This window comes from Ictidomys tridecemlineatus, chromosome 7, assembly GCF_052094955.1.
Source record: "Ictidomys tridecemlineatus isolate mIctTri1 chromosome 7, mIctTri1.hap1, whole genome shotgun sequence".
NCBI classification, from domain to species: domain Eukaryota; kingdom Metazoa; phylum Chordata; class Mammalia; order Rodentia; family Sciuridae; genus Ictidomys; species Ictidomys tridecemlineatus.
The window spans coordinates 180,954,166-181,009,744 of record NC_135483.1 but is presented as its reverse complement, the minus strand read 5'-3'; the positions used below and the strand labels follow the sequence as shown (position 1 = coordinate 181,009,744).

At 50.9% G+C, this 55,579-nt stretch overlaps 2 protein-coding genes across 4 annotated transcripts; both read left to right on the top strand.

Annotated features, from left to right (window-relative positions):
• Positions 1 to 593: 593 nt before the first annotated feature.
• On the top strand, positions 594 to 7,257 carry Ihh (Indian hedgehog signaling molecule). 3 transcript variants are annotated; one of them, XM_005330558.4, is made up of 3 exons: positions 594 to 1,576; positions 3,859 to 4,120; positions 5,769 to 7,257. In XM_005330558.4, the coding sequence occupies exons 1-3, from the start codon at positions 1,265 to 1,267 to the stop codon at positions 6,425 to 6,427; spliced, it is 1,233 nt and encodes a 410-aa protein (XP_005330615.3). In that variant the 5' UTR covers positions 594 to 1,264; the 3' UTR covers positions 6,428 to 7,257. The 3 variants fall into 3 exon arrangements, with proteins under 3 accessions (XP_005330615.3, XP_077874155.1, XP_077874154.1); XM_078018029.1 differs by lacking the exon at positions 594 to 1,576 and adding an exon at positions 1,604 to 2,365; XM_078018028.1 differs by lacking the exon at positions 594 to 1,576 and adding an exon at positions 2,407 to 2,787.
• A 12,073-nt stretch (positions 7,258 to 19,330) lies between these two features.
• On the top strand, positions 19,331 to 52,117 carry Cfap65 (cilia and flagella associated protein 65). Its single transcript, XM_078018481.1, has 32 exons — positions 19,331 to 22,628; positions 24,501 to 24,685; positions 26,799 to 26,901; positions 27,546 to 27,712; positions 27,890 to 28,089; positions 28,310 to 28,455; positions 28,924 to 29,146; positions 29,501 to 29,766; positions 30,623 to 30,823; positions 31,047 to 31,406; positions 32,827 to 32,964; positions 34,209 to 34,454; positions 34,934 to 35,158; positions 35,982 to 36,140; positions 36,343 to 36,493; positions 36,930 to 37,058; positions 38,059 to 38,272; positions 38,578 to 38,706; positions 42,270 to 42,446; positions 42,714 to 42,780; positions 42,957 to 43,067; positions 45,273 to 45,464; positions 45,567 to 45,725; positions 46,853 to 46,996; positions 47,256 to 47,369; positions 47,536 to 47,643; positions 48,870 to 48,914; positions 49,141 to 49,343; positions 49,647 to 49,862; positions 50,358 to 50,939; positions 51,687 to 51,824; positions 51,939 to 52,117. The coding sequence occupies exons 1-32, from the start codon at positions 22,494 to 22,496 to the stop codon at positions 52,057 to 52,059; spliced, it is 5,754 nt and encodes a 1,917-aa protein (XP_077874607.1). The 5' UTR covers positions 19,331 to 22,493; the 3' UTR covers positions 52,060 to 52,117.
• The last annotated feature ends 3,462 nt before the right edge of the window (positions 52,118 to 55,579 follow it).

Sequence of the window (55,579 nt, the reverse complement as noted above, 5' to 3'; positions counted from 1 at the left end):
GGCATTCTTAACAAGCTGCTCTTCCTGAGAGGTGGCTCGCTGTGTCTCTGGGCAGTTTGGCTCATTGTTTTGTGGATGTCCTCATTTTAGCTGCTCTGCTCTTGGTGTGGGCCTATCTGCAACTTCGTCTTGCTTGTTTTAACAGTGGTTTGTGTTTTTTTTGGTTTTTTGTTTGTTTTCAGTGTTTCCAACTCAGAAGCCCCTATTTGCCTCTTCAAAAGGCTGAACTGCCCACTCCCAGTTTCACACCGGCGGGCCCGTGGGATGTTCCTTGGGTTGATACAGAACCCAGTTCCACTAAGCTGAGAGGGCGCGCCGCTTGGGCCAGGGTGGGGCACCAGGTTGTGAGCAGCCTCTTGCCTTTTAGGTTTGCTTTCCCGCAGGGGACACCGTAGGCGGCTGTGCGGTTCGGCCACTGACCCCCGCCCCTCGCGTCCGGCCGCGCCGTGGGTTGCGGTCTCCGTGGGGGTGGCACCTCCTGTCCGGGAGGTTTGCGCCTGGCGGGGCACCCCGGAGCCGCGAGGAGCCGCGAGGAGCCGGGAGGCGAGGCCAGGGCGGGGTGGGGCGCGTCCGGGCGGGGAGGGCAAACGCAGGCAGTGCAGGGGGCGCAGAGGGCAGCAGGCAGGCTGACGCGCTGCCGAGAAGCGCGCGGGACGAGGGCTGGCTAGTGTCGGGGCCGCCCGCCCGAGGGGGAGGAGGCTGTGCTGCCCTTGCTACAGGTTCGCTGTCGAGAGCGCAGGAGGCAGGGACATGGGTAGGGTGCGGTCTGCACGGGGCCCGAGCCCGGATCTCTTCCATTTCCCCTCTCATTCGGCCCGGGGCTGCGCCGCAGACGGCAGCAGCTCCCGCTCCGCCCGAGCCGCCTGACCGCCGGGCCGGGGTGCTAACCGCGGGTCCCTTCAGCCCGCCGGCCCGGCCAGCCCAGCCCAGCCCGGCGGCCCGCAGCCCCGCCGCCCGCCGCCCCCCGCCGCCGCCGCGTTGCCAAAACAAACGGGCCGGCCTATTTATTGGCGGCCGGCGAGCTGGGCAGCTCAGAGTCGAGGCGCCGAGGGGGACAGCGCGCCGCCACCAGCCAGGGCCCTAGGCCCCCGCCCCGCACCTGAGTCCCGCGGACCTTGAGCCGCGCCACGCCGCCCATGGCGCCCCCGCCTGGAGCCCCCAGGAGCCACCTGGTCGCCTGAGCCCCAACAGCGCTCCCGCCAACCCGCCCACCCCATCAACCCACAAGGCTCCCTTGCCCGCTGCTCTACCGGGCTCCTCGGCCATGTCTCCCGCCCGGCTCCAGCCCCGCCTGCGGTTCTGCCTGCTCCTGCTGCTGCTGGTGGTGCCGGCGGCGCGGGGCTGCGGGCCGGGCCGGGTGGTGGGCAGTCGCCGGCGACCGCCGCGCAAACTCGTGCCGCTGGCTTACAAGCAGTTCAGCCCCAACGTGCCAGAGAAGACCCTGGGCGCCAGCGGGCGCTACGAAGGCAAGATCGCACGCAGCTCGGAGCGCTTCAAGGAGCTCACCCCCAACTACAATCCCGACATCATCTTTAAGGACGAGGAGAACACGGGTGCCGACCGCCTCATGACCCAGGTGAGCGCGATCCGCCCTCCTAGCGCGCCGCGGAACACAGCCACCTGCCCGGTCTACCCGCCCCCCTGGCACCTTTTCTCGACTGCCTGGCACGCCCCCTGGCACCTGCCCCTCTCACCAAGCCCGACTGCTTTCTGCCCAAGACCGGCCGGCCAGGGTCCCGGCAGGAGTGTCGGCATCCCCGAGCCGCGCGGAGTCTTTGCGAAGAGATTCCCCAGCAGGTTGGCGGCGGCCCCTCTGCCCGAGAGCGCTGGCAGCTCAGGCTAGACGCCGCACCTGGAAGTACCTCGACCCTGCTGCCTCCCGGGCCCACGCAGTTCCTCCCGGCCTAACATTCCTCACGGCGGCGCCCTTTTCATTTCGAAGCTATTTGGTACCCCTGAGGCGAAGAAGCTCCGGGCGCTAGGGGCCCCCTGGCCTTTCCTCCCCGCGTGCTCTTAGTTCGCTGCGCTGCCCCCTCCTGGATCACTATTCCGGCTGAGTCTGGGGTTGAGGAACAGCAGGGAAGAGCTGAGTAGGGGGCGGAGGTGGGATAGGGAGCCCGCTGCGCCCCACGTGTTTGTCCCGATAGCTGAGCGGCGCTGCTGCGCTTAAAGGGTGGGGTGCCACGGCCTTTGGGCTCTTGGACCGAACTTGGGGAATCCCTGGGCTTGGTGACGGAGATGGAAGAGAGGAGCAGGGATGCTGAGGGAGACGGGGAACAGAGATGACTGAAGTCTCAGCGTTCTCGGAACAGGATCCACGCTCCAACCCAGGGCAGGGGTGCAAACTTCCCTTCCCTGCAGCAGGGTGAGCCAAAGGAGAGACCTCCTCTGGGGTCCCGGGATCTTCCTCCGCTAGCAGGCAGCTGGCTTTCTAAATCCTTTAGGGAAAGCAGCTAAAGCACGGCTTTCAGCATGCACCCTGGCGCCGGGGCCGGTCGGCCGATGTCGGGGCCGAAGGTTGGCTGGTGGCCGGGACGGGCCGGGCGCCGAGGAATGCAGATAAGGATCCGGGCCACAGGCTGGGCAATCATTGACAGCGAGAGCCCAGGCTCTGCACTCGAGGGAGGGGGGACTGGGGGAAAGAGAGGCTGGGAGCTGTGTCCTCGGGTGGACATAGGTGGGGGGCTAAAAGCCAGGCGGCATGGACCAGGAAGGGAACACTTAAAGCTACCGAGCAGTGAGCGTCCCAAGCCAGGCTGCCTGCTGGGAAGGCTGGGTCTGACTTTGGTTTGTAGCCGTTGGTTCCTGGGAGGCCAAGTCCAAGGGTCTATGGGGCCCCTGGAGTGGATATAGGTTGAGGCATGAGTGGCCCACACTTGGTGGGGGCCCTCATAACTCTGATTCAAGGCCTGGTGGAAGGCCCTTTTCCCTACAGGTGGAGGCCTGGGCTCCTTTGCCCTCTTCCCTCAGTCAGCTGCATGGTCCCTTTTGCTCTAAGGACCCTAACAGGGAGGTAGCAACAGTGGAAGTTTTCTCCTGGTCTTTCCTCAGCGGGGCTTCACCCCATTTGAGGAGGATCCTGAAGATATAGAGTCAGATCCTTGAGAGTATTGGCTCAGTTTTTTTGGGTTCCTTTTCCAAACAGAAGCAGTGTACCAATGGGAAGATGCAGAGGAGTCAACCTCACTCGATGCTTGCAGAGCGAGACAGTCCCTATTGTCCCCTATCAGGCCAGGGTGGCACTAGCCCACCAGCTGCTAGTTCTCTGCCCCTCTGTCTTTTTGGAGGGTGCTGATAGGCTTGAAATCTTAAGAGAGTCCCAGCAGGACTGCTCAGTGGTACTGGAGGGATCCAGGCAAGCTTGGCATTCCCCTTCAACAAGTCCCCTGCCATATGCCCACCGGATGCTCTGCACCTGCTGTTCCTCAGGGGCTGATCATCCCAAGACCTCAGCCCTGAGGCTGCGGTGACACCTACTGGGCACCTCAGGCTTTGCATGCCTAGCAGGCCAGCCTCAGGCAGTAGACTCCACTAGTACTTCTTCCTCTGGCACCTCTAGGGACCAAACCCAGAGCAGGGGAGAGACAATACTGGAGGGAAGGGTAGTTCCACCTAACAGAGAAGGGCACCTTGAGGGCACGTACATCCTGAATCCCCCATATTTGTGGTATCACAATGTGGCTCAGTTCCCTGGGGGCACCTGGATGCTAGATTGGGAGGGAGCACTTTAGAACCTTCTCTTCCTAAGGAGGATAGACATCTTTCTGGCTTTTCCAACTCCGGGTGTAGTAGGAGAGTATGGGACAAGGTTGGCCACCTCCTGCTCCTCCAGCTAACTCCTCTGCCTTCCTCTCTCAGCGCTGCAAGGACCGCCTGAACTCGCTAGCCATCTCTGTTATGAACCAGTGGCCGGGTGTAAAGCTGCGTGTAACTGAAGGCTGGGATGAGGATGGCCACCACTCAGAGGAGTCTTTGCACTACGAGGGCCGTGCAGTGGACATAACCACCTCAGATCGTGACCGCAATAAGTACGGACTGTTGGCACGCTTGGCAGTGGAGGCTGGCTTCGACTGGGTGTATTACGAATCCAAGGCTCACGTGCATTGCTCTGTCAAGTCGGGTGAGCCAATGCCGGGGGGCTGGACCCGGGGCCGGGGCCGCAGGGCATGGGCAGACAGCACAGTACCCTCTGGGGCCAAGAAGGTGAAGATGCCCACCAGGGGATGGAGGCTGGGAACTGGGGGAAGAGGACGTCGGCGGCGCTCCCTGCAGCTGCTCATGACTGCCTGTCCCTTGTATGCCTGGTAGTGTCATGGCAGAAGCCTAGGTTGACAGGGCCTGTCCCAGTGTTGCTGGGTGCTGACCTGCAGGTCCACAGTCCAGAGCCTACCACAGGACGTACAAGACAGAGCAAACTGGACAGATGGAGGAAGCCAGGCTGGCATGTGCCCCCGCGGTGCAGGAGAAGTGGTGGGGCTTGGGGTCAGAAAGGGCTCAAACATAAGTATGCCTGACCAGAAGCCCTAAGGTTCAGAACTCACCACCCAGCTACAGGTCAGGCTTCCCAGGGTGGAGGGTGCAGGCATCCCCAACCTCTCTCCCAGAGCCCCAAAGCTGGACATTTTGGGGCAAAGCCAGCTGTGAGTGCCAAAATAAACAAAGTGGACTCAATAAAGTGGATTTTCCCAGATTGGCCGCCTTGTTGATCAAAATTGGCAGGCATTGGAGCCTTGCCCTCTCCCTCACCAGAGTCTCACCAGCGTCCCTGTCACCTACATTGAACCCAGTCATGGATGCTTCACATGGCTCCTGTGTGAGTCCCAGCCTGCACCCCCTGGCTGCAGGCTCCGCCCTCCACACCAGCACAATGTAGTAATTGCACTCATAGACCCAGCACACAGATGGAGCCTGCTTTTTTAGTATTCCTGACCCTACTGAGGCTCACAGCAGTGATCTCACCCTGACCCCAGCCACAGCCTGACTCTTCTGCTCTGCACCTCCCTGACCAACTGTGTCTACTTCAAGTCACCTGCAAACACTGGCCCAGGGTCAGCTCCCCAAGTGGCCACTTCCATCATTACTCTTGACCCCCAGATACTGTTCTTCATCTCACCTGCTGATGCCGCTAAGTCCTATGCCCTTACAAGGACCCTGTACATGAACTAACAGTGGTGATTTTGTTCTTGCCCATGACCATCCCTGACCATTCACTAAGAGGCTGCTCCAGGAGTCTGTGTTTGCCCTATGGGTGGGCCTCCTCTCCCTTCCATAGACTCAAAGAACCAACTCTGTCATAGGGAGGGCAATTTTTTGGAAGCATCTGAGCAAGGGGTGAGAATTAACAGGATATCTAGACCCCAGAGGAGCTAAGTGACTTTCCTTCTCTATGAGGCTACAGCTTTCCTAGGGTCAAGTCACAAATGACCAATGCCTGGCTCAGCTGACCTCTCTTCTCTGACTCCTTCACAGCATTGGCAAGCTGTCAATATGGATGATATCACCTGGGCTTTGGGAGGGCCCTTTTCCTTACCCATTGGATCTTGGAGCCCCAGTATGCTCCTCTCATTGGCAAAGGCTGGGGAGAAGGGAATCTGAAGATCACATTGTGGGTTGTGGGTAGGCTCTTTCCTGCAGGGGTTGGGATACAGATGGGGGCTCCCTGGGAACAAGAGGAGCTCTGACTGGGCTAGGGTGGCTAGGGGAGGGATGCTATGTCTGGGAGTCCAAGTTCCCCTGCAGTAACACCTCCATGTCCCTTCTTCCCACAGAGCACTCGGCAGCAGCCAAGACAGGTGGCTGCTTTCCTGCTGGAGCCCAAGTGCGCCTAGAGAGTGGGGCACGTGTGGCCCTGTCAGCTGTGAAGCCAGGAGACCGGGTGCTGGCTATGGGGGAGGATGGGAACCCCACCTTCAGCGATGTGCTCATTTTCCTGGACCGTGAGCCAAACAGGCTGAGGGCTTTCCAGGTCATCGAGACCCAGGACCCCCCACGTCGCCTGGCACTCACTCCCGCCCACCTGCTCTTCACTGCTGACAACCACACAGAACCAGTAGCCCGGTTTCGGGCCACATTTGCCAGCCACGTGCAGCCTGGCCAGTACGTGCTGGTAGCAGGGGTCCCTGGCCTTCAGCCTGCCCGGGTGGCAGCTGTCTCCACACATGTGGCCCTCGGGGCCTATGCTCCACTCACAAGGCACGGGACACTGGTGGTAGAGGATGTGGTAGCTTCCTGCTTTGCAGCTGTGTCTGACCACCGTCTGGCTCAGTTGGCCTTCTGGCCCCTGCGACTGTTTCCCAGCTTGGCATGGGGCAGCTGGACCTCAGGCGAGGGCGTGCACTGGTACCCTCAGCTGCTTTACCGCTTGGGGCGTCTCTTGCTAGAAGAGGGTAGCTTCCACCCACTGGGCGTGTCTGGAGCAGGGAGCTGAAAGACCCCCACCACTGCCCTCCAGGAACTGCCATGCTGGACCCAAAGGTCTTCCTGCCAGGAGGGCTGTGGCTCTCGAAGGGACCTAAGCTGGAGGCACTAGTCCCTGCTATTTCCTCCACAGGAGACACACCATTGAGACTTGACTGGGCAATGCTAATGTCCGCCAAAGTCCCCCAATGTAGTGATAGAGCTGAATGCTGAGCTGGCAAGGTGCAATGGGCTAGCCCTCTACCCTAGAGACCTTGACACCCAGCCAGCTCTCACTATGATTTTTCACACCCTGCCTCTCTCCATCAGAGGACCATTCCATCTGTCTTTGGATGCTTACTCCAGTCTTTCTCCAGCCTGGTTTCCAACTTCATTGTTGGTAATAGACCACAGTATGAAAAGATTCTGCCCATAGGCGGGCTTACACCTCAGTTGATGCTGCTAGATTCCCTGGGAGCCAGCAGGGAGCTGGTTGGACTCATTGCTACCCAGAACCTAAAGGGCCACAGGGGTGGGGCAGCCATCCTGGCCATCCTGAGGCATGACCTTCCACTGGCCACACTCCTCCAGACAAATCCTGAAACTGTTGCTGTCAGTGGGCAGAGTTCTATGTTCTGGCCAATGTGACCATAGTACCTGGGACTCAGGGAGAGGGGCTGGATGTCCTTGCTAACCCTGCCCAGGCTAAGCTCCTTTTTCTGCTGAACCATGACCCCACCCCCCTTTCCGTCAAGTCTCCCCCATTTTATTTATTGGCAAGAGAAGGAAATCCACAGGAGAACTTGGGGGATGCTTTGGTCTTTTCTTTATTTTGTAATAAAAATTATTTAAGTTGTTAGAGTCATGGAGTCCAGGATGCTGAATAGAGTCAATACACAGAGTTTGGAGTCACAGATGGATCTGTTTAGGGGTTTGCTTTCCTCTTCCAAGAACAGACATCCAGAGCTTCCACCTACTCTGCAATCTCTTTCTCACCCAGTAACTCTGCAAAGTTCAGCAGAAAGCTGTGCTCCACACTGGGCAGGGCCTTTGCATACTGACCCCCAAATTTTCCCCTAAACATGGTTGGATCAGAGAAATAACAGGGGTATCTAATCCACGGTTACTTCACATCTAGATCTATTTCATTGCGTTCTGACCAAAGTCATTTTGTATGCGCTGCGGTCCTTCTTGGAACCTGGCTTTCTGACTCTGCTGTTGGTAATGGAGTGTAGAATTCACATTTATCTTGTGGCCCATTCTAACTTCTTGGACAAGTCAGAATTTGGGTGTTTTTTTTTTTTTAACCAGGGATTAAACTCAAGCACTCAACTATTGAGCCACATCCCCAGCCCTGTTTTGTATTTTATTTAGTGATAGGGTCTCACTGAGTTGCTTAGCATCTCGCTATTGCTGAGGCTGGCTTTGAACTTATGATCTTCCTGCCTCAGCCTCCAGAGCCACTGGGATTACAGGCATGTGATACTGCACCTGCCAGTAGATCCTTTAACCATGTAAGAGATCCTTTAACCAAGTAGTTGTCAAACCTAAGAATGACCTCAGCAATTGATTCAAAGATATTTCTGACATGGTCTTCCGGATTCTGCTTTACTACATCCATTGTGAGACCCAGGAACTTTATAAATATTTCTAACATGTATCACATTTTGAGAAGCACTGTTAAATCTAGAGATGACCCCCTTCATTTTCTGTCAGTCACTCTATCCAAGGCAAAAAAAAAAAAAAAAAGTACCACCACAGATCAGCTGACATCCTAGGTCCGGCCAGTAGAAATAGGTGATGGTGGCCATTGGAACACCATGGAAATTGGCAAATGCTGCAATCAAGGTTCCCCTAATGCAGAAAGCCAGTTGTTAAAGCAGGCCACTGCCCAGGTTCTGTCCTCTTACAGAGATTACTATGTTGGAAATGGTAGGGATGAATTCCTTGGAGGAAAGCTCCAGGGCAAAAAACATTTCCTTGGGAAACAGGTTCCCACAGGCTATAATGATAACTGCTCTCATTTAATGATGACTAATCACTGGGCTAGGGTGGCTAGGGGAGGGATGCTATGCCTGGGAGTCCAAGTTCCCCTGCAGTAATACCTCCATGTCCCTTCTTCTGAACCATGACCCCACCCCCTTTCCGTCAAGTCTCCCCCACCTTATTTATTGGCAAGATAAATAAATAAATAAATAAATAATTCTAGATCTATATCCTCAGTGGCCCATTTAACTCTATGTGGTGTATACTTTAACACTATAATTTTCCAGATGAGAACATACCCAAGATTATACAGCAAGTGACAGAAACAGGATTTGAAGCCTTCTATTTGTCTCCTGGGTCTGTTGTTTTGCTACAAGGCCATGATTTGGTAAACTTGGTCCCTTTCTGGAAAGTCATTCCCAGCATTTCAGTTCTGGAAATCTGCTTTGTCAGCACATCTAGAGTGGTCCTATCTCTGTAGCAGATTTTCACTGACCATATCAAAATGCCTATGAACTCTTTTGTGGTGGGAAATATGAGGTGAAGATCAAGATGTTCTTGTCTGCTCATGTGTACATCTTCTCCATGTAGACATTCGGCTTGGGAGATTAGATTATGATGACAGGTGATGAGTACAGATGCATAGGGTGGATGGTTGGGCAAGAAGGGAGTTTGGCTCTCAGGAGAGAGGAAAGAGGGGACAACTTCGTAAGTCCAAGGCGTGGAGGCTGGAGTGAGCCTGGAGGCTTGGAGGAACCACCATCAGGCCAGTGTGGCTACACCATGGGGGCCTGCACGGCTTGGCAAAAACTGAGGTAAAGCAGTGGCAGAAGTAAGGTGACCCGGAGCCTGGGTTCCACGGATTTGGCCTGGATCCCCAGGACCCAGGAATATGTGGAAGGTTTGAAGGGGGGCAGGTTTGTGACCAGACAGATTCTGAAAGCTCCCTTGGCTACAGTGGAAGATAGACTAGAAGGCACAATAGTGGAACGGGGAGTCCATTAATTGGGCAGAGAAGCATTTGACCTGGATTAGGGAGATGGCCATGGGGTCAGAAACAAGGTGACAGATATTTACATCTAGGGAATAGAATGGCCAGCAGTGAAGCTCAGGTTGGATGAGCAGCAGGGTAAAAATGGTCCAATTCAACATCAGTGTTTATTTTATTTTTTTCATGGTGTGGGAGGGTGGTATTGAGGATTGAACCCAAGGGCAATTTACCACTGAGCAACCTCTTCAGACCTTTTTATTTTTTTACTTTTATATTTTTGGTACTGGGGTTTGAACTCAGGGGCACTCAACCAATGAGCCACATCCACAGCCATATTTTGTATTTTATTTAGAGACAGGGTCTCACTGAGTTGCTTAGCACCTCATTTTTCTGAGATTGGCTTTGAACTCATGATCCTCCTGCTTCAGCCTCCCAAGCTGCTGGGATTGTAGGCGTGCACCACTGTGCCTGGCTTTTATTTTTTATTTTGATATAAAGTCTCCCTAAGTTGCCCATGCTGGCCTCCAATTTGCAATCCTCCTGCTTCAGTTTCCCAAGTTGCTGAGATTATAGATGTAATCTCAAACCCGGCAAACTTCAGGGTTTTAAAGTATGAGACTCCACTCTCTCATCCCCAGCTCCCCCCTATTCAGCTCTCCCATCCCCAGTACCCTTGACTTGGGTTCTTCTTTGGCCTTAGTGGCTGCACTTGCAAGAGTGATGCCCAGGTCTTTTCCATATAGATATCCTCTCTCATTGCTTAAGGCTGGTCTACCTGGGCTTACGGGACTCTCCAGGCTCCTGCTCTTTTTCTGTCTCCCCTCTTATGCTTTAACATAATTGTATAGCCTGGGTCTTTTGCAAGAAAAATACATTTATTTCTCACAGTCCTGGAGGCTGAGGTGTCCGACAGCCTCATTTAAGCATCAGATGAGGGCCTTTCTTCTGCCTCATCCCATGGTGGAAGGGAAAATGGCAAGAGAGCAGGAAATGGCAAAAGGAAGGAGGTCAAACTTGTCCTTTCATCAGAACCCACTCCTGCAAAAGCCCACTCCCAGGATACAGGCATTAATCCACTCCTGAGGACAGAGCCCTCAAGTCCTAATCACCTCTTAAAGTCCCACTGTTGCATTGGGGATGAAGTTTCTAACACATAAGCTTTGATAGACACATTCAAACCACAGCACCCTACCCCCACCACATATCTCACAATTGTGTAGGAAAAAAACTTAAAGAGTAGCCCCTGATGGCTGGGCCTAGGCAAATTACAAGACCTACACCTAAGGCCTCAGGTCCTGAAGAAGACTGGAAGATACTGATACTGGAGTTTTGGGTCCCAGATACAAAGTGGGGGAACTTCTTAGTTGTGAGGTCTCTGTAACAGCCTGGGTGCTCTGCCCTCCCCAGAGAGCCCCAGTTCACCTGCACTCCCCTATCTGACTGCACCAGGACCTCTGGCAGCTAACCTCTCCAAGCTGTCCTTGCAGAGTGAGTCTCTCTCTCTCTCTCTCTCTCTCTCTCTCTCTCTCTCTCTCTCTCTCTCTCTCTCTCTCCTCCAGTCATGGCCAAGCACTGCTCTTTGCCAAAGAGCTATGTGAACCTGCACTCCTCTCCCCCAACATAAGCTCATTAGGGTGCTATTTGCTTAAGGGCTTCTGGAAGCAAGTGGGGGCCCTGGGTTGGAAAAAGCTGAACCCAGAGTGACTGTCCTTCAGCCTTCCTACCTCCTGCTAGGCACTTGCCACCCCTGTGAGGAAACTGGACATAAGAATCCATTGAAATATTTAAGGGTGGACTTTGAGGGGCTAAGTAACTTGAGCAAGGGTAGTTGAATGGATCATTAGAAGCAAAAGCAGGGAGGGGAAGTTTAGGCCATGCTCAGGGACTGGAGCCCATGTAACTGGGGCTAGAAGTAGCAAAAGGGGAGGCTAAGACATGGAGACACTGAGGAGGAAGGACACTGCACTCAGTGCCAACTGGACTGAGGGCCTTGTAGGAAGTACCTCCAACAGGAATTCTCTCAAAGAGATCAGACATCAGCAATGGAGACCTTTAAAAGCAGAGTGAAGGCCCTGCTTCCTACCTCAGAGGGTGCCTCCTCTGGGCAAACCTTCCTGGCAGTGGTAGCTTTCCCACCTGGTGTCCTCTGGCTCCTGGGTGTCAGTACCTCTCTGGCTCAGCTGCAAGTCCCACACCCCAGTCTGGTTCTCAAAGCCTCTTTGTTCAACAGGCCAGGCCTGAATCTGATAAGGCCGCATTGCACTGGGTAGACAGCAGCCCTGCCCTCACTGGTACCCTCAGCCATACCCCTCGCCCTTGTACGCAAGCAGCATCCACCCCAACTGATACAGACACAGGGCCTTCTCAACCAGGTGGGGGCAGGGTTTGGTCTCCGGAACAGGCCTCTCTGTGGCCCATTTAAGACCTCTTTCATCCCTTAGGGAAGTAGGATAGAATTATTATCCCCATTTCAGAGATGATTAAACTGTGCTCCAAGAGGGGAGACAACTTGACCACATTCACTTCTTGCACAGTCAGGAACTCCTTTTTAGTCCTAAAACGTTGGAAAGTGGGGTTGCTTCTAATTTCTACTTTGCACATGTAGAAACTGAGGCCCAAAGAGATGAAGTCTTTTTCCCCAAATTACATATTAATGGAGTCCAGATCAGTACCTAGGTCTCCTGCAGCAGCAGACACAGTTCCCATTCCAGGGGAACTACAGGAAGGCACACAAGATCTGATGGGTTGAGAGAGGCCAGATCTCTGTCAGAGAAGGTGGTCCTGGAATAATGGTTCTAGGTGCTGTCAGGGAACCCAGAATTGGGTGTGAGGATAGTTAAAATAGGTCCACAAATTCTTTGGTGACTTCTCCTCTGGAGAAGCTAGGTGTGCCTTGATTTTTTTTTTGGGTGTGCCTTGAATTCAGTCTATGGCTAGGTCAGAAACAGCCATGCAGCTTCTGTCTGTTCTACCCAAGACTGCACTTGGCCTATATAGATAGGTGTTCTGGTTCCTGACCTAGTTGAGCCCCCAGACAACAGGCAGCATCAATGTCAACCATAGGAGTACCATCTTGGACACCCAGATCAGTGGAGTCTTCGAACGGCTGAAGTTTTGGCCAAAGTCTGATTTGGAAAAGATCCCCCAGCTAGAACTGTCTGGCCATGCTCTTAATTCTAGATCCACAAAACCGTAAGCAAAATAAAATGGTTACTTAGAAACTTGACATTTGGGGGGAATGAATAACCAGACAAACAGTGAAGAGGGAATGGGGACTGAGGAGGTCATTTCCTGAGGCTCTCCAGAAGCCTTTAACACAATTTGACACAAAGACTTTTAGAAATGGAGGCTTCGTGAGGCTGGAGGATGTGTGATACCCTTCAACATCTAAAAGGGCAGCCTGAGAAAGCACTGCAATGGGAAAAAATGGGGCAGACAGAGATGGAGGCAAAGGGGAGAGCTGGATGAGCACATCTCTCCACACTCAATAGATCGGAAAATATATTTGTGCTGGGTGTGGTGGCATATGCATGTAATCCCAGTGACTCAAGAGGCTGAAACAGGAGGATTACAAATTCAAAGCTAGCTTCATTAACTTAGACCCTGTCTCTAAATAAAAAATAAAAAGGGTTGGTATGTGGCTCAGTAGTTAAATACCCCTGAGTTCAAGGCTTGGTACAAGCAAGCAAGCAAGAAAGAAAGAAAGAAAGAAAGAAAGGTTCACAATGATCAATTTTTGAGTGGAAATGAAGAGTCTTCAGGTGGTTTTGGAAGCAAGGAATATCATGGATGTGGATTAGTGGGTATTAAGGAGTTATCCATCACCAAAAGGAAATGAATGTAATTAGAGATTTTTTAAACCCAACAAGTGTTGAAGAAAGTGCTCAAAGTTTGAGGCTAGACCTGGGAAAGTTTTGGCCATTCCTTAGAACAATTGCTAGCCACATTTGCCCAGAGTGCCCTACAGGCAGAAAATGTAAGATCTCATTAAGAAGGTCTATGAAGATGACCCAGAAAGCACCTTGTTGCCCTAAGAAACTCCAGATATTATAATCTTGGTGACTCAGGAGGCAGAGGCAGGAGGACTGTAAATTCAAGCCAGCCTTGGCAACTTACCAAGAACTTGCCTTAAAAAAAAAAAAAGTGCTGGGGATATTGCTCAGCAGTGAAGGTTCAGTCCTCAGTACCCAAAACAAGCAAATAAACCTGCAAGTCCTTCTGCTTCTGCATCTAGCTTATGCACAAAACTCTGAATGCTAGGTTTAGGAAAACTCAGAGGAAAGCAACCACATAGACAATAGGGAATGAATGTGGTTTGGGAGAATATTTGGGAGTGTGATGGAGGAAAGTTTAGAGGAAAGGTTTCAAGATGTTAATCCTAGCAAAAGATGGGCATGATGAAAATCTATCACATAGAGGGAAATAACAATATAGTGGAGAATCGTGAAAGACACCACTTTAGCCAAGTGTCAAGGTTAATATCACCAACAACACATGGTGACACTATGTGCTCTCATATGCGACACTCTGAAAAGGACTTATCAATTCTGTGTTATCCTTCCCAATATGCAAACCTTATCTTAATCATGTGGAGACAAATGCAGGCTGAGGAATATTCTAAGAAATTACTGACAGTACTGTTTAAAAGAGTCAAGGTGCTGATAGGTAAGAAAAGACTCAGGAAGTGCCCCAGAGTGGAGGATTCCAAGGAGGAATGACAACTAAGTGCCAGATACTTGGGAGAAAAAGGACATTAATGATAAAATTTGTCAAACCTTAAATTCTGTAACTTTTGTTAATAGTATTTCAAGTACCAAGGTTAACTCCTTAGCCTTGGTAAACATTCTATGGTCATATAAGAGATTAATGTAAGGGGAAGATGGGAGAAGGAAGAACACCATTTTGTGACTTTTCTGTACAGTTAAAATTAACTCATGAAGTTATTAATGATGGTGGAATGTGATGATCATTATTATCCAAAGTACATGTATGAAGGCACGAATTAGTGTGAATATACATTGTATACAACCAAAGATATGAAAAATTGTGCTCTATATGTGTAATAAGAATTGTAATGCATCCTGCTGTCATATATAAATAAAAAATAAATAAATAAAATTAACTCAAAAATTTTAAAATGTGGGAAAAAATGTCTGCTGAAGACAATCTCATGGACTAGTCAAAGGTGGGCTCCCTTGCCGTACCTGAGTCTAAGGTGACTTCTATGTCCAAAGAGGCCAGCTGTTCTAGCTGGTGACCATGCAACATCTTTACTTGAAAGAGAGCCTTGACTAGAAATGGAATGAAAAGGGGTTGGAGGGATTGAGTAGGGTGAAAAGTCACGGAATACTGGTGTTCTTCATTTATTCAAAATTTACAATGAGCCGCACGTTATGTTAAGTTCTTTAAGTCTCTTATTTCACTTAAACCTCACAACTATTGTGGTGGCTGTTAAAGTTTCCACTATTGACAGATGATAAGAGTGGGTTTTTCTTTTGCTTTCATGTTCTGGGGATTAAGCCCAGGGATGTTCTACCACTGAGCTATAGCTCCATCTTTTTTTATTTTTTATTTTGAGACAGGATCTTGCTAAATCATAAAGACTGGTCTTGAACTTACAATACACCTGCCTCAACCTTCTGAATAGCTGGAATCACAGGCATGTGCCAGTACTTCCAACAGGAGACTGGGTCTTATAGAAGTGGAGGAACAGAATCATGTAGCCAATAGGGGCTGGGATTCAAATCCAGTTTGATGGCTCCAGACCTCTTTCCTAACCACTTCACTCTACTGTCTTCTCAGGGACACCCTCAGTCAGTTTATATCTCAGGATTTCCCATCTGGGCCGTGTCGGGGAAGAGGAGATTGCCAGCAGAAGGAAGGAGGAAGGGTATGGGCGAGGATGGGCTAGGCAGCTGGAGCTGTCCATGGTGCTGGTACCTCTCTGTCAAGGGTGAGGCGGGAAGGCTGGAAGGAGGCAGAATAGGAGAAGCAGGGAGAGCTACTGGAGAGACAGAGCCCTGCTCAAATTAAAAGGAAATAAGCCTGAAACGTCAGATGTGGTGGCAGATCCTTCACCAATGAGAAATAATCAAAAGGGTGAGACTTCAAGTTTGGAGGACTTCATATTGAAATAAATAATTGTGTATACAATAGCCAGTGAGGAAGGGATTTGTCCTCAAGTCTGACTTGCAACCAATATAGTATAGCTATGTCGGTTGTTAATATCTGGGAATTCCTTGGCACCATTTGGTAAGCAGTCACTGGCTGAGCCCTCCACTGCCATGGCTGCCTTCTCAGTCCCCTCCCTGCACTCAGGCTTTCCCATGGTCCAAGAAGTAAAGGGACAAAGCCTGAGAGGGCATCCAGCATAATGTGGGCTTCCAGGACACTTCTCTGGCTCTAAGACCATAGGCTAGTTGTCTCATAGGCTAGTTGTCAAGCATTTTGAGTTCTGTCCCCCTTTATCCCCATTTTACAGATAAGGAAAGGGAGGGTTTAGGAGGTTGAACAATTTGTTCAAATACTAAAAGTTGGGGAAAAAAAGATGAGGGAAAAAAACTAGAACCAGAACTTGAACTTGAGTCTTCTGAGATCAAATTTCATGTCCTTTTCCCATACTGTTTTTTTCTCTTTGTTTTTATTCTTAATTTTTCATGTTTAATCATAAAATTTTTTCATTATGATAAACTAAATATCTAAATCATCTTGAAGAATCAAAGTTTTAGTGAAGTCAAACTAATAATTTTCCAAAACTCCAGGGCAAATTATATGAATGGTAGGAAGCTGTGTCTGAAGTACTCATCTGGACTTTATTTAAAAAAATTTCAAGAAGAATCTGTCAGTCCATTCTAAGGGAAAAACACAGCACCTTGGAGACAGATCCTTTCAATTTAGTTACTATGCTGAGATGATTCAAACAAAAACTAATTTGTACTAATCATGCAGAGATCATATGTAAAATGGTCACTAATTTATTCCAAACTATTCCCTTACTGTTGACCTGTATCTTTCTACCCTGTTATAAGGACAATGAATAGAGGTGTAGAGTTATCTAGGGAGGCTGGGTTTGTTCAGAGAGTTAGAAAACCCTATGGTGGCCCCAGGCAGGTTGGAGCCCTTTCCTTCAAATTCTCTTGCCATATGGCAATCTACGTGCAAACTCCTGCTCATTTTGTGCCCCAAAAGTGCATTCAGGCTGGTGATGCCGCCAATCTCTCGATGCCTTCCTATTCCAACAGCTACAGGGACCTTGCCCCGTGCATGCTCCTAGATCCATCCCTGAATACATTGATGGCCCTGTCACTTTCCACCTCCAAGGCTGGACTGAGAAGACACGCCCCACTCATTTCTGAGACCAGGAGCTTCTGTGAGAGAGCCCACCACCTCACTTCCTTCCTCCAAATACACCTTGGATGCGGACCTGATTCCAGATCCAACAATCAGACTACAGCCATTGTTGCAGTGTGAAGGAAGAACAAAGGAGGGCACAGACAAGTGCTAGAGGACTTGTCAGGAGGAGAGTCGAGCACTCTGCCATTGGCTTTTGTCTTTTTCCACCTGGAGCAGCAGGGTAGCCTCCTTCTCAGAGAAATAAAAGAGGAAAGAGTGGTGAGGAAAACACACTCTAAATGTGCAGCAGAGAGGCTGGGAGCTGTAGGAAGCGACGGTGCACAGAAAACTGACTGACTTATTTTGGGGGACCTCCCATTTAAGGAGTGGGGTGTGTGTGTGTGTGTGTGTGTGTGTGTGTGTGTGTGAGAGAGAGAGAGAGAGAGAGAGAGAGAGAGAGAGAGAGAGAGAGAGTTTGTTGACTGCTTTACACAGGCTCAATTACTCAACCTTCACAATACCTTTGGGAAATTATTCCCAAGAAACAAATGAGGAAACTGAGGATCAAAAAATGATGTGACTTTCCCTAAGCCACACAGCCAGTAAATAACGGTCAGAATGAATCCCAGATTCCCAGAGTCTTCTCTGTTCTTTGGAGGAGAGGAGCAGCCATGGGAGCATGAAAAGACACTTAGAAAGCTTAGCAAAGATATTTCGTGTGTGTTGAAGTCCAAATCACTGCGTGTGCTTTACCTTTCTTACCCCCAGCTCTGGGTTCTGGAGGGTCTGAGGCTGCTCCGACCCATCCTTCTTCCTTTCACCCACATCCTGGGCTTCATCAGTTTTCCTAAATCATCATTCACTTTTGTTTACAGACTTGAACCAAACAACACCTTCCTCTGATGGCGTTTTTTTGGGGGAAGGGGGTTGTCCAGGGAGGACATGATTACCAGGGCACAGCAACTATTATTTCCCACAAGTTCTAGGCTCCTGAAAAGGGGACTTCCAAAGCAAGCCAAGGTTCCACTTCCTCTCCTCAGGCTCAAATCCTAGCTGTGCCTCTTTCCATGCTATCCACCTCCCTGGGCAAGGTCCAGTAGGCAGACCTCTCCCTGAGACTCTCCACGCAAGTCAAGGTCACTAGCTGCAGAGCTCCCAGGAGATAATTAGAATCCCATAGATCCAATAGAAACCAAGACCACAGGGGCCCCTGCTGACAGGAGGAACCATCATCTCCTTTCATCCTTCCAAGCCCAGAGTCTACCAAAGTGTAAGCGGGCAAGAACTCTAGAAGGGGGATCCCCCAGTAAAGACACAGAAGGACTCATGGCCCTACTATGAATTTTTCTTCCTCTTTGGGGTTTTCCTGGGGTCCCCACTGGACTCTACTCCTAGGAACAATGCTTCCTATTTTCATTTTGGCCTAAAATGGAAAGGTCTATTTCTTTGTCCTTAAGGTCAAGCTGAGTCAGGCTGACCATTTCAAAAAGAACTTGGGGAAAACAAAAAGGAAATCATTATAGAAACCATAAACAGCATAAAAGTCGTCATGTCCAAAGTACACATTTCAGATTCTGAGAATCCCATGAAAACAAGTGAAACACTCACTGAGTTCTACATTCCTTGATCCCAAGAAAACTCCAAGCCTAATCATGCTAGCATAACTTAACAGGCCCCTTGGCCTGCCCCTTGCCCCCAGTCCTGCGTGCCTCTGGCCATGTGATCGCCCAGGCCAACTCAGGCCACTATTATCTCAGCCACCTTCCACCTTTCACAAGTGAATCCTAACTTTCCAAAAATTATAGTTTATTTCTTGGTTTACTTCTAGACTAAGCTCTCTTCCCATAACCACAGCCTGCCTCTTCAATCTGAGGAGAATCCAGCTCACTGTCCTGGATAGTGAAACATATTTAAATACCCACAAATGAACTTTGAGATTTCCAACCTCACCTACCTAAAGAGTCTTCACCAAGAAAGAGTCTTCTTCCAAAGCACACATGGACAAGTGAACACATGGGCTTCCGAAAATCCACATTATCGTATAGTAATTTCTTCTTCATACATTAACCTTTGGAACCCTTCAAGAGAGTTAATTCAATTTCAAAGAGTTAATTCAAATTCCAAACAATATGCAAATAAGTTAGCAATTGCAATCGCCTGAAACGTGATTCTGGCTGGGGTTCTGACCCTATGTCAACAGCAGTTGTGGGGAAAGAACAAGAATGACTCCTATTTGGGTGTCCAGTCCAAAGAAGTAGTCCCCTATAAATCTGGTCGTCAATGATTGCTGGGACGTCAGGACAATTAAGGCATTATGTATAATAGCACGTTGTGATTGGTGAAAGCCTACAGTTACTACTACAGCAGGAAAAGTCAGGGAATAAAAACTGAGTAGTATGAGGATTGAAATTGGGTGACAGGGGCTGGGGAATGCACCTCAGTGGTAAAGCGCTTGTCTAGCATGCGCGGTTCCATCCCCATCACCGCAAAAACAACATCCAAACAACACACACACACACACACACACACACAATCACAATCAACATTTGGGCAACGCATTCGCCAACACTGAACTTGACCCTTTCGGGTTGCCGTCGTTGCCCTGGGATACCAGGAGACGCTGTGTCCTGTGCGTCCCGTATCTGTGGAGACCGCAATATGGCGGCGGTGTGAGTTAGGAGCGTTGGTCCGCTGCTAGCGAGTAGCCAGGGAAGGAATCTGTACCAGGAGACTGCCTCCTCCGGGAAGTTGTGGCCAGGGCCCCTCGGGGTCCTCAGACAGCCCCGTAAGACTGGGAAAACTTGGGCGAGATCAGACCCGGAAGCCCGAAGACAAAAAAGGAACAGCTCTAAGTATATTTTGTTTCCTTCATTTTACCTATTTTTTCCCCTCAACTCCCCACGACGACCTCCACTTTTTTCTCTGGTCATCTTGAGAAATTTTAATATCGGAAATTAGGCAGTTAAAGGTGGCTGGTGATGTGTGTGTGTGTGTGTGTGTGTGTGTGTGTGTATCCCTGGAGATTAGAAGATTGGATTAAAGAAAAAAGTAAAACAAAACCCATAATTGCCCAGTGTCTTCACGATGATTGCAGCAGTGTGAAGTCTTTTAGGAAAGTAGTGCAGGCTATTGTGGAAGCTGATTGTTAGTCGTAGTAACATTGGTTTGTTTAATGCTTTCTCAAACCCCTTATTTCACATAAGCTTTACATGAATTGTGAAATAGGACAACCCTCATTTTATGGAATAGATTGACGTTCAGTGTGATGGAGAAACTTGCTTGTCCCAAGAGAGTCTGGGGAGTTAATTGAAAGCTGCTTGCCTTGCTTTCTGCTCATTCAGTCCTTAGCCTAGGATGGGCCTGTTTCTTACCCCATTACTCTCCCTATGCACTCTCTGGGCTAATTCCATATGTTGAATGGAAACTTTTTCAGAAACTGCCTGTAGAATCCTCTGAAGTCAGAGACATCAGTGAGTAGGGGCAGGACTCCAAAGTGATTCAGTGACAGAAAAGTAATTGTAATTTCCTCCCTGTCTCTTCAGCTTGCATTTCTTGGGTTACATTTGAATGTTTTGCTTTAAAATTGAAGGTAGGAGTCTTGCCTGTCTTGTCCCATGTCTAGTACAGTATCAGCTAATAGTAGGCACTCAGTAAATACTTTGTGAATGGAAGAGTGAATGAATGAGTACATGAATGAGTGGATCTAAGATAGTCCCTTCCAGAAGATTTGGGAAACCCTCTAGGAACAACTGAATCAAAAGAATCTTTTGCTTTGGATGGGTGGTAGAGAAGGAATGGGAGAGTGTCTTCGGGATGTGTACAAATTCTTAAAGGTGATCATAAAATATTTACTAAATTTGAGTGAGAACATTATAATAAGGAGCTGAACCACAAACATGAACAGGAGAATTAGGCTAGACAAAATGAAAGTCACTTGCAATTATAAACTGTTGTAAGGATTAAAGTACCTGTGAAGACTTTACAACACTGCTTGGCACATACATTCTCAGTGGATGTTAGCAGAAATACATACCATTTTTGACATTGTGGGGAAAGATACTGAGTTGTCTGAAAAAATATCCCTATGTTCAAAAAAGGTGTTAAGAGTGATGCTGCCCAAGGTGATAGCCACTAGTCAAATGTAGCCATTAAGTACTTGGAATAGGAGCAGTCTGAATTTGAAATATAAAACTGTACATCAGATTTGAAAAAAAAATGTAAAATATCTCAATAATTTTCTGTCAATTACTTATTAAATGTTAGTGGCTTAAATAAAATACTTTATTATTTCACTGATTTCTTTTACTTTTTAAATGTGGCTACTAGATAATATTTAATTACATACCTGCCTTGCATTATATTTTGGGGAGCAGAGCCATGTTTGGTGATTTCTTGGATTATTGCTCTGTATTGAGTGTAAAAGGAAATTAGAGCTGAGTGGATTTCTAAAAAAATGGTACTAGGGGTTGAATTCAGGTTCTTAAGCATAATAGGCAAGGATTCTACCATTAAGCTACATCCCCAGCCCTTAGAGCTGAATGTTGTGAGGTGGATCATTGTAGAGGTCTGGAAACCAGTATCATATGTGCCTGAGCAAGACTGGCTGTAGCAGGAGTGTCTCAGAGTAGAAGTTGCTATTCTCTTATATAGGTTACAAAGTCACATGTGAGTGTATGTGCCAAAGGAAACCTATTAAAGGAAGAAAGGATTTGAAGTGATGAAACTAAAAGTGGTCTAAGACACTTTGTATCACTTAGAGCAAGGTCAAGAACTCTCTTTCACTCATTTGGTGAAAGCTGTGATTGCTATTCTTGGAAAATAGCACCTGGGTATATGTATGATATGTCGCATATAATATGCATGAAATTGTTTCATATTTTTGTATATAATTTTCAGCTCTGACCCAGTCCATTCAAGGATCTCTCTATTCTAGAGGTTGTTAATCTTTTTTTTTTTCAGTGTTGGAAATCAAAACAAGGGTCTTGTGCATGCTAAGTAAGCACTCTACCACTGAGCAACATCCCCTGCCCCTTCACTGATTCTTGTTTTTTTTAAACCTTTTTATTAGTTATTGATGGACCTTTATTTAGTTATTTGTTTATATGTGGTGCTGAGAATCGAACCTAGTGCCTCACACATGCTAGGCAAGCCCTCTACCACTGAGCCACCACCCCAGCCCTTGCTTCATTTATTCTTTAATTGATCTGTTATTTTAGTGAATGTTTGCTTTAAACTTGGTCTACAGGGTGTGCTCTGGTAGAGAAAACCCAGAAGATTATGAACATGCCATCTCATTTGCTTCTTTGCCCTCTATTTCTCTTCTCATAGCTTATAAGACACATTTAGAGGAAATAGAGAGTAAAAGCAAGCTAAAGGTAAGGCATGTGCTTTGGTGACTGGGGACTTGCTAAGTAATGCCAATTGAGGCCATGGAGGGGCATGGCTGGATGGGCCTTATTCCCAAACCTCCGGTTGAGTGCCTTTCCTGAGTGGTGTCTCTCGGCCCCCAGGCAAAGCTCCAGATCATATTTCTAGTGTCGGGTCTCATGGTACTGCCTCCTCTCTTACCAGAGGTGGGAAGCAGGCCTTCTCTTCCATCTCAGTGATGGCTGTGGCAAGTCCCCATCATCAGCCTCTTTTTCTCACATCCCTCCTGTCTCCCCTCTGCTCTCCTCCCCACTCCAGACTTGTACCTGGATCTGCAGGAACTCCTAGCTTAGTCAGAGTGCTTCCTTGGCATTCTTGTTCCAGGTACCCATTGCTCATCTAGGCGATATCAGGTCCCACCATGAGGCCCAGGGACAGCGGAGACTGCACTATGAATTCTGGTGGGTCATGCCTGAGTACCATTACAATGGCTGTCCCCACCATCAATGACAGCAGTATACCCATGAGCACCTGCAGCAGCAGCACCAGTGCCCAGGTGAGAATGGTAGAGTAGAATATGGCAGCACCAGTCAGGACATGGATGGCAGGGAAATGGGGCAGGAATCTGAGGGACATGACTGTCATTTACCCTCCAGTGTTAGACCCTGCATAGGTGGAGCACCAAGCCAACTGGAATGTCGGGAGCAGTGAGCACTATGTGAGAAGCATGGGGTGGGGCTCCACGGGGAGGAGCAGGCAGGAGTCTGGGCAGGTAGCCAGTGTTTCTCTCTTACCTCAGAACACTCTTTTGGCCTTGACCCTGGGACTTTGTATTTGACCATCGTGTGGATGTTGTTTACTTTTTGTAACTTTTGTGGTTCTCTGTATGGCAGCACAGCTGTCCAAGGGTGTGACGATGGAGTATGACTTTGGGTTTGGTGCAGCTTGTGTTCATATTGTGTGTGGGTGTGTGGCGTGCGACTGTGGTGTGTGGATGGTACAGGGTGTGTGTTAGGTGGGTGGTGCAGTGTGTGTTGTGTCTTGGGGGTGGTACCTGCCTCTTTATATGTGACGGTTGTTGCATTCATCTCTCTATGGAGAGGAGTCTTCTTGGATGAAGGTGTCTCCTCCATCTGTGTCATTCTGGGCATGTTCGTCTTTGGATTCGCTTGCCACCCTTCCCTCTGGACGGGAAAGGCCCCCTCCTCTCTCTCCGATTTCAGCCCCATCTGCACCAGCATCTGAATCTCCCCAATGGCTCTTGTTCCCACCGTAGAAACTTCGGGACTCTAGTAACCCCACCATCTCCCTTCAGCTGGGTGTGGTGGCTGTTTCTTGCTGGATTTCTTCATTGTTCCTGATTGATAATTAAATTCTGTTTTAAATACCAGGATGGCTTCTGTTTTCCTGGTTGGATCCTGACAGATGCATCAACTGATATTTTTAGTAAATCACCCTCCCTCATCCATGCCACCTTTTCTCCATGTGCAGTCAGGGAAAGAAAATACAGTGGCCATTCAGCACTCTCAGTAAACATTGAAACTGAGAATGTGAGCACTAAGTGAGAAGGGATTTGTTGGTCTCATTCACTATTGTGATCCTAGCACTTAGCACAGAGACTGGGGCATAATAGGTCAACAATATTTGTTAAATGAATGACTACATCCTTGTGGTATGTAATGATAAACCAGCTAATAAAGATCAAAGATAAAATGGCAATGAGTTGAGTGATCACACCAATGGCCTTGGTAGGAAGAGGCAATAGGTTCATCCTTCTTCCACCTTACTACCTAGGGAGGTTTCCATCACTCTTCCTCCTTAGCTGTACAGGCATCAAGCATCAGCCTGTGAAGGATCCTTCCAGAGCAGACAGGGAAGTGTTAGCACATTGCATCTCCAGCATCACCAGGAACAGCACTTAGAGCGGACCCAGAAGGGGAGGGGCAGGGACGGCTCACACATGAGTTGGCTGCTTAGTTTTATTAGCCAGCTGAGGGGTGGAAGAAGGAACTCTGATGGGTCCTGTGATCTGGAAAAGTGCCATTCCACATAGGAGAGGCTTCTTCAGTGAGGAGGAAGTGGGAGGACTAGGTTTCTGAGAGAGAAGGGTCTGAGGTGAAAGTGAGGAACACAACTGGCCGGCTAAGACTGCATGTGTGTTCTGGATGGACTGGCTGGATTGGGCTGCCCAAAGGGAGGCTTCCAGAGACAGGCTGTCATTGGCAAACCATTCAAGTGACCTTGGGAGAGGACATATCTTCCTCTGGGGCCTGCCTGCTCCTCCCCTCTCTCCAGACCATGCCCCTGGTGAGGGTTGTTGTCACTCTTCACTTGCTAGAGACACGGGGCTCTTTGTCCACTCTCTGGGCCTTTGTGTCCTACCCCTAATGCACTTCTCCTTCTTCCCCTTCTCCTTGCCACTGAACAGCCCAGCAGCCCCATAGACACTCAAGTGTGCCTCCCAAAGAAGCAGAACAAAGTAAAGAAGAGGGTCATCTGGGGCATTGAAGTGGCCGAGGAGCTGCAGTGGAAAGGCTGGGAACTGGGGAAGGAGACCACGAAGAACCTGGTTTTGAAAAATCTCTCCTTGAAAACCCAGAAGATGAAGTACAGGTACCAGAATGAGGGACCAGGGACCAGGCCCTGAGCCCTCAAGTCCCCAAAGTGGACTCTCTTTAAAAACAAATGAACTTTTGGGCTGGGGCTGGGGCTCAGTGGTAGAGCACTCACCTAGTATGTGTGAGGCCCTGGGTTCGATGCTCAGCACCACATATAAATAAATAAAATAAAGTATTGTGTCCACCTACAACTAAAAAAATAATAATAAATTTTTTTTAAAAAATGAACTTTTAAAATGCCATATAAAATCAAAGGAGTGTTCAAAATGTGCAGTTTGAAGAAATCCAGAAAGTGGCACTCCTGTAACTGGATGAAATCATGGAACAATGACAGTGTCTGAAGCCTCCCTTCCCCCATCCTGGGTCCCTCCCCTCCTCACTAATGAAGAAAACCACCATCCCGCCTTCTATGTGACTTCCTTGCTTTTCTCAAATGCATTTACCAGCTGTGTCTACATCTCCAAATGACATCCCTAAATTGATTTTACCTTCTTAGGAACTTTATGTAAACGGGAGAATTTGGTGTACCCTTTTAACCCTTTCGTTTCTGTCTATAAGACAGGGTGACTAAGTTGCTGAGGCTGACTTGCTCTTGAAGTCCTTTTGCTTCAGCCTCCTGGGTTGCTGGGAAGACAGGTGTGCCCCATCAGGCCTGGACTGAAGTTTAATAACTTATCTATTAATTATTTGGGGTTTCTTCCAGGTGCACATTCATATTTTATATAGAAAGTGGTGATTCTCTTTCTTTCTTTCCAATTCTTGTACCTTTTCTTTGTCTTTACTGTACTATTAAATAGAAAGTGTTGAGCAGAAGTAGTTATAGAAAACAGCCCTGTCTTGTTTATGATCTTCAGGTGAAAGATTCCCAATGTTTCACCATTAAGATGGATATTTTCTGTAGGTTTTTTTCTTTTTTGTCTGGTGGACTTGATCATTTTAAGGAAGTTCTCTTCTATTTCTGCTTTGCTAAGTTTTTCTCATAAACACATGAAGTTTACCTAATTTTTATTGATTCTCTGTAGTTACATATGACAGTGAAATCTATTTTGATATATTTAAACAAGCATGGAATATATCTTATTCTAATTAGGACCCCAGTCTTGTGGATGTACATGATGGTGAGATTTTTATTGAGATTATCATCTGATTTTTTCCCTCTCTTAACTAACATGGTAAAATATATTGACTTTCTATTTTTTAAATATTTATTTATTTATTTATTTATTGTAGTTGGACACAATACCTTTGTTCCATTCCTTTATCTTTATGTGATGCTGAGGATTGAACCCAGGGCCCTGCATGTGCTAGCTGAGCACTCTACCACTGAGCACAATCCCAGCCCCTTGATTTTCTATTTTATATCAACCACTTATTCCTCAAATAACCCCAACTGGTCAAAACTGAGAATGCTTTCTATACGTTGTTAAATTCTTTTTGCTAATATTGCTAATTTTGTGTTTCTGAGTAAGCTTGTTTTTCTGTGTCTCTAGGGTCTAGAGACCCTGCCTAGTTTCTAGGGTCTTTGCAATTTTCCTTCCTACTGTTTTCTTTGTGGAAAGATTTTTGACTACCTATTCCATTTCCTTGATGATTTCAGGTAGGATGCCATAAAATTTATTGTGCAGTTCTTGAGTCAGTTTGGTTAGTAATATGTTCCTCAGAGTGTGTTTATTTCATCTAAACTTAAGCATTTATAGGCATAGAGTTGTTGACAGCATCTTATTAATATTTTTAAAGTCTACAACATCTGTGACATTGGCCACCCTGGCACCTCCCTTCCCAGCCTTGATTACCCCAGATAAAAGCTCAGGGATTCTATTAAATCAAGATAGCCTGTCCCCATTCCTGTCCTCCTGGGCCATCATCCTCATCAGAGGCACAAGTGTTGTTCTTTTTTGATTTGGGTAAAGATCTGAAAGGACTGTGGGAGTGGCTGTGCCCTCTTGTGATCAGACCCTGTCTCCCTCTCCATGGACTCATCTCCTTTTTCTCCATGGTCCCACGGACTCCAGCCCCCTCTGCTCTCTCTAGAGTCTGCAATTTTCCTGCCTCCTCTGGTTGCTATAAGCCCAGATCTGAAGTGCTCATCTCTTGGCTCTTTCCTGAAGGCCTCTCAAGACCAAGTTCTTCTTCACGGTCATCCCTCAGCCCATCTTCCTGAGCCCAGGCATAACTCTCATGCTACCTATTGTCTTCCGGCCTCTAGAGGAGGTAAGTCCCACCAAGCAAACAGTAGCATGATGGGAGGGACATGGGAACTGGGACCTCAGAACAGGAAGTAGGACAGAGCAGCAAGGCGCTCCCCATACCACACCTACACCCTGCCAGCTACAACTAAAACCCCAGCTGGGGAGTCCCCCACAGGGCTAGAGCCTAATCTCCTTAGGCAGAGGGATATTCCCCATCAGATTTGGGGGCGTAAAGACTGCAATACTGTGTTGGTTACTAGTAAGTCCTAGATTTCTTGGCCTCTTCTTGCTCTCTTCAAGTTTCTTCAAAATTCTTTGTAACAACAACAACAACAACAAATTTCTCTTTGAGATGGGGGATCTTACTATGTTGCCCAGGCTAGCCTTGAACCCTTGGCTCAAGTGATCTTCCTGCCTCAACCTTTCTAGTAGTTGGGAATTATAAGCATGTGCCACCAAAATGTCCTCAAAATTCTTTGTTCCCCACAGAAGAGCCCCTCGTCTCTGAGACCCAGACAGTATAGGAGCACAGGCTGAGCTAGTACGTCACAACCCAGCCTACTGCCAGGGGTTGTGTTGGGGGGATGACTGAGGGGGGGTGGGATGTGTGGCCCCTGAGCACTAGGAAGGCACTGCTGACTGCCTCCCCTCTCCCCTGCCCTACAGAGAGAGTACAAGGACCAGCTGTGGTTTGAGAAGGAAGAGGGGATATTCTGTGTGGAACTGAGGGCCACCCTGCCTTGCCACAAACTAGAGTGCCCCCCGTCCCTACAGCTGCCCATGTGTGCCATCGGGGACACGGTTGAGGCCTGTTTCTGCCTGGACAATGTGGGGTGAGGGGAAAGTGGCTGAAGCTCAGAGGTGACAAGAACCAGCACTGGGAAGAGAGTCCAGGGAGCAGGGGAGGCAGACATGTCCCAGTGGGGAATAGGGCACCCCGGAGCCTCTACCTGATAAGGCCACGCAGTAGTCAGATGTACAGTGACCCGGACCCACCCCTTGCCTCCTAGGGACCTGCCCACCTTCTTCACCTGGGAGTTCCCCAGCTCATTCCAGATCCTTCCCACCACGGGGTTACTGGAGCCAGGCCTGGCTTGTAGGATCAAAGTGACCTTTCAGCCCCTCATGGCTGTCATCCATGAAGTGGAGGCCACGTGCTGGTATGGGGAGGGCAGCAAGCAGAAAAGCAGCATCCAGCTGCAGGCTATAGGTGAGGCTTTCCTCTCCGCTGTCCCCAGTGCACAGCTGCTGCTCCCTGGGTCTCAAGGCCTTAGTGTGCCCCCACCTCCCACTCTGCCTCCCCACCAACCCCCCACCCCCACACACAAGCTTTGCCTTTTCTTTGCTTCCATCATGTCACAGACTGTCTTCCCTGGGGACACATGCCTTCTAGGGACTGTTCCCCCAAAACTGCCCCATCTCTGCCCCAGCCAAATGTGCCCAGCTGGTGGTGAGCATAAGGCACAAGCGACCGGAGGACCAGGATGCTGAGGGCTCGAAGAAGGTGTTGCACTTCGGCTGCGTTGCTGTGGGCTGCACAGCTGAGAGGCAGATAAGGCTGTATAACCCATCCGTGGTATGCACTGGGCAGGGGAAGGAGGGTGGCAGGAGGGGGAGGCAGGACTCAGGGACCCCAGGACTGGGTGTGCTTAGACTCCATTCCCTTTTCATAATAACCCAGAGCCTCCAGTCTGATCCCACACACATCAACAGCTGTCATTAGACATTCCTCTCCCCTCTCAGCTGGCACTGGGCTCATGTGACCCTAGCCTCTCAGAGAACCCCTGGAGTAGCCCTAAGAGTGTCCTGACCCCAGGACCATAGCTAGCCCCATAATGCTTTGGGAAGAACAAGACTCTGTTCTGGGCACACGGCATGGCCCTTCCTTCTTCCTGGTGGAGGCAGCTTCACTCACACCCATGCCAATCAGTATGCACGGGCTAGATGCCAGCTGCCCCCATTACCTTGGCTGGACCCCTCTGTACAGTGCCCAGACTGCCCAACTCTGTGACCTGATCCTTTGCTCCCTCACCTGGACCCACAGGTGAATGCCCCTTTTAGGATCGAAATAGCCTCAGACATTCTGGCCAAAGACCAAGCCTTCTCATGTTCCAAGGGCCATGGCATCGTGCCCCCAGGAGAAAAGAAATATGTGTCATTATTCTTCCACCCTGAGGCCTTGGATGTCAGAACTATGGATTACATTTCCATCATGTCTTCCGGCTGTGTCTCCCAAACTGTGCTCAAAGTCGTTGGTTTCTGTATAGGTAATGGCGTCCCCCAGGCCAGGAGCAGCCCAGATTTAGGATTCCAGAGAACTCCTTGTCTGTTCCTAAGAGACCTTGCCTCTAGTCTGTCAGCCTGGATGTCTGCTGCCCCCTCGTGGCCCAGTGGGGAAGCATTGTGGATACCTGGTGATACCATCCTGCCACTACCCCTAATGACATGGGTCTCTGCTCAGGCTGCAGGAATTCTGTGCCCATCCTCCCTGCCCATCTATCCCCAGGCAACAGCAACCCCCAGCAGTGTCAGCCTTTCTGAGACATTCTCTGAGAGGCTAATACCCCAGCTCCACCCAAGTGGGAGGGCCCACTCGCAGGGACCACAACTCCTATGCCCAGGTCCTGCTGTGGCCCTGCAGCACTACTGTGTCAACTTCAACTGGGTCAACCCTGGGGAGCACTCGGAGCAGACACTGTGGATAGAGAACCAGTCAGACAGCACAGCACACTTCCAGTTTGCCATCGACTGCCAGGAGAGCGTCTTCAGCATCCAACCTGCCTTCGGGACCCTGGTGGGCAAGGCCCGCATGACCCTGCACTGCACCTTCCGGCCCACTCGCCCCATCATCTGCTTTCGGCGGGTAGCCTGTCTCATCCACCACCAGGTGAGTGGTAGGGAAGGGGCTGAGGGGAAGGAATCCCTCAGTCTGAGAGCTAGTGAGGAAGGCAGGCCTCGGTAGCCATTCTCCTGTATTCTGAAACTTCTAGGGTGATATCTCAGCCATTTTCCTCCTTCAGGGCTCCAGCCCAGGCTGTTGGAGCTAGATTGTGGCCAGGAGCACCTGAGGGCTTACTCTGAGCCAACTGGGTGTGTCAAGCTTGTCTGGTTGCTACCAGGCCAGAGACTTTGGTGAAGCTGTCGCTGGTGGGCTGGGGAGAGAGGTTTCGGCGTCATTCCACACAGTATGTGCAAGGCAGAGAGTCTGAGATAAGAACCCAACTCCAGGCCTCTGGGCAGGTCATTCCCTTGGTGCCCTGACCTGAGGGTGCCTGGCTAAGATGGCAAGCAGGGACTGAAATTTATCCTCAGATGCCTCCCAAACAGGTACTCAGGCTCTGGGCCCTCTCTCTCTAGGCCTGGAGAGTGGGTGCCTCTTTCTGAGTCTCATGCAGGTGTGGGGTTCATGGGGGCCTTGGGATGGGAGGAAAGAACAAATTTGTTTTCTGCTCCCACAAGGAGGGCCTAAATGCTGGTCTTGCAGGCCCTTGGCTGGCAGTGGGATGGGTAGTACAAGGAATGCCCAGCGCCCATGTGCAGCAGAGGGAAGGGCAGGCCATGGCTGAGTGTCCCACTTACCACTGAGTCAGCTAGGCGGCTGTCAGAATGCTCCCTCTGCCTACCACCCTGCAGCTCCATCTCTGCCATCCTGTTTGCCCAGTGTCCATCCTCAGTTCAACTCCAGCGTACCCCCTTACCCCACCAACCCTCCTGTGCCCTGTCACCCATGGAAAATGTCGCAGGACCCGCTGTTCCTGGACCTGATAGGAACCTGCCACTCAGACAACACCAAGCCGGTCATCCTGAAGCCTCAGCACCTCACCTGGTACCGCACGCACCTGGCTCGGGGTCTGACACTGTACCCTCCTGACATCCTGGGCATCATGCTGAAGGAGAGGAAGCTGGAACAAGACAGGAATGGGGCCCTTATGATACCCATTGAGGTACCGTGGATCCCTTAGTGCCCATGGGGAGCAGGATGCCCTTTCCAGGTTCCAGCCCCCTCTAGCAATTTGTGAACAGTCCTTTGTTCCCAGAGGTACAACTATAGCTGAGGGTGACCTTCATGGAGCTCTTGCAGTCTTTTTTTCCAGAAGGGAGGGGCAGAAGGAGGGCAGTGGCAGGAGGAATGGCAGTTGGGCACCATCCCTGTCTCTCCCCTTACAGGACCTGGAGGATATGCCAGCCCCGCAATACCCCTATATTCCTCCCATGACTGAGATCTTCTTCGATGGTACCAATGACTTGGCCATCTTCCCCCCACCCGTCAGCATAGAGCCCATGGAGGTGGACTTTGGTGGCTGCCCTGGACCTGAGCCCCCCAACCCTATCCCTCTGTGCCTGATGAACCACACCAAGGGCAAGATCAAAGTGGTCTGGACACGCAGAGATGACTGTCCCTTCTGGGTGACCCCAGACACCTGCGATGTGCCCCCACTCAAGTCTGTAGCCTTGCGTCTGCACTTCCAGCCACCCAACCCCAACTGCCTCTATGCTGTGGAGCTTGAAGCCTTTGCTGCCTACAAGGTGTGTGCTACAAAACAAGTCGGGGAAGATGGTTCTCTGCCTTCCCTAACAGAGAGGGGCAAGGTGGGGTGACAGCATGTGACACAGGGTCCTGCATGATCCGTCCTGTCCATGCCCAGCTTCTCCTACTTTCTCCTTGGTTGGACAGCACCCCCTACTGGTTTGATCCGGCCTAACTCGGGCCCTCTGATAATGTCTCATTCATTTGGGGCCTCCCTCCCCTCTGGGGAGGAACTCAGGAAAATTGGGCTAGGGCGTTCCTGGCTTCCCTTCTAGTCCTCCAAGCAGGAAATGGTCCCTACAAAGGAGCTGTGGGCAGGCAGGAACCAGGCCTGGGAACTGAGTCAGGGTGCAGATAATGAAGTACACCAGGGAGGGCTACTGAGTACAGCTTCCCCTGTCAAGAACCTCAGTCCACAGCCTCTCCCCAGGCCTGCTGTGGCTGCTGGGCCTCTTAGTCCCTCCATGTTCCCAGGCAGCCACTTTCCCTCCCTCAGCCCTGTCCACATGCTGTTCTTCCAAGTTGCTAGCTCTGGGCTGGAGAAGAGCAGGGCTGAACAGTCAAGGTCGGAGTCCCTGACCAGCCCAGTGACCTTGGACAAATTCCTTCATATCTTTTCATCTGTAAACCAGGGACTGTTTCAGAACTTTTAGGGAGGTTTCCCAAACAGAGTTTTGAATTACCTCTGCTCTGGTGTCTCGGCAGTGGGGGAATATGGAAATTTGTAGAATAAGGCTGTAGATTCCTGGCTTGGCTGAGGCCAAGCACATCAGGTTTAGGTTACAGGGTTACAGGCTGTATACCTGTAACAGTCTGATAAGGTGGCTAGCAGCCACACGGGGCCACTGAACACTGAAAATGGAGATATGCTAGAAATATAAAATAGTTCAAAACTAAATTTCAAAGATTTCATACAAAAAGAAAGTAAAATATCTCATTAATAATTTTATGATGATTATATGTTACAGTGATAAGATTTTTAGATCCAGTGGGTTAAATAAAATATATTATTGAAATTAATTTCATGCGTTTTACTTTTTCATGTGGCCACTGGGACATTTAGAATTATATTTGTGGCTGGTGTTTGTGGCTCATGTTGTATTTCCATTGGCTACTGCTCCTCTGGGCTCATTCCTAGAGAATGAATGGTGCTTTCAGATCCTGCCCCACCCGCCTCCTGGCTGTGGGGACTACAAGAGAGGGTTTGCAGAGCACTCTCTGTAGAGCCTGGCTCAAGACAGGGTGGGGGTGGAGGTGAGGGGTGTACAGCTGTTGTACTCTGCATGCACTGTCCCCCCTGCACCCTTGCCCCCTATCCATCCCAGCTTCAGCACCCAATGTAAGACTCCTGCAGCACAGGGGCAGGGGGGGTGGGGCAAGGTGGCTGCCTTCCATGGAACCCTGAGCTGCCCCCTGCAGGTCCTGTGGAGCTACAGCAACATCGAGGAGGACTGCACTGTGTGCCCATCTTGGTGCCTGACAGTGAAGGCACGAGGCCACAGCTATTTTGCTGCCTTGGAGCATCATGTCCCCCAATATTCCCTGGATGTACCCAAGGTGAGTATGGTACCAACAGCAGTGAGAGAAGGACAGGGGAGCACTGGCTCCTACCTGCAGATCTTTCTTTCTCTCTATCTTGCCTCAGAAACACACCCCTACACCCTCTCCAGCTGTCCTGGGGATCTGGGCCATTTAAGGACTTGCTCCTAGACCATGGCACTAGGACAGGGACATTCTGGGAGTTGGCCACCAGTCCTCCCTTCTCCCTCTGAAATAGTCACCTGGTCCTCTGCCTCAGGTTTAAACCTCCTCAGCTCCTTTGTTGCCAGTGCCCTGTTGACTGAGCGCCTGCCCAGCCTAGGTCCTGGGCTAGGCCCTAGGGAAACAAGGACCATTAGCCTTGTCCTTGGGGGATACTCCTTGGGGGATCAGAATTCCCAGGTCTCTCACAAGGCCCTTGAGGCCCTTCAGGCCTATGAAGCAGAGTGTCGAAGAGCTGAAAAGTGCAGGGCCTGCTGCCAAGCCACCAGCTGCTAATTCTAGTGTGGCCTCTGATGTCTCCTCCCGGCTCCCATCATCAGCTTTTCTCAATAGTCTTCTTGCCCTGGAAAAGTACCGCTCTGAGCCTGATCCTCCCACCAGCTCCACTCCTTTCCCCAGTCCCAAACCTGTACCACCCCTGCCCAAAGCCCTCCCTGACTCAAAGGGTTCTCCTGCTGATGCCCTCAGCAGCCTTCCCTTGGCATGTCCTCAAGTGGTCTGTGGCCTTTCCCATAGTCCCCACATCTGGATGGGACTTGGGTCCAGGATTGAGAGTTTGTGTTTGTAGCCTGATCAGCTGTAGCCCAGTGCACGCCCCACCTCAGAGGCTCAAGAAGAGTTTGGGGGTTGGGCAGTTGGGGCTGGATTCCTTCAGTCACCTGCATGAGAATCATTTGCTCCTGAGCTTCTAGACCAGGATTTCCGAAAGCATCTTTCCAAAGGGTGATTTGAGGGCGCTCTAAACAACTTTTCTTCTCACTGGAAGGACAGACCTTGGAGGCCTAAGCTTTTCTAGGACCTATGATTACCCGACCTGTGTTTCTAAAGGTCTCAGCAAGAGGGAAGACAAGAGTATTCTTTGGTGCTAGACTGTGGCCTCCCTCAATTCCCTACTTTTAGGTTGTTGGTTGAGCTGTGTGCGGGCATCTTTGATCTCCTTGGAAATGGCCCACCCACACCCACATGCATGCCCCTGAGTGTGCATCCCAAAGGTGGGGATCTGACAAGGCTCCTGCTTTCCTCCTCTCTCCCACTCCCAGCTATTTCCTGCAGTGTCCTCTGGTGAGCCCTCCTACCGCAGCCTGCTCCTGGTCAACAAAGGCTCCATGCTGCTGATCTTCAGCTTGGCCCCCCAAAGCAGCTCAGACATCACCCTGCGGCCTGCCTCAGGCCTGGTAGCCCCTGGGGCCCACCAGATCTTTCTCATCAGCACCTACCCTAAGGGCACCTCCTGGAAGCAGCACATTTTCTACCTACAGTTCAATTTTTACCCCCAATATCTCAAGGTAAGAGGCAAGAATAGAAGTGGACCCTAATCTGTGACTTCTTTTTTCAAAACCACTCTCTGGGGTTGGCTTGCAAGGCTCCCCTGAACTATCCAGGAAGGTAGTATCTCAGGGAGATGGTTCCATTTGTGAGCTAGGCACCCCTCAGGGCCCTGCCCATCCACTTCATAGAATATAGGACCAAGACAAAGGGTACAGATATCCAAGATTCACACCTGTGGGTGGTGGAGGGTGTTTGGGGGCAGCCCAGGGATAGGGTCTGGCTGGTGGACCCATGTCTGACCCTGTGAACTGGCCTGAACATCCTCTCTGGGTCCCCAGGGGTTTTTTAGTTTACATTCTGTAGAAACTGCCAGACTCAGGTTGGCAGAGGACCTTTGCTCCACCCTCCAAGAGGGGAAAGCTGACCATCCATGGCCTCTTGGACACTTGGGAAGGCCAGGACCCTGAGGTAAGTTCAGGCACCACCCTCTTTCAAGGAGGTGAGCATGCAGAGCCGGGAGGAGCCACTGCAGCTGAAGCTGGACACCTACAGAAGCATCTTCTTCAAGCCCACCTGGGTGGGCTGCTCCTCCACCAGTTCCTTCACCTTCCGCAACCCCTCGCGTCTGCCCCTAGAGTTCGAGTGGAGGGTCTCCCAGCAGCACCAGAAGACGCTGGCCGTCCAGCCTGCCAGAGGCCTCATCCAGCCCAATGAGAGCCTTGTGAGTACCCTGACCATTGCTGAGGGTGGGGGAGAGTGACCGTCACCTTCACCTTCAGCGTTTCTTGCCCCTGGCTCTCACAGGCTATGCTGCACCCATCAGTCCACAGTCCCCTCTCCCAACTTGTGAGTGGGTATTATGAGTACCACCTTCATGTCCCCCACTTCACAGAGAATCGAGACTTAGTGGGAAAGAGCTGTTTACTGAGATCAAGGTTAGAAAGTGCAGAACTAAGTCTGGAACCGGGGTAGTCCCTGCTCCATCGTCCATGGTCCCAAAGCTATGAGATTGCCGGAAGGGTGGTGTGGAGCAGCTGGATTTGGGGCCAAATGGGCAGCTTTCAGTAGGGGTGATGATTCCTTGCTATAGAACAAAGTGGGCACAGTCTGGGACCCAAAGCAGCAGACTTTGTCTCTAGTCTAGAGCCTCATAGGGTAACTGGGGAGGCTAGATTTGGGGGAAAAAACCAACACATGGTATCTATCTGTCAGAGCCCAGAGACAGTAAGCAGAGGGTAGGGGCGATCACATGAACTTTGGAGTTGGCCAGAACCATCCCAGCTCCCACCCTCACCCGCTGTCTCACCCTTGGCCAGTTACCTTGTTTTTCTGAGGCTCTAGTTTCTCAGCCCAAAATGAGTCTTGAAAGTGATACCACTCACCTGCCATGGAACGCAGGGTGCGGGGAGACATAATGTACCATATGGAGCAGACACTCAAGGGCATGGCCAGAGCCTGACACCCCACAGTGGGACCTCTACTGGCCAGGAGTCTGAGGAAGGGGGACCCTGGGGACCAGGCAGGGATCATCTCTGTGACTTCAGACACTGACGTGGATCTTCAGCCCTTTGGAGGAGACCAAGTACCTGTTCCGAGTGGGGATGTGCGTCTGGGAAGCTGGCCTGCCCCTGAACACCAAGCCCCCAGCCATCACACACTACATGATCCGCCTGGTGGGCATGGGCATCACCAGCAGCCTCTCTGTGAGTGGGAGTCCCCAGCAAAGTGAGGGGTTTCAGGGCACAAGTGGGACAGATTCCCAGAGGGCAGGGACAGGATTCCCCCGGCTTCCCCACCCACCACCCTGGACCTGGCCTTCCTTGGGGGATGCTCCAGGGATAGGAGTAGGATTATGGGACTGGGGACCCAAGGGAGTCCCCCAGCAGCTGGCTGACTGTGCCTCAGGCAGAGGCAAAGGAGCTGGACTTCGGAAACGTGCTGGTGACTAGCAGGGAGTCCAGGAACCTGGTGCTTCTGAACGATGGCAATTGCACCCTCTATTACCGCCTGTACCTGGAGCAGCGTAGTCCTGTGGGCGATGACCACAACTCCCCTGGTACTCAGACCTGGGCTGGGGTCAGGGGTCGGGGAGGTGTGTGTGTCAGGGAGGGTACTGTTTAAGATGGAGGGTACTGCTAACTGCGTGATGGTCTTGGTCAGGCAGAACAGAGCTTGAAACATGGTGCTTCCACTTTAAGGCTGTGTGGCTTTGTGCAGATGATTATCCTCTCTGAGCCCCAACATTCTCATCTATAAAATGGGGCTACTGGTGGTACCCACCTCACAGGACTGCTAGGTGAAGAAAAGTACCTAGCAGGTGCCAGTAATACAAAGTGCGGTGCCTCTGACCCATCCTGGGAGGAGGGCCTCCCTGTTTTCTGATTTGGGGCTCCTTTAGCCAGTGCTCTCCTGGACCAGCGAGGGTATCTCAAAAGGAATAGGAAAGACCAGGTGCCTCTTCCCACTGACCCACCTGCATCATCCCCAAGCAGCTCTGCAGCTAGACCGTTCAGAGGGGAGCATGCCGCCCCACTCCAAAGACAACATCTGCCTGACAGCCTGCCCGCAGCGCCGGTCCCAGTACTCCTGGACTATCAGCTACTCTCTCCTATCCCACAGAGGTACCTGGTGCCTGGCATGGAGAGTCAGGGCTGGGAAGGACAGAGGGGAGGGGAGAGAGCTGTGTGCAGCAGGCCTGTGGGGGCTGCTGAGAATCGAGACAGCAGCTTGGGCCAAGCTGCAGCATGCCTTTGGTATCGGTGTGTATGCTGCATCTGACAGTATGTGTTTGCACGTGTGTGCACTTGAGCTGTGGAAGACTCAACTTGCAAAGTTAGATGTGCTGATTTCTTATGGGATTTTAAACCAATCCACAGCCTCCCTTAGCCTCAGCTTTCTCCTCCATGAAATGGATCTGTTACTAGCCTGGAAGGTGAGCAGGCACCAGAACATGGACTCAGTGACCTGGGATCCTAGCTCCAACACTTAATAACTGCAAAGTCTTGGCAAATTGTTGCACCTCCATGTGCCTCCGTTTTCTCATCTATAAAATGGGGGTGATAATGGCCCACAAAAGTAGGGACACATGCCACCACACAGATGGACCTGGAAAACATGACGCTTAGGGAAGTCAGGCACAGAAAGGCACATGGAATCATTCCATTTATGTGTGACATCTAGAATAGACAAAAATATACAGACAGAAGGCAGATGGGTGGTTGCTGGGGTAGAGCGTAGATGGGGAGCAAGAGCCAATTGGTACCATGCTCTGCCACGGAGCTACTCCCAGCCCAGTACTGAGTTTCTTTGCAGGGTGATAGAAGTTTTCTAAAATTCAGTAGTAGTGATGATTGTACAACTCTGAATATACAAAAATTACTGAATTGTGTGTTAAGAGGATAGATTTCACAGTATATAAATTATGTCTCAATAAAGCTATTAGGGAAATTAATTTGAAAACAAATAACAGTGCACATTAAAAGCAAAAAATCTAAGTGTGTAAAGCACAAGAATTGGCTGTGTTGTAAATGCCCCAGAGCCTGTGGCCTGCTCTCTCCCCCACCCCATCCTGCATCACTTACCTGCATGCCCCGCCCCTCTCTTCCACACCCATGCTCCCAGATAACAAGGTTGGCGAGAAGAAAGAGTTGTGTCAAGTCTCTCTGGTGGCTGTGTATCCCTTGCTCTCCGTTCTTGATGCCTACTCCATGGGCAGTGCCGAGGGCATCACCCGGAAGCACCTGTGGCGCCTCTTCTCCCTGGACATGCTCAACAATTACTTGGCACGTGACCCCACACCGGGGGAGCTCACCTACCGAGTGCCCACCCGGCACAGGTAAGCTGGGCCAGGGAAAGGGGGACAGGGACTACTGGGAATGTTCGCGGAGCTACCTGCCCACATCCCAGCACCTATCTGAGAAGCTGCTTTTCATCTTTTGGGAGAAGTGACCTCCAAATTCTCACTCCTCCCTGGAGGGACCTGGAGAAGCAAGGATTGTCTCAGGTCTGAAGAGCTAACTCATCTTGAGTTCCACATTCTCCATTTCCCACCTGGGGAGATGGGAGTGCCCAAGCCAGCCACCCCTGGGAGCCCTCCCTGTCCCATCCCCAGTTCTGAGCTTGTTTCTCTGCTTCACACAGCACGAACCAGACCCCCCCTGTCTTCACCCCTTTGAAACTTGATTTCAATTTTGGGGTAGCACCGCTCAAGGCCCCACCCTCTGTGGTACTCCTGGACCTGAAGAACATTGGGATGGTACCCTTGGACTGGTATGGCTGGCCTGGAGGAGGTGGCTTATGGGGGTGCGGGGGGGGGGGCAGAAGGGTGTGGAAGAGTCACCTTCTCTTGCCAGTGGGAAACCTGAGGAAGGAGCCTCCCCATGGACAGGGTGTGCAGGCCCAGGTGGGACTCGGGTCACCCAATAGCAGTTGGGACCTGTCATTGGCTGAGACGTGTTGATAGGCTCAGGGCAGGGTGGAATTGCCCTGATGGAGACTGGGCACAGCCATCTTTAGTAACCAAATGATGAGAAGCTTTTATTCAGCACCTGCTGCATGCCAGGCTTCAATCCACCAGTGCTCACAGCAGCCCTGTGAGAAAGTTCTCTTCTAACTCCTCCATAGGCCAAGGTTAAGGACTCAGCTAAGACCACTCACTAGTGGGCAGAGCCAGGTTGAAATCCAGATGTGTCCAACTCCAGAGCAAGAAGGCTTTGCGTAGCTTCTGCATACCAAAGGTATCCAGGTGCTAGGACCCTCCAAACAGCTCCCAGTGCAGCAGGGCTGGGCCTGACTGGGTTCAAGTCAAGAGTCTCAGAGAAACAGGGGTTTGGTGCCACAGATAGACCTTCCCCCAAAGGGCATGGCTTAGAAAATTTGTGGGGTCTGCTGGCAGGGTAGAAGCTGGCTACAGAGCAGGCTGCACTCAAAGGTCCCAGGAGGCCAGGCCTGGAGACCCGGGCCCAGCAAGCTCAGCCTTTCCTATGCTCCACTTTCCTCCCATTTGGGCCCAGAACTTGTGTCCTTTTGATGACTTCCAACTTTACTTAGCTATCAAGAGGTGAAAAAGAAGGGTTCCCATCTGAGTCAGGCTTGGGAGAGAGAGCTCCGCCCCTCCCCAGGCTGGACAAGTACTAGAGAGTAAACTGCAGGTGGAGAATTTGTGATGCAAAACCGGTGGCCTAAGCAGGAGTCTTGGGGTAAGGGGGATGCCGGGGAGTGGAGGCCCATTGTCGGGTGTGCAGCAGCTGCCCCTTGCACTGACTGTCCCCTCCCCAGCCTCCGCGGTGGAGTGAGATGGAGAAGCTGGCTTATGAAGTGGCTCTTGTCAGGGAAGGATGGGACTGTCAGCAGCCCAGGGCTTCTGGCCTTGAAAAACTAACCGGGGAAGCTTGGCCCTGCGGCTGGCTGAGGTGGGGAAAGCCAGGGCCTGCCTTGAGCTCCAGATCTGCCAATCACTGGGCTCTGGTGGGCCAGGAGCCAGGCCTTACGGGGTTCAGGGTGTTGGCTTGTGTCCTGGAGTGGAGCAGGGTATTTGGTGGACCACAGACACTGTGTGTTTGTGTAGGAGCAGCCTAGCTCACACTCTCAGTGGACAGAGTCCAGGTGCTAGAAACAGGCAGAGTGCCTGCTGAACTGGACCCCTCACTGGAGGAGAGCATTTGAGGTATAGGAAGGAGTCTGTGCTTCTTGCAGGGTTCCAAGGGGCCTGACTCTTCTGTGCTTTTGTGTTGTTTCAATTTCTTACAAGCTTTTTTTTTTTCTTTCTGTTTTTCTTTTCCTTTTTAAAACAAATTCTAGTCTGTCTCTGCTTAGTTCATAAAGAACAGACAGAGGGTTTTATTTCTGCCAGGACCAGTTATATAGAGGGAGTATGGACTTGGACTAGAGGTAGCAGCAGACAGGATGGAGGGAGAACTCTAAGTGGGAGGAGAGCCGTGTAGCTGCCTCCTCCCCTCAAGCCTTCCCCTGACACCTCTGCTCTGCTTGGCCTCAGGATGCATAGGGTCTGCAATTAAAAGGCAGCCTACCAGCACTGCAGTGCTTGCCTGTAATCCCAGTGGCTCGCAAGCCCAAGGCAGGAGGACTGCAAGTTCAAAGCCAGCCTAAGCAACTTAGTGAAGTCATAAGCACTAAGAGAGACCTTGTCTCAAAATAAAACAAAACAAAAAAAAAGGACTGAGGATGATGTGTCTCAGTGGTTAAATGCCTTTGGGATTAGTTCCCCATACCAAAAAAAAAAAAAAAAAAAAGGCGATCACTTAGAGTTGTCAGATATACTGGTTGATGTTTTTTGTTTGTTGGTTCGTTTTTATTGATTGGCTAAACCTTACTTCCTGGGTGGAGGCTCCTGGCTCCAGCCTGCCTTCCTTAGAGCATAAGGGGCCTGGGGCAGCTCAGCCTCCTGGTTGCCTAATGTATGCTTTGAGGATAAGCGTGCAGCACCCAAATGGGGGTCAATTGCTCATGTTTGTTTGCTTGTTTCCGGGAGGTAGGTAGGGATATCAGCAAAACTTCCTAGATGAAGCTACAGCCTAGCTAGACCTACAACCTAGGATCAAGAGGCAGAAAGGCCACGAAGACCCTTCCCACCAGAGGTCCTGGTGTACAACAATGGGGCTGGAGCAGCAGGAGGAAGGGGGGAAAGGCCTCAGGTGAGGTTGGAGGAGTAGGCAGGGGCTAGGACATGCAGGGAGGGAACCTTTCTTTGGAGAGTTTGGACTTCTTCATGAGGGACCAAAGTGATGAAAGCTATGGGTGAGGCAGAGAGTCACCCTGATTACCAGGGAAGATAGGTTAGCAGCTTGCAGAACAGGTGGGAGCCATAGCAATCCTCCAGACTTGGGAGAGGACACCCACTGGAGGACCAGTAGAGGACCTAGGAGGGAGTCTGGATGAGGGCAGTGTGTGCAGAGAAGATGCTGAACCCAAATGGAGGACCCAACATGGGATTTCTAGGTCAAGAAGCAAACACGTTTTTTTTTTCAAATTCCTTTGAAAAGACTATAACAGTTTCCTTTCTCCTTACCTAAGGGTAAGGGTGTCTCTTTGTTCTAAACTTACCAGCATTGTTACAACATAACTATTGTTCACATTGCCAAAGTAAAAAAAAAAAAAAATTGAAACAGATTCCTTGTGAGAGTTTTGGCTTGCATTTCCTTGTTGAGGCTTTTGGGGTGTGTCCTATCTGTCTTCTTTGTTTCCCTCACCCCTGAAACTCTAGGGAATCTCTCTTTTTTTCTGGATGTTTCTTGTTCACATTGCTGTCCTAGTTTGCTGCTGGAGCCAGTTCCGTGCCATCTTTGAGAGTGAAGCGTTCTCCTAACCGATTGTGACTTCAGGACCCCTTTATTGATACTATTGTCAGCGAGAGCGCACAGTCTATTTTTCTTCAATGCAAAGCACTTCCAGAACATTATTCCACGCTATGCCTAAGCTGGCCTCTATACTTTTCCTGTCAGGGACCCCTGGGGGGTGCTGCCAGCATTCTTGGGAGCCTCAAATGGCCCCTTCCTAAGAGTTTTATCAAAGAAGAGTTAGTGGCCTATGCTGAGTGGCCCATCAGTACAAGTGACCCACTCAACTCCTGTTACCCACAATGGGAGCCCCAATCTTCACTTCTCCTTTACTCACTATGGCCCCTATTCCATAGGGGACTACTATGGAATAAGAATGCACAACAGCCACATTAGCTCAGCCGTGCATGGGACAACCTGCCAAATGGGGGGAAGAAATGCAGAAGGTGTGGCAGAGGCTCAGAACTCCTTTCTTCTGATTCACCCATCCTGGCACAGCTTCACTACCTTTACTTCAAATCCCTCTTCCTCCTCCAGGGCCTTCCTCTTTCCAAGTGACCAGCAGATTGACTTGGAGCTATGGGCAGAGCAAGTAGATTTTGACAGCACTGAGCTCCACCAAATGCGTGCAGAGGACAACTGCATCTTCTCCATCAGCCCCAAGACTGGGAGCCTGAGTCCTGGGGAGGAGCAGATGGTGGAGTTAAAGTACAGGTGCTCCTCCTTCCCCCACCTCGCACCTTTGGTCCTAGAGACCTCTTTCCTTGGCGGTTCACTGTGGGACTCCAGGGCCATTCCCCTGTGAGGCCACCTTCCTACCTGCGGGGGAGGCCTAATGTCCTTCTTGCCCTGTTCCAATTCAAGTATGGGTCGTCCCAGGAGCTAGCTGGCTCAAATCCACTGGTATACCATGTCCATTTGTTCTTCCACTTTTACGAGGGTTCAAAGAACTCACTCCCAGACTTGTCCCCTCTCTTCCAGTCACCTGTTTGTTGGCACTGATCGCCTGCCAGTGCTCTTCAAGGTGTCACATGGCAGGGAGATCTTGGTAAGACCCCAACACCCTGGCCCTGCCCTGGGTCTCAGGCTGAGGGAGGAGCTCTCTGGACAACCAAGAGAGGAACTGGGAATAGTATCCACTGGGAATCAGGATCCAGATCTTTCTGCTGGGTGTGCCACTTCCTCCCAGGGAAGGATGCTATCTCTGGGCTTTTTTATTTCCAGTTAAATTTCATAGGCATAACAGTGAAGCTGGAGCAGAAGTACGTGCTCTTCACCTCCACTAGCCACCAGTTCATCCCTGTCCCCATTGGCAACACGCTGCCCCCACGGCAGGTCAGTGGTCTATGTCATCTTGATCACCAAGAGTTCTAAGCATTGATCTCTGCATATCTGTGACAACCTTGATGACTGACAAAGATGCTGTCCTCTAGAAGCACCTAAGAGGTAGGGTTGGCAGGTTGAAACCCCAAATTGGGCAACTGGGGAGATTCAAAGTGAGAAGCTTGTCTCCTGGGGCCTGAGACTAAGCCTTTTCATCAGACTCAGTTCTCATACAAAAGTGAGTGGTTTTCCCTCTGGCATAAGATTGTTCAAACTTCCCTGACCATGAACTACACTAACATGTTTTATATCATATATGCTTATACCCCAGTATTTACATATACATACAACCAAAACAGAAGTATCATAAATATACACGTAGGCTACCACTTGAAAAGAGCATTTATTCTGTTCCTTTTTTGTTTATTTTTAAAATATTTATTTATACTGGGGATTGGATTCAAGAGTGCTTTACCACTGAGCTACATCCCCAGCCACCCGCCTCTTTTAAATTTTAAGACACAGTCTTGCCAAGTTGCTGAGGGTCTTGCTAAGTTGCTAAGGCTGGCCTCATTGTATGATCCTCCTGCCTCAGCCTCTTGAGTTGCTGGGATTATAGACAGGCACTACCATGCCTGGCCATGTTCCATTTTAAAAATGCTGGATAAGACCCACTATAGAACTGCTCACTAATAGGTGTCAGCCAGAGTTTGGAAATTACTGCAGCAAGGAGATATAAAGGATAGGAATGCCTATCCTTGTTGTAAACTTTCCTTCATTAATTGGAGAGAATCAGGTACCTGTGCTCTGAAAATGTATATTGGAAGTCCCCAAGAGGTGAACATAAGATTTTCTGGAATATTTAGCATCTATGAAGTCTCTAAGCATTTAGAAGCCACCCCCCCAAACACCAGGTGTTGCCAGACATTCAGCCTAGAGACTGAGGAATGGGCTTCCTGGGCCTGAAGGGAGTCCCAATACCCAACTCCTTTCACCTCCCTTCACCACCTTCTGCCCCTCTGACCTCCCAACAGCCTCATTCAGGACAGTGACAGAGAAGCTGGCTTGAATTACAAGGGACATGTGGTGCCATTTTCAGAAAGGAAACAAACTGGGGAAAGGAATCAATTTTAGAGTGAAGAGTTTTGTTTTGGCCAAGTGTGAAGTTCATGTGAGACCCCTAGAGGGCTTTTCAGTAGAAGTCAGTTACTAGTTTTCCTAGTCCATTCTGGCTGTGATAACAAGCTACCAGAGACTGAGTTGGCTTATAAAGACAGGTATTTATTTCTTATAGTTCTAAAGGCTGGGAAGTCCAAGATGAAGGCCTGGGAAGATTCTGTGTCTAGTGAGGACTTGTTCTCCTGGTTCATAGGTAGCATCTTCTCACTGTGTCCTCCATGATGGAAGAATGAAACACATTCCCTTGGGCCTTTTTTACAAAGGGCACAAATTCCATTCATGAAGGCCCCACCCTACAACCTAATCACCTCCGAAAGGCCTCCCTCTTTAAGATGGCTGTATTGGGGATTATGTTTCAGCATATGAATTAGGAGGGTGCTGGCACAAATGTTCACTGGTTGGTCTGGAGATTAATAGGGTGGGCCAGGCTGAATAACTAAAGTGAGCATATGCAGGAGAAAATGCTGAGAAAGAGAAGGTTCCAGGACCAAATGCAGGCCAACCCTTCGTTCTCCCGGTCTTCAGTTTTCTCATCTCTAAAAAGTAGAATTGGATAGACGGTCTCTGGTTTCTTCAGGACATTCTTTGTAGTAGACCTTCCTTCTACTCCCTTAACTGCTTTAAGCAGTTACTCCCTCTAATGGCAGATGTAGAAAGTGACAGTCTCATGGGGGATTGGAATGAGAGCCTATAAAACAAAGAAGGGTCTGGATGGTGCATACGTGGACATTTTCCCAAGTCCCAACACTAGGCACACTCCCTAGAGTCCCCTTATAACTTTGCAAGGTAAACTGAGGACAAATAAAATAAGCTGCACCTTTACAAATGGGATTAGAGATTATCCTCAGAGGTCACAGGCTGACTATACAGTTAACATCCTTTCTAGATGCTCAAATCAGAGGCTGTTAGGGGAGTTCAGGGACTCTTCAGATGATATGGTGGAGCTCAGCTTGTCTTCCCCCAGTACGCAGAGAGTCCTGGGATCTCTGGTCTGCAGTCCTGAGCTGGTGTGGAGGTCTCTATTCCTGTCCCCTACAGATTTATGAGCTGTACAATGGTGGCTCAGTGCCTGTGACATATGAGGTCCAGACCAGCGTCCTGTCACAGGTTCAGGAAAAAAGTTTTGATCACCCCATCTTCTGCTGCATCAACCCCAAAGGTGAGATCCAGCCAGGTACCACTGCTCGTGTCTTGTGGATCTTCTCACCCATTGAGGCCAAGACTTATACAGTGAGCAGCAGCCTAGATGATATAGGGTGGGGGTTGGAGCTGTGGCTTCCTTATCAGGCCATTGTATAACCAGTCCCCTATCCCACCCTCCTGACTTCTCAGGTGGACGTGCCCATACACATCCTGGGATGGAATTCAGCCCTTATCCGCTTCCAGGGAGTAGGCTATGACCCCTGCGTCATGGGTGACACAGCGCCATTCCACAGCATCTCGTCATGGGACAACAACTCCATACACTGTAGGATGATGGTTCCTGGACAGGTAGGGGGAAAGGCACCTGGGAAAGCCTTGAGAACCTAGAGAGCCTTGGAGCCCAGTGGCCAGTTCAGAGGGGTGAGGAGGTGGGAAGGAAATGAGATGGAGTTGAGGAGGGACTGATGGAGAGGTGAGGCCTGGAACCAGCCTTCCTCCAGGTTTAGAGGCAAGAGCAGCTCCATGGGAGGCTTACCCTGCCACCTAGTGCCCACAGGCATTTTTACTCAAGCTCCTGTCCTTTCTTCAGGGTTTAGAAAGAAGCCCTCCTATTCCAATTATTATCTTCATACAAAATAGTCCCTCCCCTGGACCTAGATGGATTTTGCTGAAAGCTATCAAGGGTCACTGTTACTACCTTTAGTTCATATGCTTCTCATTTTTGGCAAGTGTGACCTGTTCATCCATCCACCCAACATCTACCTACCCATACATGCATTCATTCATCTATCAACCCACATACTCCTTGTTAGTCTATATATCCATCTATCCATTCCCCATTCATCCATGGTCCCATCTAGACAATCACTATCTCTACCTGTCCACCCTTCTATTCAGACCCTCATTGTAATCCTACTCCAGGATAAGCACTGTGGAAGCCCTGGAACACAGAAAGAACCAGAAAAAGTGCCTATTCTGAGCACTCAGGGCCTGTATGGGAAGAAATTGCCATTTCTGTGTGGCTTCAGTCTTTGCAGACATCCCTAAAACACAGCTCCTATTCTGTGCCCAGGGAATATGCTAATATCTGGTCATCTGTTCATTTACAACTACCCATCAAAGTCTCCAATAGTGTTGGCATTAATTCTGTCTTCTCTAAGCTAATTCTGATTCCAAGCTTACTTTAATGGCTGAAATCCTGGGCTTTACTATGAACCTGGGTGGGTTTATTCTAGGTCTGAATGTGAGAGGCATTTAGAGAAGTTATTTATGCTCTCTGAACCTTAGAAGTACATCTGTCAAATGGGAATGAACGATAGCAGCACCTATGTCATAGGCCATTATGAAGGTCAGATGCATGGGTATACCTGACTTAGTGCAATACCTGACCTGTTGAATATGTCAGACTGATAGTGATTATATTGTTATTATCTCTTCACCTCCAAAAGCTACTGTTATGCTATCTCCACCAACAGGCTGTCTTCCTATCCCAGTCTCATATATCCCTGGGAAACATCCCTGTTCAGAGCAAGTGTAGCCGCCTACTCTTCCTCAACAACATCTCCAAGAATGAGACAATTGTCTTTTCCTGGCAGCCAAGGCCTCTAGATTTTGGGGAGGTGAGAATCTTCTTTCCCCACAGACCCAGAACCTCTAGCAGGGCTTCAGACTTCTCCTGACCCATCCCATCTCACTCCATCCCATTCCATCCCATCCCATTATATCCCACCTTGACCCATCCTGTCTCATCCTATCCAATCATGTCACAACCTGTCTCATCTCAACCTGTCTCTTCCCATTTCATCCCTTCCTGTCCCATGTCGTCCCATCCAATCCCATCCTTGTAGAACTCTAAAGACTCCTTCCCCAAACCAACAGATATCTGTGAGACCCATGATAGGGGAACTGGCTCCTGAAGAGACAGCTCCATTTGTGGTGACCCTGAAGACCTCAGTGCATGCTAGCTTTTACAGTGTGGACCTGATATGCAAGGTGGGAACCAGCCCCAGGGAGATGAAGGTGGGGTAGAGGGAGGCTCTGAGATCCTCAGACCTCCAAAGAAAGGCAGGAGGGTAGGGGGGCTGCAGCACAGGCCCCAGGTGAGCCCTAGCTGAGACCCTCCAGAGCTAGGCCTTCTCTCACCTTGTGCTGGGCCCAGGTGTACCGGCAGGAGCTCATGAAGCAGTACCACAAGGAGCTCCAGGAGTGGACAGATGAGAAGGTGCGACAGGAGGCAGAATTTACCATCACAGACAGGAAAGTAAAGGTGAGGAGTGCTGAGTGGGTCTCCCAAACCCACATCTTCTAACTGGCCTCATCAGAGGGGATAGAGGTGGTGGGCTGAGGTGGTCTTCCATGCAAAATTGGCCAGGCTGCCCTAAGAGGTTAGATTTTATTCATTGGACTCTTCTCTTAGCAACTGGGTGGGGGCAAAGGCTGACTGACCATTTCCTGCTTCAAGAATGCCAGCTGTATGCTGGGTACTAGGGAGACAGGGGAGACAACACAGATCTCACCTTCTTTGAGCCATAGTCCTGGTCCACATGTGTCCACTACTGGCTTCAGGTGCAAGCTCTAGAAGCATGTGGTACAAGTTTGATTCCTGGTTTTTACCGCTTCTAGTTCTGTGACCTTGACTAAGTGACTTAACCTCTCAGTTCCCTTTACTGTAATATGAGGGTGATATGAATCTGGGATTTGCTTCAAGATAATCCAGAAGTAGGGACAGATGAGACAAGACTGGCCCTGGGTTGCTGATTGTTAAAGCTGAGTGACTGGGTAATAGAGGATTGTCACATTTCTTGCCTTTATGTATACAAAATAAAAGTTTAAAATATTTTTAATGTGAGTGAAATATCTGCTTTGTAGCCTTATCATAAGGATTAAATGAGTTAATATGTGTAGAGTGCCTACAACGGAACCTGGCACCCAGTGAGCCTTCCCTAAACACAGGTTTTAGTATTTCTGGGGGGAAACTTATAGTAAATACAAGACAGTGCCTCCCAGTCTCACAGTCTGCCTGTGTTAGTGTTCCTGCTCCTCAGTCACCTCTCTGTTTACCACACTGAGCTCCTAGAAAGTTTCTGCTCCCTCTAAAATGCCAGCCCATCTGTGAATACAGATCCCTCCCAGGGCACTGGGAGAGGGATTTTCAGACAAAGTCTTCATAAGGGACATTACTTTCCTGTCTCACAGAACCCCAGAGCTCCAAGGCACAAGAACAAGCCCCTTTGGAGCATCCTGCCCACTTTTGGTAGCATTTCCTTCTCTTTCCTTCACTTGGGTAACCAGATTTCCCATGTCTACAGGCAGTACTTTCCTAGGGAAGGTTCCAGAAGAGGGTGTGACTGGGAAGTGGGCAGGACCAAGAAGACAGCAGGGCCAGAAACTGGTTTCAGGTCTTCCATGTGCCAGAGAGAGGAAGAAGGGAGAACACAGGCTAAGCCTCTTGCATCTTAAGCAAGGGTTAAGCAAGAGTCTCTCCTTCCACAGAAGAGAGCATATTGTACTGCCTGTGAGCCCATGAGGAGGTACAAGGTGAGGCATGAGCCCAGGCCCATCTTCTTGTGGTAAATTGGGAGGATCCTTGTTTGTTTCCAGAGAGACTTCAACCCCATGGTCCAGGCTCCTAGAAGGGAAGGGTGAAAGGGCCATACTCCCATGTGGACCAAAAGGTCTGGTTGAGGGGCTAGGACAATGAACCCATTGGTGATGGGAGTGTGGTCTCCAAACCCCTGTCACTCATGCCTCCCCCTCCCCAAAGACACTTCCCCCCATCAAGAACAAGCAGTCTCTCAACTGGCCTGCCAGTTGGAACCTGAAGATCACAAAGGAGGAGACATCCTGGCCATGCCCCCAGCCTCCCGCGACAGGCATGCTGTGCCTGAGCCTCAGTGCCCGAGCCCATCCCACTGACTACTTCTTGGACAACTTCTTCTCAGAGTTCTCCTGCCACTTCTTGCACAGGTGACATCTTGGGAAGGAAGGTCCCCTCTCCTACTCCTGAACAGGGGCTCCCCACACCCAAGCTTTGGCAGGAGCTGGAGCAAGTACAGGGGCAGCAGGATTCAAGATGTACCCCGAGTGCTTGGGCCCTTATGATGAGGGGACAAAGCAACCAGAGCCCTGGGGAACCCACCTATGCCTCCCGCCCTTCCTTGTTCCATCCTTTGCCAACTCAGAGCTCTAGGCCCTGCCCCGCCCCAAAGGTTGGGCTTGGCAGGAGCACTACATTTGTATTATAGCTCCAACATATCAATGTCCTCACAGCTATGGGCAGCTACCACCATGGCTTATCCACCCCATCCCAGCATGGTGGCTTGCCCAGGCCACTCAGATTGTTATGGCCTGCCCCAGGGAGCTGCCAGAGAGGAAGACTCCCAGGGAAGAGTCAGAGGCTTCTGAAGAAGAATTCCCTAACAAGGGGACACTTGTCTACAAGCAGAAGAAGCAGCTCCTGGTTGACTGCCTTACCAACATCATCAGGTACTGGCCCAGCATATTTATTCTCCTGTTTCTCCAGGTTAGTTGGCCCTGAATTCCAGCACTTCCTTTCTTGAGGAACAGAACTTTCATGCAAGATCCTTCTGCTGGACTACCAGGATAGTACAGCGCTAATGGAACTGGCTGAGGGATCCTTGAGGCTTGATCTGAGTTCTGCACTGTTCCATGGCTATTGGACGAGGTCTGGAGACAATTAATTGTCTCCCCAGGGCTCCTTACCCCTTATCTGTGTCATTCTGACCTGTTGGCTCTGCCTCCATCCTATCCTGTTCCCCTCTAAGAATCCATGGGCCCCAACATGCCTTCCACCAAAGAAGGAAGAAAGGGGCAACTGACTAAGGGCTCTCCTCTGCTTCCTAGCATCTGCTTGTGAAAACAGAAGGCAAGAGCTGCCTCTTGGGGAGCCCCAAAGTCAGGAACCTCCAGGGGGCTGCAAGGCCCCTCATTGAAGCCCATCTCCTCCTCCCTGCCTCCCAGGGGCATGCTGGAAGACAAGAACTTCCACAAAGCTGTGGACCAAATCCTGGTGGAGAAGGTGCCTTACTTCTGCCAGTTCTGGAATGAGCAGTCAGCCAGGTTCATGGTCCAGAAGAGCAATCTGTACTTAGTGCCAAACCTGTCTCCACCCTCCAGCACCTGTGAAGAGGAGAAAAGCAAAGAGCAGGAGAAGGACAGACAGGGGCTGGGGGAGGAGGACAAACGGGGGCTGGGGGAAGAGGACAAACGGGGGTTGGGGGAGGAGGACAAACCTGGGTTGGGGGAGGAGGACAAACAGGGGTTGGGGAAGAAGGAAGGGGGAGAAGAGGAGGAGAAGAGCAAAGAGGAAGAGGAGGAGTTGGAGGAGGAAGAGGAAGAAGAGGAGACAGAAGAGGAGGAGTTGGGCAAAGAGGAGATAGAGGAAGAGGAGATAGAGGGAAAGGAAACATCTGAGACCTGGAAGGAGATTGAGCCCACAGTTCAGCCAGAGTTCCAAACCTCCCTGCAGTGGCAATGGCGGCCGGACCTGAAGACCCTGGTGAAGGAGGAGCAAGAGCATGAAAATAAAGAGGCCATTGGAAGGTGAGCAGCCAGGCCCAGGTGAGGGTCAGGAGGGAGGCTGCCTGTAGAAGGTTCATAGGATACAGTGGTGCTGAGGCTGGCCCCTGCTTGTGTGCACATCTCTTCCAAACTCATTGTTCTGCGACATCATGTTGGTAGCTTAAGGCCTGGGTTAGGAATATTTGTATAACAGCAAAACTGCAGCTTTATTTATTTTCTTCTGTGCAAGCAGATGGTTAGCATTTAGCCAGCACTACAAGAAAGTGGTAACAGTCTTTAGAGACTCTTCAATGAATGTCTAGAGCCGGAAGAAACCACTTTCTTCTGGCACCAGCTTCCCCTGGGCCAGCTCTGGGGATGCATTGTCTTTTTGGGGGATAACCATAGGTCCCACTCATCCCTTCTGCACCCACTCGTAACTGCCTAGATTTCAATCCCACCACTTCTATAAGTAGCGCCCCACCCAATCCCAGTTACTGGAGGTTGAACCCATGCTAGGCAAGTGTTTTACCTCTGAGTTACATCCCAGAACAATCCTCCTACATCAGCCTGAGTAGCTGGGATTATAGGCCTGTGCCACTAAGTTGGTCTCATTTGGCTATATATTGAGCATCTGTGAAACTGGATCAGGATGCCCCAAAGTGTTGCGGGGTGAGCGACAGGGAATCTGCATAGAGCCCCTTTCACACTGTGCTGCACCGAGGAGGTAGTGAGCGGACAACCAGCACAACCAGCCTCTCAAAAGCTGTCACCCCCTCCCCCTCACAGGCTACCCGCTTTCGCCAACCTGCAGGAGGCGCTGCTAGAGAACATGATCCAGAACATTCTGGTGGAGGCGAGCCGCGGGGAGGTGGTGCTCACCTCGCGGCCGCGCATCATCGCTCTGCCGCCGCTCAGCGTGCCCAGGTGGGGGCCAGCGACCGCACTGACCTCGCTGGAGAGGCTTGAGCGGCTGCAGGGGCGGGCGGGCGCGGTCGGAAGCCCCGCCTTTACCCCTATCTGGGGCTTTCTGTCTTCCAGGATGCCGACCCTAGACCCTCTGCTGCCCACGCAGCAAGAGGAGGTAACCGTCCCGGTGGCGCCACCTCCTCCCGACTCTTTGCTGGCTACCGTGCCCAGCCTCTCTGACATGCCGACCTAGGTCCCGCCAAGCTCCCTCTCCACCGCCCTGCCAGTAAAGCATCCAGCCCTTTTTCTCACTCTACCTGGATTTTATTTCCCCGACGAGGGGGAAACGCGCGTGCACTCTGAGAGGGGTGGAAGGTGGGAGCGGCCAGGATGGAACCGCAGCGACCGCTGGGCACTTAGGGGCTAGAAGAATGTCCTTCCTTGCTCCACACCTCAGTTGGATGACAGCTCTCTAGCTGCTGGGCGCTGGACCCAGTCTGGCCAGCGGAGGGCGCTCCGGGGCAGGGCGTAGATGGCCTTTGCCCGGGTGTAGCCTGATGGACAGAAACTCAGCGCCAGGCCTGGGCAGCGAAACAGGTGGCCATGAGGCGGGGCGACCACCTCTTTCTCATTGCCCCCACTCGTCTGCTCTGAGGCTCTGCACCCCCGGCCAGCCTTTTAACATTTGCCGGTCTCCTGGAACTCAGATTGTAAGGGAAACTGAGGCACGCCGCAAAGGGCTAAGAACTAGGTTCTGGGGCACCGGTCAAAGTCACCATCAGGCAGCGGGCCACAGTCCCAACTAAGCGATTCCCACTATGAATTGACCCCTAGACCAAAAGATGTTCCACTTTTTCTAGAACGTCCTCCTCCCTTTCCTCTAACCCCCGCCCGGCAGCCTCTGTCCTCTGCTCCTCGGCTCCTCCCAGCCCAGAGGCAGGTGGGTGGAAAAGTGACATCTGGTGTTGTTCCAGAGGCGCCCAGGTCCCCGGCACCCTCCCTTTCACCCCCGCCGCCAAGGCCTCGGAGGAGCTCCGGTCTCAGAGCCCGAGCTGGGGAGAGGAGGGGGGCGCTCCTCCTCCATGAGTCAATATTTGCCCCGAGCAAACGGGCGCCCGGACAGGTGTGAGTGTGCGTGCGTGCGTGTGTGTGTGTGTGTGTAGGGGCGGGGACTGGACCTGCGGTATAAGAGTGCGCTGAGCCCGGGTCCTGGCACAAGCTTCGGGGCGTGGGCTGGGGACGAAGCCAAGCAGGACCGCGCAGGGCAGAGGGGCCAGGAAGGCCGGGCGGAGGGTGGCCAGGAAGGGAGGGGCCAGGTGTGCACCTGTGGTGGCTGCCGCGGCCGCCGACGTGTCAGCCACAGTTGTGCGCAGGTGAGGGAGGTGGCTAGCGGAGTGTTGAGCTGCACTGCGCTCGCGGAAGACCAGGACCAGGAGAACACCGAGGGCCACCTCCAGGCCCCGGGCCCTCCGCTCCCGCCCCGCGACGAGCCCCTCGCACAAACCGGACCTGAGCGTTTTGTTCGTTCGGCTCGCGTGAGGCAGGGGCGGCCACTCAGCACCAACCCCGGGGCCCAGCCGGATCGCCACGCAGGCACCTGCCTGTCGCCGCCGCCACCATATGGGTCGCAGAGGGTGCGCCGCTCCCCGGGGAGATCCGGCTCCCATCCGGCCCCTCCCGCCTTGCCCGCAGATTCTGGGCTGCCCGGCTCGATTCCGGGTAATGCGGGCTGAGCACGCTCCAACAGGGTGGCGGAGGGGGCTGTGGTTTGGGACAGATGCCCTTCTGGAGGTAGAAACTCAGATTCTAGTCCCTCTTGAGCAAGTCATTTCCCAGCCTCTCGATTTTCCCATTTGCACAATGAGAGTGTTGGTCTGGCCTCCCACAGGGTGATGGCCTTCCCTGCCTCCATATCCTGGTTCCTGGACTTCTAGCCATACTTTGAGCCCTCCTGATGGTGAAGATGGAGGCCCTGCCGTTGGAGCCAGAGCTATGAGGTGTGGAAAATCTGGGTGGGGCCGGATGGGGACTCAATTTACCCCTCAGATCTCTGGGGCTGCTTGCTGATGGCCTGAGATTTCTCTTCCTGCCACCTCTCTGGTACTCCTTTCAGTCCAACGTCTTAGACCATCCTAAAGACTGAAAAGGACAAAGATAGGGTTCCAAGATACACAACTCACCTCCCTAACTCCAATCCTAGGGCCCTTGTTCAGACAATTGGGTGGGCTAGGTCTAAGTAGTCCCCAGCTCACAGCCAGTTTCTGGATAGTTATCCACAACCCACATCTAGAACAGGCCCTTCCCTCCTTTCATTTGCCCAAAATGCAAACATGTAACCTGCAGGAGGGGGAATGGAGATTGTCAGGCCCTGGCCTTCTGCTTGAGGAGCCCGGAACTAAGGGCTCCATACAAGTCCTAGAGTCAGGACAAGCCAGAATTGAGTCTCTGCCCTGTGAAGTACCCCCTTCCTCCGGACAATGCACAGCCAAGCTGAGCTAGCACCAGAGGGGCTAGTAGCATGTAGGAGTGGTAGAAGGGTCCTTGGACAGAATTAAAGAGCTTCTAGTTTCCGTTTGAGATGAGGGAGCATCACGGGAGGGAACTGTATCCCCAGGCAGAGACAACCCCCAGAGTGCTAGGGACCAGGGTCAGAAGTGGTTCCAAAATTGAATGTTTCTGGAGATGCTAGCTTGTCCCCTTCACCACCTCTCTCACTCTACTGCCCTCCCCACCCAACTGCCCTGAGGTCCCACAGGAGCTACTGAGTCCCTGTCATAGAAGTTGGGGGTGGGGTGGTGAGACGGCTCTGACAGATCCCAGGCAAATCTGGGGAGAAGGTGGGCTCTTGGGGGAACAGCTCCAAGCTGGGGGAGGACCCAGGGGCCTCCAGCTGGGTGTGTGCAGCCCCCATCTTGGCCTTCCTGACCATGCTTCTGTCCTGGCCCAGCCTTCCTCTTTGCTTGGTACTGAATGATTTACTGTCAGGGGCCTGGCCTGGCACACCTTCCCTGGGTCTTTGAGGGTATCCCCTCCCCTCCTCTCCCCAGCCAGGGCAGGGAGCTACAGCTCCCCTCTGACTGAGATTCCATGCCCTGAGGCTGAACAACAAAGAGGTCTCCCCTAGGAAATGACCCCCCAGAAGCAGTCCTTGAAGGGAGGGTCTAGGGCCTGGGGATCTGGTGATAGAGACCATTGTTCCTGCCCCAGGGCCCCATTTCCCCAGACTTCCACTCTGTACCCATCCCCAAGTCCTGCATTTCCTGGCCATTACCCAGGATCTGGTCTCTCCTCCAGGTCCCTCCTCCCTGACTGGCCAGAGAGGGTGGAGTCTCCAGGCGCCTGCCAAGCCTGCAGGTGCTGGGCTGCGTGGGGAGGGGGGTCCTTAGCAGCTGGTGTTCGGGCGGCCCCTCCCCCCTCCCTGCTCTAAGCCAGAGCCTGCTTCCTGTCATCCCTGTCAGCACCCTGGATGGGGGAGGGAACAGGTAGTGGGAGAAGAGGAAAAAGGACTGAGCAGTTGGAGTGCAGTCATGGGGGGGACTGGGAAACAGCCAAAGAGAAATGGCAGTGGGGGAAGGCTGAGAAAGGGGCCTGAGAACAGGGGCAGAAAGGACAGAATGTGCATCCCAGAGCTGAGTGAGAACACAGGGGAGAGTCAGGGCCCTGGGAGGTTGCAGACCCTCAGACAGTGAAGACGTGCCTACAGGGAGACCAGAGACAGAGAGAACCCAGAGAAGGGGAACAGAGACATAGGGGCAATTTGAAGAACAGGAGGT

What these genes read in the sequence shown, in the direction of transcription:
- Cfap65 (XM_078018481.1), top strand. Translation starts at nt 22,494, where the DNA reads ATGAGGCCCAGGGACAGCGGAGACTGCACTATGAATTCTGGTGGGTCA. An exon ending in CATCCAGCTGCAGGCTATAG is followed by an intron (nt 28,090 to 28,309) that starts GTGAGGCTTTCC and finishes TCTCTGCCCCAG; the next exon opens with CCAAATGTGCCCAGCTGGTG. An exon ending in CTCTCTCCTATCCCACAGAG is followed by an intron (nt 37,059 to 38,058) that starts GTACCTGGTGCC and finishes CCATGCTCCCAG; the next exon opens with ATAACAAGGTTGGCGAGAAG.
- Ihh (XM_078018028.1), top strand. Translation starts at nt 2,473, where the DNA reads ATGCACCCTGGCGCCGGGGCCGGTCGGCCGATGTCGGGGCCGAAGGTT. An exon ending in GAAGGCTGGGTCTGACTTTG is followed by an intron (nt 2,788 to 3,858) that starts GTTTGTAGCCGT and finishes TTCCTCTCTCAG; the next exon opens with CGCTGCAAGGACCGCCTGAA. An exon ending in GCATTGCTCTGTCAAGTCGG is followed by an intron (nt 4,121 to 5,768) that starts GTGAGCCAATGC and finishes TTCTTCCCACAG; the next exon opens with AGCACTCGGCAGCAGCCAAG.